Genomic DNA, 67,513 nt, shown 5'->3' with positions numbered 1-67,513 from the left:
TGAGGGACATCTCAGACTGAGTGCACAGCGTTCTTCCGTGGGATAGTGAGCATCCAGTGGCCATGGTCCACGTTGGTACCAGTGACATGGGTAGGAAAAACTGTCGACATTTCAGGCCAAGACGCTTCATCAGGACGGTTGAAGGGGTCTCACCATGAAATGTCGACTGTTTACTCTTTTCCATAGATGCTGCCGGGCCTGCTAAATTCCTCCAGCATTTTGTGCATGTTGCTTGGATTAGGACAAGTTGTTTTCTGACAAAGATATACTTAGTAAGTGGGAGGCCTTCAGAAGTGAATTCTTGAGATTACACAGTAAAAGGCAAGGATAACAGGTTTAAGGAACCTTGGCTTTTGAGAGATATTGAACCCCTGGTTAAGAAAAAGAGGAGGTGCACAGCAGATATAGGCAAGCAGGAACAAATGAGGTACTTGAGGAGTATAAAAAATGCAAGAGAACACTTAAGGAAATCAGAGGGCTAAAAGAAGACTGGAGGTTGTTCTAGCGGACAAGGTGAAGGAGAATCCAAAGATCTTCTACAAATATATTAAGAGCAAAAGGATTACAGGGGACAAATTTGGTCCTCTGCAAGATCAAAGTGGTAACCTATGCATGGAGCCGAACGAGATGTGGGCGATCTTAAATGGATTTTTAACATGTGTATATAATCAGTAGATGGACACAGAGTCTATAGTTGTGAGTCAAAGCAGCAGAAAGGCCATGGACCCTACACAGGTTACAGAGGAGGAGTTGTTTGCTCTTTTGAGGCAAATTACAGTGGATAAATTCCCAGGGCCTGACAGTGTGATCCCTCGGACCCTGTGGAAGGTTAGTGCAGAAATTGCAGTGGCCCTAGCAGAGATATTTAAAACATATTTAGCTACAGGTGAGATGCTGGAGGATTGGACGATAGCTAATGTTGTTCCAAACAAGAGAAAGTCTGCAGATACTGGAAATCCAAGAAACACACACAAAATGCAGGAGGAACTCAGCAGGCCAGGCAGCATCTGTGGAAAAGAGTAGTCAATGTTTCTGGCTGAAAACCCTCAGCAGGACTAGAGAAAAAAAATGAGGAGTTAGAGTTAAAAGGTGGAGGGAGGGGAGGGAAAAACACAAGGTGATAGGTGAAACCAAGTGGGGGGTAGGGATGGTAAAGAGTTGGGAAGTTGGTTGGTAAAAGAGATACAGAGCTGGAGAAGGGTGAATCTAATAGGAGAGGACACAAGGCCAAGGAAGAAAGAAAAGGGGGAGGAGCAACAGAGAGAGGCGATGGGCAGGCAAGGAGATAAAGTGAGAGAGGGAAAAGGGGATGGGGAATGGTGAGGGGGGGGGCCATTACTGAAGGTTCAAGAAATCAATGTTCATGCCATCAGGTTGGAGGCTATCCAGAAGGAATATAAGAAAAAAATGTTCTATTGTTTAAGAGAAAGCTCTAAGAATAAGCCAAGAAATTATAGGCCAGTGAGCCTTATATCAGTATTGGAAAGTTATTGGAAAGTGTTCTAAGGGGACCAGATATATAAGTATTTAGGTAGAGAAGGACTAATTAGCGATAGCAAACATGGCTTCGTGCATGGGACAGTTGGTTGTGACTAACCAATCTTACAGATTTTTCATGGAACTTATCAGGAAAGTTAATAAAGGCAAGACAGTGGATGTTGTCTACATGGACTTTAGCAAGGCCTTTGACATGAGATGTTGGTCAGGAGGTTCAGTTGCTTGGCATTCAAGATGAGGGATTAAATTAGATTTGACATTTGCTTCACAGAAGAAACCAGAGAGAGGTTGCAGGTGGTTGCTTCGTTGACTGGAGGTCTGTGACTAGCAGTGTGCCACAGGGATCGGTGCAGGGTCTGTTGTTGTTTGCCATCTATATCAATGATCTGGATGAGAATGTGGTAAACTCGATCAGCAAATTTGCGGATGACACCAAAACTGGGGGTGTATTGGACAGCAAGGAAGACTATCAAAGCTTGCAGTGGGATCTGGAGCAGCTGGAAAAATGGTCCTAAAAATGGTAGATGGAAATTTATTGCAGACAAGTTTGAGGTGTTGCAATTTGGAAGAGCCAACCAGAGTAGGTCTTACACAGTGAATAGTAGGGTGCTGAAGAGCGCGGTAGAACAGAGGAGTCTGGGAAAACAGATCCATAATTTCTTGAAAGTAGCATCTCAGGTAGGTAGGGTCACATGGGAAGCTTTTGGGACATTGACCTCCATAAATCAATATGTTGAGTACAGGTGTTGGAATGTTATGTTGAAGTTGTGTAAGACATTGGAGAGGCCTAATTTGGAGTATTATGTGCAGTTTTGGTCACCAACCTGCAGGAAAGAAAGAAATAAGATTAAAAGAGTGCAGAGAAAACTTTTAAGTATGTTGCTTGGACTTGAGGACTGAGTTATAACAAAAGATTGAATAGGTTAGGCCTTTATTCCCTAGAACATAAAAGACTGAGGGGAGATTTGATAGGGGTATACAAAAATATAAGGAGTATATAGGGCAAATGCAAGCAGTTGAGACTACAACTGGAGGTCATGGGTTAAGGGTGAAAGGTGAAACATTTAAGGGGACTATGAGGGAGAACTTCCTCACTCAGAGTGTGGAACAAGTTGTTGGCACAAGTGGTGGATGCAGGGTCGATTTCAATGTTTAAGAGAACCTTGGGTAGGTACATGGATGAGAAGGGTATGGAGGCCTGTGATCCGGGTACAAGTCAATGGGATTATGCAGATTAATGGTTTGGCACAGACTAAATGGGATGAAGGGCCATCCCATCTAGTCTGTGCTGTATGACTCTTTGTTGGACTGCACTGTATCTACTACTCCTTGTAGCTTTTTCTGTGCTGTGCATATCAGATGATGGTAACAGGAGAGACAAAAAACAGTACTGTATTACAGCAACACACACAAATGCTGGAGGAACTCAGCAGGCCAGGCAGTATCTATGGAAAAGAGTAAACAGTCAATGTTTGGGGCTGAGGCCTTTTATGTGAAGGATCTTGGCCCGAAATATCAACTGTTAACTCTTTTCCATAGACGCTGCCTGGCCTACTGAGTTCCTCCAGCATTTTGTGTGTGTTGCTTTGATTTCCAGCAACTGAAGATTTTCTCTTGTTTTTGAACTTAGTATTGCAGGTGGATGACCTATGAATGGAGAGAAGAAGTTACCTTAAATTGTTGGAATCTCTTGTGAATTTGGTAGACTGCAGAGAGTCCAGATGGGTCAGCCAAAGTCAAAGTAAATTTTTTATCAAAGTACAAATATGTCACCATATACTACTTTGAACTTTTGAGATTCATTTTCTTGCAGGCACTTACAGGAAAATAAATACAATAGAATTTGTGAAAAAATATAAATAACAAATTCTGACAAATAACCAATGTGCAAAAGAAGACAAATTGTACAAATATTAAAAAAACAGTAAATCAATAATACTGAGAACTTGAGTTGTAGAGTGCTTGAAGGTTGTGGAGTCAGTTCATAAGACCATAGACAAAGGAGCAGAAGTCGGCCCAGTGTTGATGCAAGTGAAGTTATCTACGTTGGTTCAGGAGCCTGATGATTATAGGGTAATAACTCAAAGTTCAAAGTTCAAAGAAATTTTATTATCAAAGTATATATATGTCATCAGATACAACCCTGAGATTCATTTTATTTTGCGAGCATACTCAATAAATCTAATAACCATAATATAATCAATGGAAAACTGCACCAACAGAGCAGACAACCAACTGTACAAGCACAAAAAGAAAGCAAATCTATAAATAGACAGACAAATAGATAGATAGATGAATTAGTAAATAAACAGATATGCAAATAACTTAATCCCGTTAGACACATTAAGTCAAATACAGCATGAAGTAACACAAGAGCTAGGAAGAAACCAACCTAAAGACCACAACAATACTATACAAGAAAATAATGAAGATACCACATCCCGAAGCTCTGATGAAAAAGCATTATTTCAACAACTGCACTGCAGCTTGATGGTAATAGCTATAACACAGATGTAGAGCCTCTGCAAAATGTTGATGATGAAGCTGAGCTTACAGACAAAATTATCCTAACATTTAACTTGACACTCACAGAATATGTGGGCACTGACCTAACAAAAAGACCCTACATACTAAAACAAAACACGTCATCAAAATTTGTAAAAGTTGTTAACACTCTCAACAATATTTACTTCCATAATATTTAGGAAAACTCAAAACATTTGAAGAACTACACATAATATCATACTGTGCAGCATTAACAGCAGCACAGTGCAATGGCTCCAGAATAGAGGTACTCATCAATAGAAATTCAAAACTGAGTAATGAAATGAGAATATCAAAATGGCGGAAGAGATTAAGAAACAAAATTGAAACCCTAAGAGCAGAATTACCACCTAATGGAAATAGATGGTCCACACAAGATACAATCAACCTAACAAGAGTTTTGCAGAATTTATAGACACACTAAAACAAAAGCTTTGGTTTGGTGGAAAGAGTGGAAGGAGAAATTACTGAGAGTGAGGACCAGTTTCGCCAGATGGAGGAGAGTGGTGGTTGAGTACAACAGGTTGACCCATTGTTCCTGCTTGTTCCTGTCTCACCAAACTTATATCAGCATACCTCAACTCTGTTTTATCCTCTCTTCCTATCTACATCCATGATACTTCACTAGATCTTTTCCATGACTTCAAGTTCCAGAGATGCCTGGTAAAAAGTGGTTTCACAAGCAAAGCTATCCCATCATTGAGCACGTTTACCTGGAGCACTGCCACAAAAAAGAAGCATCTATTATGAAGGTCTCCCAGCATCCAGGCCTTATTTTCTTCTCACTACTACTGGAGATACAGGAGCCTTAAGACCCTCATCACTAGGTTCAAGACCAGTTTCAATGTTCAATACCATCATCCCCTGAAAAAGTAATTAATAAGCTTTAAGACCTTGGCCTCAATATATCCTTGTGCAATTGGATCCTCAGTTTCCTCACTTGCAGATCCCAATCAGTTCAGATTGGCTTCAACATCTCCTCCACAATCTCCATCAGAACAGGTGCACCACAAGGTTATGTGCTTAGACTCCTGTTCCACTTACTTTACACTTATAACTGTGTAGCTAAGCACAGCTCCAATGCCATATTTAACTTTGTTAATGACAAGCCAATTCAAAAGGTGGTGACAAATCAGCATATGGAAGGGAGATTGAAGATCTGCCTGAGTGGTGCCACAACAACAACAACGTCTGGATGAATGTAACAATTATTTTGTGTCATTCTTCACTGTGGAAGACACTAGCATATGCCAGAAATTTGAGAGTGTCTGAAAGCAAAATTGAGTGCAGTTGCTATTGAAGGTCCTGAAAGGTCTGAAGGTAGATACACCTCTTGGACCAGATGCACTACACCCCAAGATTCTGAAAGTGGTAGCTGAAGAGATTGTGGAGGCACTATTAATGATCATTCAAGAATCATTAGATTCTGGAGTGGTTCTAGAGGAACCACTCTTTAAGAAGAGAGGGACGCAGAAAAAAGGAAATTATAGGCCACTTAGTGGTGTTCCACAGGGGTTAGTGTTGGGACCGCTTCTTTTCACATTATATGTCAATGATTTGGATGATGGAATTGATAACTTTGTGGCCAAGTTTGTGGACGATATGAAGATAAATGGAGGGGCAGGTAATGTTGAGGAAGCAGGGAATCTGCTGAAGGACTTAGACAGATTTGGCAAAGAAGTGGCAGATGGAATATAGTGTAGGGAAATGTATTGTCATGCACTTTGATGGAAGAAATAAAGACACAGACTATCTTCGAAATGGGAAGAAAATTCAAAAATCAGAGATGCATAGAGACTTGGGAGCCCTTATGTGGGATTCCCTTAAGGTTAACTTGCAGGTTGAGGTGGTGGTAAGGAAGGCAATTGCAATATGAGCATTCATTTTGAGAGAACTACAATATAAGGGGCAAAGATGTCGTACTGAGGCTTGATATGGCATTGGTCAGGTCACACGTGGAGTGTTGTGAGTAGTTCTGAGCTCCTTTTCTAAAAAAAGATGTGCTAGCATTGGAGGTTCACAAGAATGATTCTGGGAATGAGAGTGTTAACACATGAGGAGCATTTGATAACCTTGGGCTTGTACTCGCTTGAGCTTAGAAGAATGGAGGGGGATCTCATTGAAACCTATTGAAACACAAGAAAGTCTGCAGAGGCTGAAAATGCTGGAGGAACTCAGCAGGTCAGGCAGCATCTATAGAAATGAATAAATGGTTGATGTTTCAAGCCGAGACCCTTCTTCAGGATGGAGAAGGAAGGGGGAAGACACCAAAATAAAAAGGTGGGGGGGGTAGGGAAGGAGGGTAGCTGGAAGGTGATAGGTGAAGCCAGGTGAGTGGGAAAGGTCAAGGGTTGGAGAAGAAGGAATCTGATAGTAGTGGGGATTAGACCATAGGAGAAAGATAAGGATGAGGGGACCCAGGGGGAAGTAATAGGCTGGCAAGAAGAGGTAAAATGTTAGTGTGGGGAATAGAGGAAGGTGGGGGGGGGCGGAGTGAGTTTTTTTTACCACAAGGAGAAATCCATCAGGTTGGAGGCTACCTATCGAATATTGAAAGACATAGATAGAATGGATGTGGAGAGGATGTTTTGTAACAGACCAGAGGGCACCGCCTCAAAATAGAGAGATGTCCATTTAGAGCAGAAATGAGGAGGAATTTCTTTAGCCAGAGCGAATCAAAACTGTGGAATGCATTGCCAAAGATAACTGGATGCCATGTTATTGAGGATATTTAAAGTGGACGTTGATTGGTTACATGGAGCAAGCAGGAGAATGAGATTGAGAGGGATAATAAATCAGCCATGATGAAAAGGTAGAGCAGACTCATTGGGCTAAATGGCCTAATTCTGCTCCTTTGTTCTGTGGTCTTATAGCTCATGGACCTTTGGCTTCTTCCTTCCACAATTAATAATCAGCTCTTTGTGTTTCCTGACATTGAGTGTGAGGTTATTATTATGACACCATTCAATGAGATTTTCAATCTCCCTCCTACATACTGACTCGTCACCATCTTTGATCTGGCCAACAACAGTGATGTTGTTAGCATACTTGTATATGGCATTGGAACTGTACTTAGCCACATAATCATATGTATAAAGTGAATAGTGGAGGGGCTAAGCACACATTCTTGTGGTGCACCTTTGCTGATGGTGATTGTGGAGGAGATATTGTTGCCAATCAGTACTGGCTCGGGTCTGTAAGTGAGGAAATCAAAGATCTAGTTGCACAGGGAAGTATCAAGGCAAAGGTCTTGGAGTTTAGTGATTAGTCTTGAGGGGATGACAGTATTGAGTACTGGGCTATAGTCAATAAAGAGCATCCTGATGTATTCATTTTCATTGTCCAGATGTTCTGGAGATGAGTGAAGTGTCAATGAAATGGCACCTGCTGTTTATCCGTTGTGACGGTAGGCAAATTGGAGTGCATCCATGTCACTCCTCAGGCAGAAGTTGATATATTCATTGAAATTTATAGATCTATTTATTTTCGAGCAATGACTCCTTCCCCCTTAGCACTATATATTGATCTGTCATCTGTGCATACGTTGTTGTCTACTTGTGTGCATTGTTCTCTCTCTCTCTTGCTGCAATGTGAATACACCCAGGGCTGGACTTTAGGCAGGGCTAGGCTGGGCTACAGCCCAGGGGCCAGAGCTGCACAACGGCCCAAAATAGGTAGTTATCATCATGGCGGACAGAAAAAAAATACGAGAGTGGAGCACAGAAAAGAAAAAAGAGGACCGTGAGAGAGAAGCATTAAAAAAGACATTGAAATTGACAGAATTTTTTAAACCTGCTCTCGATGATGCAGCAGTACCATCGCTCTTGTCACAGTCTGAGACCGGTGGACAAATGGAGACTTGTTCAACAGCTAGCGCTAGCACCAGCATTAGCACAGGACCACTGTCCTTGCCACAGTCAGCAGCTAACGTTGAAAAGGCAGAGAGCATGACTTTGGGATTCCTGACCACAGAGGCCTCCAAACAACCAAGTCGGGCCACCATTAATGTTAACGTTACCGCTACTGAGGATCCTTACAGCACTGATCCTGCTCGCCGGGGAAAGGAAACGGTAGATGACTCAGTCCGAGCATACTGGGCTAAGAAAGGGCTGGAGTCCTGCCAGAATAAGGATGTGGATATCAAAGCTTTGGAACGAGTATACAAACAGCAGAGACGATTTTTCCTCCAAATTTCACTTCAAACGCAAGCTCGTAAATGGTGAGTACATATCAAGGCAATGGCTCTTATATTCCCCTTCCACCGGCTGTATGTTTTGTTTTGTGGAGGAGATTGTCCATTTCAGGGAATTTGTAAGTGGCGAAGATATTTCATCTGCAACAGAGCTTTTATGCTTCCTCAGAGAAAACAACTTGCAGGTCATCTTCCCAAATGTAAGCATTGCTTTGAGATTTTACCTGACTCTCCCCGTCAAAATGCAAATGGTGAGCGATCTTTCTCCGAGCTCAGGCTAGTGAAGAACAGGCTCAGATCCACAATGGGACAGGACAGGCTGAGTCAGCTTACTCTGATGTCACTTGAAAGTGATCTTGTTCTGAATCTGGATTTTAGTGATCTGATCAAGAACTTTGCTGCGATGAAATCCAGAAGAACTAGGCTTTAATTTTAAAAAACAAGCATCTGACTTTGTAAATATCTAGACTTGTGTGTCAGTGCTGTTCCTGTTTCTGTGGCAATAGGCTAATAATTGACTGTGTACAAACCTAGTAAGTAATAAGTGGTCTTTACTCTGCAAGCCACACAGCACAGCAATAGGTTAGTGTGTGCTAGATCTCAGTTTTCAAAGAGATAGTTGGAGTATTGTCAAGTTTCCTAGTTTGCCATAGTGCTATCTCTCTTGGCCTTTTTGTCTCTCATTTCCATTTTACTTTCTCAGAACACATGGTTGAGAAAAATACCGAGATAAAAATGTTTTGTCATTGTTTGAGAAATAAGCCCTATGGTATGTGCAGCAATAGCTAAATAAAGCTGTAAGATTGGGTACATCATACTTCGTCTCCCTCATAACTTTACTAAGCCAACTAAGCCTAGATCAATTTTTAAGTGCTTTAGATGCTGTCCTTCAAACTAAGAATCTGCATTATTTTCTGTCCTCCCTCTTAAGGCCTGTAAGTTTATAGCCTACATATTGTACTAAACCAATGTCTTGATCCACAGCTTTGATATTTAGACCAGTATGACCTTTGCTCTTGTTCTAGTTTTTTTGCTTGGTACAGCAGCATTTTACGGTGTCGGCAGGGGCCCATCAGGGCCTCCAGCCCAGGGGCCCTGGTCCCACTAAATCCGGCCCTGAATACACCAGTTAAAACCATCTCCCGCGTATGTGCTTTTATTTAATCGATATATAGTTGTGCACAGACACAATAAATTGGTGACAAGTACCAACCTGAACATCAGAGAATATCACCATCTGCACTGACAGTTATGGGATGAAACAACGAGAGTTAAACAGCACGAGAAAGCCATCACAGACGCTAACAGAGGAACGCATAAGTAACAGTGAAAGACACGCTGAATTTAAAGTAAAAATTACGTGGCGATGCCTTCAGTTGGGAAAATTGATAAATTCCTTAGCGCTAATGAAAGCTAGGAATTGTATATCAAGAGGGTTGAACTGTGTTGTAACGCGAACAAAGTGGAGGAGCAAAAGAAAGACCCTAGATTTCTGAGCTTAATGGGCCCAAGAACATACAGTCTCTTAGGCAACTTAATAACCCCTGCAAAGCCAGCAAAGCAAGATGTTCGACAAAATTGTTACAATTTTACAAAATCACTTGAGTCCTAAACTGCTGGAAATAGCTGAGAGATTTAAATTTTATACAAGGAACCAGTGAAAAGATGAAAGCCTTTCTGAATACGTTGCAGAACTGCACAAATTTTCCCAGTACTTTGACTTCAGAGATGTACTTTCTGGTGCATTAAGGGACAGGCTTGTATGTGGCATGCATAGTTGAAGCACTCAAATGAGGTTACTGGCAGAAAGAGAGCTAACCATAGAATGGGCATTGGCCATTGCAATATCATTAGACAGTGCAGCAAATGATCAGCAGAACAACAGAAAAGGAAGTTGGAATGTGAAATGCACAGAATGTCCCTGAATGGTGCAAAAAGCCACTGTTATCCATGTGGCAAGTCCACCCATGATGCCACTGACTGTTGATTCAAAGAAAAAATCTGCAGAAAGTGTCACAGCCAAGGTCACATAGAGAGAGTGTGTAAGGCAGACAGAGACAACAACCAAGTGAGAAGTCTCAAAAACAAAACGAAGCAAGTGCATAAAGTTACTGAACGTAAAACAAAATCCGACAACATAGAGTCTGACAAAGGTGAACCGTCGTGCCTGGAACTGCATAATATTACGGAAGCAAATCACTATGTACTGTAATATAGGTGTGTCTGGTGTAAAACTGACAGTGGAGCTGGATACAGTGTCAGCTTTGTCTGTAATTCCAGAGGCTGGCCACAACAGACTATTTTCTAAGATACCATTAGAGAAGACGTCAGTGATGCTAAAGACCTGCACAGGTGAAAAAGTGTCCTCCAAAGGCAAACTGAAAGTGAGGGTGATGTATGGAGGCCAAACAGAGCAGTGAGCTTTATGTATTGAAAAGTGGAGGAACAGCACTTTTCAGATGTGAATGGTTTTGAAAATTTCAACCAGACTGGCACTCAATCAAAGCTCTCAGTGTGACATCAATGGGCAATGGTAACCTAAATGATAGTGCCAACCAGAGACTGGCAGAGCTGCTTAATGCTAATGAGGAGGTATTTGAGAAAGGGATTGGTAAACTCAAAGGCCTGGAGGCCAGAATTGAACTCGATGAAGCAGCAGCTCCAAGAATCCATAAAGCGCGCCCAGTGCCTTATGCATTACGTCCCAAAGTGGATGCTGAACTTCAGAACTTAGAGGCATCTGGCACTGTCTCCAAGGTTGAGTGGAGTGATCGGGTCATGCCCATCGTCTGGGTGATCAAGAAAGGAAAGGCTGGAGCTGTTCGTATATGTGGGGATTTCAAAGTGAGCGTCAACCTGGTGCTGTGTACTGTGCAGCATCCCCTGTCACAAATAGAAGACTTTTTTGCATCTTTAGCAGATAGGGAGAGGATTTCAAAGATTGACTTGTCACAAGCCTATCAGCAAATGGAGATTGAGGAGTTAAGCAGGAAGTTCTTCATAATCAGCACTCACAAAGGACTGTCCTAGTATAATTGTCTTATCTTTGGCATCGCATCAGCTCCAGCATTTTGGCCAAGATATCCTAGGAACACAATGTTATCTTGATGACATCATTGTGACTGGTAAAAATGATGAAGAGCACCTTCAGAACCTTCACAAAGTGCTTACCAGGCTGAGTGAGTATGGTCTGCACGCAAAGAGAGAGAATGTGAGTTTTTCAAGAATGAAATCTCATATTGTAGACATGTCATTAACAAGTGCAAACATGAGGAAATCTGCAGATGCTGGAAATTCAAGCAACACACACAGCATCCATAAGAAAAAAACACAGTCGACATTTCGGGCCGAGACCCTTCATCAGGATTAACTGAAGTCTAGTGTGATATACTGCGTCCAGTGCTCCTGGTGCGGCCTTCTATATATTGGTGTCACCTGTGAGTCAGCTGGTGTGATATATTGCGTCCGGTCCTCCCGCTGCAGCCTCCTATTTATTGGTATCACCTGTGAGTCGGTTGGTGTGATATACTGCGTCCGGTGCTCCCTTCTATATATTGGTGAGACCCGACGCAGACTAGGAGACTGTTTTGCTGAACACCTACGCTCCTGTCTCCCAGAGAAAGCAGGATCTCCCAGTGGCCACACATTTTATTTCCACGTCCCATTCCCAATCTGATATGTCAATCCATGGCCTCCTCAACTGTCAAGATGAAGTCACACTCAGGTTGGAGGAACAACACCTTATATTCTGTCTGGGTAGCCTCCAACCTGATGGCATGAACATTGACCTCTCTAACTTCTGTTAACGCCCCTCCTCCCCTTCATACCCCATTTCTTATTTATTTATTTATCTATCTAGCTATCTATTAATTAATTAATTCCCCCTTTTTTTTCTCTGTCTGTCCCTCTCACAATAACTCCTTGCCTGCTGTCCATCTTCCTCTGGTGCTCCCCTCCACCCTTCTCTCTCCCTGGGCCTCCCATCCCATGATCCTCTCCCTTCTCCAGCCTTGCATCCCTTTTGCCAATCAACTTTCCAGCTCTTAGCTCCATCCCTCCTCCTCCTGTCTTCTCCTATCATTTCAGATCTCCTCCTCCCACTCCCACTTTCAAATCTCTAACTATCTCTTCTTTCAGTTAGTCCTGACAAAAGATCTCAGCCCGAAACGTCGACTGTGTTTTTTCCTATGGATGCTGTCTGGCCTGCTGCATTCCACTAGTACTTTGTGTGTGTTGATGTCATTAACAAGCATAGCTTATATAAGTCACAAGAGTAGACTGAAGCAGTGCTACAGGGACCCAAACTGGAAAATGTGTCACAACTCAGGTCATACGTGGGCCTTGTAAACTGCTATCACCGGTTTCTCCCAAACATTGCTACAGTGCTGCATCCATTAACGCACTGTTACAGACAGGAGCAAAATGAGAATGGTCAGAAAGATGTGAAAGAGCATTCAAGGAAACAAAAAGACTAATAACATGCAATAAGCTGCTCACCTATTATGAACCATCTCTGCCCATCAGACTGGCATGCAATGTATTCCGTTATGGCATTGGAGCCGTTTTGTTACAGATTATGAAAGATGGATCTGAATGCCCATTTGCATTTTCTTCAAGATCACTGAGGAGCGCAGAACACAACTGTGCACAGATCAACTGAGAGACCCTTAGTCCAGGCCCTTATGCTGTAGAAAAATGGCATCAGACATTTCAAGTCAGCTCCTCACCACCCATCAATGAACGGGCTGGCTGAAAGGTTTATCCAAACCTTCAAGCACAGGGTGGACAACTTCCTGTTTGTGTATCGGATTCGGAACTCTGTTCACGCAATGACAAATTCTGTTCATGAACAGGAACCTGAGATCTCACACAGACCTCCTGAAATCAGATCTATGGAGGGAAATACAGAATACAGAGGAAATCCTAGCACGTGATTACCGAGAAGACAAATGGACACCCAGTCGGATAGCTGCAAGAACTCTCACTGACAGCAAAGTGACACTGTAAACCAAGAACATGCCACTCCACAGCTCCAGAGGTGCGACAAGAACATTATTGTTTGACAGAACTCCCTCTCTCTCACACACACATCAGCAATGAGAATACACCAGTTAAAGCCATCTCTCGGGTGCGTGCTTCTATTTAATTAATACGTAGTTGTGTACAGACACAACATTCATGATCAACCTCTCAGAGCACTTCATTACAGTGGATGTAAATGCTACTTCATAAGACCATAAGATATAGGAGCAGAATTAGGCCATTTGGTCCATCGAGTCGGCTCCGCCATTTCATCATGCCCGATCCAACTTCCCTCTCTGTGCCTTCTCCCAGTGTCCTTTCATGCCCTGACCTATCAAGAATCTACCAGCCTCTGCCTTAAATATGCATAAAGACTTGAATGATAGTCTTTGAGGTCTCGTTTAAACAGTGCATGAAGCCTTGGACAGGTAGGTTGGAGGGATGGAAAATTAAAGTATCAGGTTGATGTAAACTCAGAGTATGGATGGAACTCAGGTGTTCCGAAAGAGTAGTCGTCCGTTGGAACTTCTGCCTCTCTGTTTCACTCCCCAGCTGATCGTTTCCAGCATTTTTTGTCTTTATTTCAGTTTTCCAGGATTATATTTTGTTTTTGATTTACAATTAACGCTCCCGGAGTATAAGATCCATAGAGCTGCTTAAAGCACAACTGCTGAAAAGCAATAGCTGCTGCCAGAGCGTTACCCTGCGTGCAGCAGGTGTGGAGAATGCAGCTGTTTTTTCCCTGCCCCCTATTGATTGGTCAGTGGGAGATTTAGCCGCGGTCTGATTGGCTACTGGGGAGGACAGAAGGGCGGGTGTTTCTGTGGCTCGATGAGCGCGCGTGCGCGCTGAATGACTTTAACTGCGTTTTTAAAATCGGACCGAGAGCAGGAATGGTCCGGTAGTTGTGGTTGGTGGTAGAGATCTTTAAGTTTAATGTCGTTCCCTTGCCGTGTCCGTCAGATAACTGGTTGAAGGTGAGAGGCTTGCAGGCGCGGTGGGGTGAGGGTGACTGGCGGTTCTGGATGGGCGAGGAGGGAGCGAATGGCCCGGACAGAGTGGCCGGTCACTCGGTCGTGAAGGTACTGTACTGCTTAACCAGGTGCGGAGATGTCGTCGGAATGCTGCGGGGACAGCACAGTCATACTTCAGATTAAATTTAAACTTTCATTTAAAAAAAGGCCCCGTGAAATGTTAAAATCAGAATTAGTTCATCAATATGATAGTAATTTCGGCATCAAGACAACGCCGTTAGTCTCGCAGTTGTTTTTAGCCCTTTTGATTTTAGATTTTCCTTTAAGTGTCACCCATCAAAAATCCTCATGAAAATGGTAACGCATCTACCCTTACAATCTATTCCCTCATCATCAGTCACTCCTTAAGCGAAGCTATCCAATGGGATGTAGCCTCTCAAGTTTGTGTCCATGTTATTTTTCACTTCCAACTTTAATCGGAGAGGGGAAAAAAAAGTTAGCCTTCATAGATGCTGTTTGCCTTGCCCAGTATTTCTAATATTTTCAAGAATGCCAGCCCCTATATAGAAAGACATTTATAGTTGTAGTTTTTTAACCCATTGACTTGCTTACAGTTCCTGACAGTGTTGTTGATGCTGCTATCATTTTAATGCAATTTCCTCCATCTGATGACTAGTGATCTAATTCTAGTCTTGTGATTACCCTTTAGTGTCTGTGAATCTGTCTGCAGACTTTCTCTCCCTGTACCTCTCCTTCCATCTTTAAGACACTCCTTAAAACGCTTCAGGTCATGTTCTTTTATCTTCGCTCCGACTCAGAACGTTTTGTTTGCTGATTACTGAATGGTCTTGTCACCAACTTCAAGACTTCAGTGTGTGATTATGTGCCTTTTGAGAATATACTGAGTTCTCTCAAACCAGAATTCCCAGATAAAGCAGTATGCTAAGGTCAGTGATCTTCAAGACTGGAATGCCAGAATCTTTTGAGAAATTTGGGTTTAACTTGGAGAAGGTCATCATGAGAACAAAGGTAATTTTGTATGAAGTTAGTGAAACAATTGGATGCACAACTGTGGCAGGATTTACGTGCTATTATTTCCTATAAATTGAAACTAACAGCATAAATGACAATGGTGCCTCACTGCCCAATAATTCAGTGGCTTTTATGCACACTTGAAAAGAAGGACACCATGACAACTGCAAATCCACAAGCACCCAGTGATCCTGTGTCTTAGAAATTAATGTCAGAACATCCTCTGTTACTAAACCTTTGCAAGGTGTCAGGCCCCAGATGTCTACTTTGCTGGACGTCTTCAACCTCTCTCTACTGTGGTCTGAATGCCTGCCCCTATATGGAAAGAATTAATAAAATCATTTGGGACACTTGTAATTATTATACTTCTTGGCTTGCTTATGGTTTCTAACACTGTTGTTGATGTTACTATCATTTTAATGCAATTTCCTTCATTTGATAACTACTTGTTATCTAATTGTGGTCTTGGATTGCCCTTCAGTGCCTGTGAATTTGTCCCTATCATACTGAGCAGCAATCATACTGGTACCCAAGAGGAGCAGAGTGAAATGCCTCAGTTGGCTATCTCTTAGTCACTCTCACCTCAACTGTCGTGAAGTACTTCAAGGCTGGGTATGTCCAGAATTAACTCCTGCCTGAGCAAGGATCTGCACCTTCTGCAGTTTGCCGATTGCTACAGCAGGTCTTCGAGGCCCTCTGTTGGTAAGGGTAAATCCTGGGTTTGGATCACAGCTGTCTACTTGATGCGCCAGCCAGGGCAGTACAATGTGGAGTGCAAGACCCTGCCTCCCCCCCCCCCCCCCGGCATGCAGCTGATGAATCCAAAGTAATGGCATTAAACCTGATTCTGACTCTAATCACATCCTTGTATAGAGGCTCTACTGCAAAGGATTGCAAATGGCTGCAGAAAGTTGTAGACTCCGAGAGCTCCATGGGCATGGCCCTCCTCATTATAAAGGACACTTTCAAGAAGGTGACATTCATCACTGGGACATGCCCTCCTCATATTACTATCATCAAGGAGAAGGTACAAGAGCCTGAAGACCCACACAACAATTTATGAACAGCTCTTTCCCCTCTGCCATGTGACTTCTTGGTGGTCCATAAACTCTAACTCATTATTCCTTTTGTTCTTGCACTTAAGTTACAAATTAAACTAGAGTAGTTCTTTTTCTTTGCACTCTGTCCTAAAGTGTTAGCTATTTCCAGCATGAAAATGAGTTGCTTCTACTCGTTCTCTGGATTCTGCGGTGATTCATAAGGCCTGTATGGGATCTGCAAATTTTGCTGCAGTTTGTAACTGATGGTATGTTTCTTGTGCCACTTTAACTAGTTTGTTGCATGCTTGTGAAAGGGAATCTTAAGATTCTCAATACCAGTTCAGATGCTTTTCTCCATTTTGGTTAGTTATGGGTCAGGGATACCTGAGACAGTCGGGATGTATTTTTCAAGGGGGCTTTGAACATCCTTGAAGCACAGGATTTTTTTGGATTCCTATTTGAAAGTATAACATAATGCTGAATATATTTACAACTGAATCAATGATTTTAAGTTTTGGCATTGGCTGGTTCTATCTTTAACTTTAACTTGCCGTCATTTTCTGATTCTCATTTCTTGTCTTAATGGCAGGAGTCCACTGCTGAGAGCTAGCTTATGCTCAATTTTGTCAATCCCCTTCTATTGCATGTTTCCTTGCAAGCTATTCTCTCTAATACATACACCCACTAACACTAAAGATGATTTCCAGTAAGCATATCTTGATCACGTTGGAGGAAACTGGGATGTACAATGGCTACCGGTACCATTACAGTGAGAACATGTAAACTCTATGCAGCAATGGAGGTTCAGATCAAAACCTGGTCACTGGAGCTCTGAGGCATTAGCACTACCTGCTGTACAGCTATGCTGTTGATATTCTTTTCGAACAATGCTATGATTAGATTATGAGGACACGCAGTCCTCTTTTATTAGAATATGAGGACATGCAGTCCTCTTTTATTGTCATTTAGTAATGCATGCATTAAAAAATGATACAATTTGTTCCTCCAGAATGATATCACAGAAACACAAGACAAACCAAGACTAAAAAAACTGACAAAACCCACATAATTATAACATATAGTTACAACAGTGCACGCAATACCATAATTTGATAAAAGAACAGACCATGGGCACATTAAAAAAAAAAATCTCAAAGTCTCTCGAAAGTCCCATCATCTCATGCAGACGGTTGAAGGAAGAAAACTCTTCCTGCCATGAGCTTCCAGCGCTGCAAACTTGCCGATGCAGCATCCTGGAAGCACCCGACCACAGTACGACTCCGTCCAAAAACTTTGCGCCTCCAACCAGCTCTCCGACACCGAGCACCATCTCTGCCGAGCGCTTCGACCCCGGCCCCAGCAACAGGCAATAGGCAAAGCCGAGGATTTGGGGCCTTCCCCTCTGGAGATTCTCGATCACACAGTAGCAGCGGCAGCGAAGCGGGCATTTCAGAAGTTTCTCCAGGTGTTCCTCCGTGCTTCTCACAGCTGTCTCCATCAAATCAGGATTGTGCACAGCATCCTACTTCACAAATATATCAATTCGGAGTGGCCGCGTGCGCCTTCTTCTCCTCCCCCTCCTTAGTTTTGTTTAAAATTACTCTCAAGTATTGCAATATGACAGTTGCTTTTTTCCCTTGGATAATGCACTGAGTTGCAAGTGCCTTGTGTTTCAGATGTAATGAATACAGCTGGTTTATGCAATAATTCAATAGGTTGACATGCTTGACATAGACAAAGCAACAAAATTATTTATTATTTTTGGAATTACTTTATCAAATGGTTTTTGATTAACCCTCAGATGTGGTTACTGTCTGTGTTGGTCATTAGCATTCATTGTTAAAGTTTCTGTGTATTTAAAAAAAAAACTCCCTTGTCGAAAAGTCTTGTAACTACTGGGTTACACCAAAAGTCCAAAAGTCTTGTGGTCTCCTGGTTCTAATTATTTTCCATTCAATGTGTATGTTCCAAGAGGACAATATTTTAGCCAATTGCATGTTTTAATTCTGTTCTCCAGCACTGACCATCACACTTAATGTGCCCTGCTTGTTGTAACACTCTCTCCTACTGTCTATGCCTTGTTAAGTCTAACCCCATCTACAGTTTAAAAACTCAGCTCTACTTGCAGTGTCATCTCTATTATTTTTGCTCTTGTTTGGTTTCCTTTTCTGCTCCTTATCCCATTTTATGATAATAAATTTTATTATTTTGCTGTATAAATACAAATTGTTGTTTTGAGCTATTATTTTAAGTTGAAGTGGTGGACAATTTACTTTCCTTGATAGTGTCACTGAATTAGACCATAGCTGGTACAATAGTTTGACCTGTTGCTAAAAGTTTTATTTTGTCTATTTGCAGGATGATCTCAACTTATAATTTTCCGTGGAAGGTGTGTAGAAAATTGAGTATTTGTTGTTCAGGAACCTTGGTGTGATTGAAGTGTAAAACACCTTGGTTGAAGAAAACGGGTAAATATTTAATCCTTTTCCCTTCTACAGGAAGTGGGATTAGTGGTTTATCTTATTGAATGGCAAGAGATTTGCTTAATTGAATTGCTTTGAAAATGGGCTTTTTGACCCAACGTCCTTGCTGACCAAAGTTTTCACCTACATTAGTATGATTTTTGTCTGCGCTTGGCCCATATCTCTCTAAACCATTCCTATCCATTCACCTATCCAAATGTTTTATTGTACCTGCCTCAGTGACTTTTTTTGGCATTTGTTCCATAACCACTCCGCCTTCTGAAGAAAGTTTTTAGTTTGCTTACCTTGGGAAGAGACTACATGCATCTGCCCTAACTGTGTTGCTCATGATTTTATATACTTCTGAGGTCATCCCCTATCTTCTACACTCAACTAAATAAAGTCTTAGTTTGTACAACCTGTTCTTATAACTCAAGCTGTTAAGACCTGGCAGTGTTTTCAAATCTTTGTGCCTTTTCCAGCTTAACAATGTTTTTCCTATGATGGGGTAACCAAAATTATACACAGTACTAGAAGTTCAGCCGTGCTAACACCTTGCACAATGGCAACATAATGTCCCAATTATTGTACGCTGTGCCCTGGCAGATGAAGACCCATGTGCCAAACGCATTCTTCTCCACTCTGCCTACCTGTGACTCGGTGAATATGTATTTGGATTTCTAAGTCCTTCTGTTCTATAACACTTCCCAGGGCTCTACCACTCACTGTACAAGTCGTATCTTGTTTTGACTTCTTGAGATGCAATACCTTTCTCTTATCTGCATTGAAAGCCATTCGTCAGTCTTTGGCTCTCTTGCCTTTCTGATTAAGATTCCACTAATTATTGCTAACATTTTGTTATCTACAAAGCCATTTATTTTAGCATTACCTACAAACTACAAAATTCTGTTTTGTTCATTTCCATCTAAATCATTATATAATTAATAAATAGCAGAAATCCTAACACTAATTCTGTTGCAGACACTGGTCACGGAGCTCCACTCTGTGAAACAGCTTTTCACCATCAGCCTCTGTTACCTCAAGCCAATTATGAATCCAGATAGGTCTGTCTCCCTGGATAGCATGTAATCTGATTTTCCAGACTAGTGTAGATCACCAATTTCATTATATTAACAATTGAACATCCCAGATTAATCCTTGTGGCTAATCTCCTTTAACAAAAAAAAAAGTTTGGAGTAATGTGATTTTTAAAATGACCACTTTTTGATAATACATCTTATATACAAAATTTAAAATCATCTTGGGGTTAACTTTTCATGTTCACAATACAGGAGGTTATTGTATTTGTGGCAGCCCTGGATAAGGAATACACATCCACTCCAGGATATTAATAAATACAGCATTGAATCTGATTGAATAAACACCATAACTATTCATCAACTTCGTGGCTTTCGATTTCAAAGCCATCAAATATGTGCTATGGCATGGTATGTTTGTATTACTGTTACCAATGTTAGCACACTGCACATCACAAAATCAGGATCTTGGCCGACTGTTGAAAGGACACTTTGAAATGAGTGGGTATCCTCAAAATTTTGTAATGAAGTGAAATTAGAATTAATATGGACTTTTTGTTTTAGGATTGAGAAGACATGGACAAGATTTTGGAAGCTCTGATGTTGTCCTGCCATCCGATGTCTGTAAAGTATATTCTTGTAAGACGTATTTTAGAAGCAGCAAAAGAACCTCTCAACAGTAAACAGTGCATAGCCATGTTTGAGTTGTCTACAAAGTTCATTCTGTTGAGTGATACACAATTCCAAAAGGATGTGGGTAAGGAGGTTCTAGAAGCTTTTGCCCTGAACCACTCTTCAGACTTTGAGAACTTTTTAACTGTGCAATTTATCTTAAAGCTTATGCAAGATGGTTATGGAACATTGAGCAAAGGAAGCATTGACATTTTGGAGTACATTCAGCTAGGATTAAAATATATTCAGGATAATCCATCTTCTGATGAAGTATTTCATGCCCTTCAGGTTGAGCTTCTCCGACTAGTGTGTGAGAAGCCTGGATCAAAGCTGTGTGCTTGCATTAGTAAAATTCTTATTCAATATCCTCGGTGCATTCCTAGTGGAAAGTTCCAAGTGGTGTTTTGCCAGCAACTTGTTAGAAGTATAGGGCAGTTCCAATGTAAATCACAAGAAGAAGATGAAATTGTGGAATTCCTGGATGAAGTAAACAAAGTAAGCGGGTTGTTGCAAAGAATCTGGCAGACACAAACTGCAGCTATGATTCCATCCTTGCAGGAGCTGTTCACTGTTATTTCATCAACTGGTAAGGAAAATGTATGTTAAACTTGAGGGAATGATTTTTTTGGGCTATTTTTCTTTCTCTCACCCCCATGTCTCGCGTGCTTCTTGCAAACCAAGCTAGTTGTCACAGTGACACAAAAAAAACCCTGCAGATGCTGAAATCTGGAGCAACAATCTGCCGGGGGAATTCAGTGGGTCGAACAGCAATTGTGGGAGGAAAGGAATTGTGGAAACCCTGTGTTAGGATTCTGACCTGAAATATCAACAGTTCCTTTCCTCCCACAGATACTTCTTGACCCTCAGAGTTCCCTTGAGCAGATTGTTTATTGCTACTTGTCATGGTGGCTAAAGCAGCTGCATACTATGCTTGGGGAGATCTAGAAGAAACTGAATATAACATGTCCTATATTCCTTCCTGTGGGAAACATTTATTTCCCCTCATCTCGGCATTACTCTACTAGGTTGGCAGGGGTTAGGTACTGTAAGTCCATGGTACTCACTGGTACAATATATTATCTTAGTAGTGAGATGTCCCCTTCCCCTATACCTTTTGCATTGAAGGTTTTCTGCTGAAAGGGAAAATGATAGTCATGACTTTTGTAACTTTATACACTTTTGTTATTATTTGCCATGGCAAGTAATGCTGCAAGGGAAATACCCATGGTATGGACAGTGGCCGTGCTGGAGCTCCAGTTCAGATTGAAAACAAATGAAATCAATTTCATTGTGGTTGAGTATGGAAATCAGAACTAGCAATAATGGTAATTGAATAATTTATTTTATTTTTTTGTCTTTGCAACCTTCTCCTGTTAAATGTGAGTACTATTACTTGGCTTCCAACAAAAACAGACACTGTTTTGCAATCGTTTATTTCCAATCAGCATAACCCAGTGTGACGGTGGTGCCTCATGGATGATGATCTATTTTCTGGAGCTGAGATTGCAAAAACATTTGGTTTGTGAAATTGTTTTTTAATGCATTTGGTTTTTGTTGGGTTTAATTAGCAGAAGAAATTTGCTTTGTGCTCACCCCATCTTCTTGACGTCGTAATAGTGATACCACCCCCGTCAGCCTCCGCCATCTCCAAAGGGCCCTACCACTAACTATATCTTTACCTACCGCCCCCCCCCCCCATAGGGATCACTCTCTCTGCAACTCCCTTTTCTATTTGTCCCTCCTGGCACTTGTCCCTGCAAGTGGCCTAAGTGCCACACTTCCCCATGCACCCCTTTCAGGTCTCCGAACAGTCCTTCCAGGAGAGGCAACACTTTACCTGCGAATCTGCTGGGGTTGTCTTTTCTGTCTGGTGGTCCTCGACATTGGTGAGACCCGTCGTTAATTGGGGGAACCACTCCATTGAGCACCTTTGCACCACAAGCGGGACTTCCCGGTGGCCAAATATTTTAATTACAGTTCCCATTCTCATGTGTTGATCCATGGCCGCCTCTTGTGCCAAGATGAGGCAACCTTCAGGGTGGAGGAGCAATACCTTGTATTCCATCTGGGTACCCTTCAACCTGATGGTATGAATATAGATTTCTTCTGGTGAACAAAATTTTTTTCACCCCCCCCATCCCCCTCCATTTCCTCTATTCCACACTCTGACCTTTCACTACTTCTAACCTGCCTATTACTTCTGTTGGGTCCCCTCCTCCTTCCTTTTCTCCTATGATCCATTCTCCTCTTCTATCAGATTCTTTCTTGTCCATCCCTTTACCTTTCCCACCCACCTGGTTTCACCTGTCACCTTCTAAAGAGCCTCCTTCCAATCCCCCCCACCACCCTTTTTATTCTGACATCTTCCCCCTTCCCTCAGCTTTGAAGAAGGCCCGAAACGTCGACTGTTTACTCTTTTCCATAGATGCTGTCTCACCTGAGTTCCTCAAGCATTTTGTGTGTGTTGCAGAAGAAATTTTTGCCAGGATAATGGTAATGTTACTTGTTTGTTCTGTCATTTTAAAAAAGATCTTTTACATAAACCATCAGAATAGGTATAATCTATTTTTCATTGACTTGTTTACTAGTCGTGATATGTATCTTGCAATTATGCATTACTAATTTCTCTCAAAATACAATTTGACTTGAAATAAACTTTGACCTTAAATATGATTTGGTCATTATTTTTGAGGTAGTTGGCTGCTCATATCTTACTGTCATATGTGATGTGATCTCTACATGTGGGATATTTTTGCCTACCTGGTGCTCTTCACAATGTTGGGAAATCCCATGTGTGTAAATGTTGTAAAATCTTACCATTTCGGCCCTGCACACTGGTTATGTTACACAAATCTTTAAATTTAATCTTAGTCTCTTGGCCTTGCCCAGCTGCAAGCAACCATAAGTTTTAGGTTTTCAAACTTGTGGCATCCTTTGAATGCATCATTTCTTGTAGGTCTACAGTAGCTTGGCTTGAAAAGCTACATGTCACACTTCAGTACCTTGGCAAGTTCCATATTCTTGCAGCTAAGAAAATGCACTCTTCCTTGAAACTCTACGTGTAGCTCGGCACTCTATCTGAATGTCTGAGTAAGAAGTACTGCCATACAATGCAGCTTGTTCAACTTCTAAAATGAGGAAAGCTAATAACATTTAAAAAATGTCTTCTGACATTTGTTATGAACAAAAGACCTGCTTTATTTACATTATTCAGAATGTGAGAAATAACCAATATCTTAGAAGCGTTTGGACTCATTGTGTTGCAAAAGGAAATCATTGCAATCCATTGACCAATTGGAAAGCCAAAGCTTTTTTGTAGAAAAATGTTAATTTTTACAATATAGTGTTGAGGTTTTTTTAATGCCACCTAGTGGCTCCTCTTTGCTAGCTGAATTGTTTGATTGGAACTATTTGGTGGTGGGGGGGGGCGGTGGAGGAGGAGGGGAGAGTGTTTTTTTTAAACTTGAAAGGCTTCAATTTGACTATGTCTCCCAAGCACATAAAAAGAGCAATATAAGCAAAATTTAATGAATCCATTCGCTATTCTTGGAGAAAATGGCCAAAAGTTTAGCTAGGGTGGGATTTAATATTCACATTAAGAGGGAAAAGAAAAGTATGGAACAAGAAGAATTGCATTATGGTTGCCCAAACTGATTGAATACAACCCTATTTTGATACTTGAAGTTTCATCTGGTCCTACAGACTGACTAACAGAACGGCAATGGAGCAACACAACTAGCACAGTAAGATTCCTCTAGTAGTAATATGATAAAAATCATAATTTTTACACTAGTAAATGAGTTAAATATTAGTGATGACAAATACAATTTTAAGAATTTAAGTTTGTTTTGGAGATAAACTGCCTAGAAATGAGGTATCTTAATTACGATCTTTTGCAGGATGTAACTTTATGACATAGTTGCAAGTACAAAGAAACTGGATAGTTTGCATTAATTGTTAAATTGAAGATCTGGTTAAACCTTCAGATGTATTTTCTAAAGGAAAAATTATGGGTCTTTTGCAGAAGTATTTGATGGTCCATCAAATGCATTGGCCACTGTGGTCCAGTATGTGCCATTGGAAATCATGGATGCAGTCATTCAAAACTTGACAAATGATGATTGCATCATGGATATAGAGATGATGACTGCTCTGACCAAGTAAGTTGTTTTGGGTAGTTACATGTTTTCTTAGTCTTTCAAATAGAACTGCAGCTGATCAGGTATCAGTTTGAACCTACAGTTATCATTACTGCTCTAAAACTTGTTGAATGTAATCTCTTACTAACTCTTCCTTCAGTTAGTCCTGACGAAGGGTCTCAGCCCAAAAGGTCGACTGTACCTCTTCCTAGAGATACTGCCTGGCCTGCTGTGTTCACCAGCAACTTTGTAAGTTGCTTGAATTTCCAGCATCTGCAGAATTCCTCGTCTGAGTGTAATATAGACCTGAATAAACATTTAAAAAAAATTATTACCCCTAGTCACATTACAGTTCTTGAGGAAAAATTAGAAAATGGGTGTTCCAATCTATTGTGTAACTTGTTTTGCAGTTGGATTTAAAGGTCTGAAAATTATTTTAATTTTTTATTTATAGATACAGTGCTGAACAGGTCTGCTGATCCAGTGCACTGCCCAGAAAACCACCCGATTTAACCCTAGCTTAATTGCAGGACAATTTGCTCTGACCAATTAACCTACTAAGTATCACAGTCACAAACCAGACTGGTTTGTAGAAAATTAGGACTCCTGATAACTTTAAATATTGTGGAACTAAGGAATCTTGGAATAAGGGGATAAGGAATATGGGTAACAAACAAACTAAACTACTTGGGGGCACACACAAAACTTTGGTGGAACTCAGCAAGTTGGGCAGCATCTGCGGGGAGGAACAAACAGTTAACGTTTCAGGCTGAGACCCTTCATCAGGTCCCGAATTTCTCCAGACCTTTGTTTGTTGCTCTGGATTTCCAGCAACTGCAGAATCTCTTGTGTTTATACTTGGGAACAAATTGTTGGTGATTCTTTGAGGTACTTGTACTTGGCAAAGATGATCTAAAATAAAAATGTAATTTATTGGACATGACGAATATCCAGCTGTATCTGTTTTATACCAGGGTGCTGTGAGTCTCAAGTTAACTAATTATAGCACTGGGTATAGGAAAAAAAAAACACTAAATTCTTGAAATTTGAATCTGCCTTTAAGAAATACTATTTATTTGTTATGCTGAATAAGTGTCACTTCTTGGGTTGGACCATCTATTCTCTGATTCTGAAATAAGCTTCCAACTGATGAATGTTTCTCTTCATTCTATCTCTTGCTCTTAGACGCAGGAAAAAATGTTAAACACAGGAACTATTCCATCTAAAGATATGTGAAATATTTTCCCTACTACAGTGAATTCTGGTTAATTGAGACACGTCAGGGCAAGTATATTTTGGCTGAACTGAGTGGCAGCCCCAATTAGGTGATTTCATGGAAATTGTTTTTAAAAGGTATTTTTTTTTAAAAAAAAGTAAAAACTACTGTTTAACTGAGTAACAAATTATATATTTAAATAAAGTACATAACAAATTGGAACACTGCCAATCCTCCTACAGTACCATGCACTGTGTTAGTTCCTGATAGTTATCAACGGAGGAATTCATTCAGTGTATGATGCTGTGTTCTTTTGACTGTAAATGAACAAAATCAGTGTAGATACCTAATGCAGATTGTTAAACTATCCATTAGCTGCTTAAAGCATTGAGGCTTAACTCTTTGCCCAATTACCAACAATTTTTTTTTATCAGTCTCTGACATATATGACCAACATGAGTTATGTGATCCATTGCTTTCTTTGAGCCTGATAGTGTTATGTGTTAGTAGCAGACAGAACATCTGGTGTGGCACTATGATATATATGTTGGAGCTATTTAGTTTGCTTTCAATACTTGGATTCTATTCATCGTTAGATTATTGCCACTTCCCGGCTTTGCTTGTTGGTGGTATTGCTGTCTATCAATACTATTACTTGTACAATAGTATTGGTCGAGAGAAATCTGAGATACAATTACAATGTCATCTCTTGTACTTCCTGTATTCCAAATAAACCCATCTTATGTGGTTTTCTTACTGTTAAAGTCTCAGGTTTTGCCATCTCCAGAACTTATTTGTATTTTGTTAAATACCGAGCCAGAAATCATTGCCTTTTAACTTTCCTTCTATCATGGCTTGAAAGTTAAAGCTTTCTGTCTCTAAGTTACACTTACCTCTTGAAACTTGTTTTCACCTGTTAATGATTTGTAACATTTTCTCAGTGATAAATTTTTGACATCCATTTTATTTTATATTTGTAAGTTAGTGTTTTAGATTTTTTGTCACTGTTTTTGTCTATGCTTGAATGGCTAAGGATGGAATCTGTCTGTCTGACGGTCTATCCCTCATCTAAAATTTGCTTTTTGATTTGCACTGTTCCTTTGAGTACAAATGGAAAGAGCATTAGGAATAAGATTTGAGCTTTTTTTATTAGACTACAAAGATGGATTTTTGGAGAGACTATCCTGTTTAGGGAACTGTCCTTATTAACAGAATAACAATTTCTAACTTTTGTCTTTTTTTAAATTGTAGTATGATTGATTGGCTTTCATGGCCATTAGCCAATAACATAGATAAGTGGATTATTGGCTTATTGAAAGGTTTGGCTGCTGTGAAAAAGTTCAGCATTTTGATTGAAGTCACGCTGTCAAAAATTGAACAGGTGAGTTTCATCTCACTGGTAATTTGGAAATTGAGGTCAACACCTGAAAGATTGATTTTTAAAATTGACAATATTTAGATGCAATGCTAATGGAAAGAGTGCAATTGAGTTGGTACTGCAAAATTTCTTTTAGCTTTTTGAATATTATGATTATGAAATTATAACTATTAAATGGATTGCAATTCAGCATATTCAGAGGGGTCTGGCAAAACTTACCAGACCTGTCAAAAATTTTGATAACTGGGTTGGATGGTGGCAGTCATTTCTTGAAATGTTGATGCTTGTTTTTATGTACACTACAGTATCTAAGTACATCTTTAGTAGTCAATTTCATCAATTCGGTTCTCTTGGTTGAAGAATAGTTTTTTTAATAATGTGACCTAGAACTTGCTGATAGCTATAAATACGATGGCTTAAGAACCAAGTCATAAACTGGATATTCTGCAGCAGGTGGCTTGCTTCCTGATATGTGGTTTGTAAAAGTGTGGCTGTTTACCTGTCTGGATGGCTGCTGTTCCAACAGCACTTGAAGTTCAACATTATCCAGATTAAAGTACCCTGAATGACACAGTGTTCTTGGAGTTCAAAATGACTCCCTCCACAAAAGCTGCATGAATTCTCTCTATCTTGTGTATTTACTACACTGAAAGAATACAGTTACATGATATCATAATTTCAGTTTCCCTCCTGGAGTTAATATCCTGATGTTGAAAATGTCTCCATTTGTTCAGGTGGTATCTATTAGCATTGCAAGGGTTTGAGAAAGTAACCCTTAAGGACATTTGGAGATGATAAAATGTCCTTGCCAGCGATGCTGGAGCCCAGTGTTGGTCAATGGAATTTTGATGTACAGCACTTTTGTCATACAAGTTGCCCAGTAATCTGATGCAGAATTCTCAAATGGAAAGCCAAGATAAAATTTCCAGTTGTATCTGTACATGCCTAGCTTTAATATAACACTAAGGTAAAGGTTGAAATATTTAAAAAATGTATTTACATGTTCAAATCCTATGAAATTTTCATTGCAGTAATTGGAGTAATTCATAAAGCAAAAAAAAATTGGGTCACATTTTTGAGGCTTTGTGGTGTGGTATTTTTATAGATAATCTTTGTACACATGATAACAAAGAATCAAGTAAAAATCAAAATTCAAGCCTTCTTATTTGGAGAATGCTACAAACATAGTCCATATAATTTGGTCAGTAGCAGCAACTTCAGGATTTCTGCATGAACTATATGTGCATGAAAATTTTGAATTGCCAGCCAGAGTTTGTGGTGTAATAGCAGTAAGTGCCATTGGATTGCTATTACTATTATCGCGAGATCCGTGTCTGTATGTTTTGGAATATTAGATCTGATGCTGGGTTGTTTGTCCACTGAAACCCAAGCTCCCTTTCCACTGAAGCTGTTTCTGGCTCAAGATTTCCAAGTCTGGATACAGGTCCTCTTCATTATAAATTTTGTATATCAACTGTACATTGACTTGGTCAGAGGGATGAGAAAAACATTGGTGCAATATTTTGTTAATTTGAGTTTTTGCTATTCTTCACTAAAAGTCTAATAATGAAGTAAAAGATCAGGTGACTTTTTGCTGCAATATTTATGATTGATCAAATGTATTTTAAAGTGCAAAGTGTCCTTGCTATATTACAATAGTGATTATATTTTAAATATTTTCTTGACAATTTTAGGCTAGTTTCAATTTTATTTGTACAAGTCTTCCCTCTTTACTGATGCACAAGCTTTGCTTTCTAGGTGTTCTCAAGGCTCTTTTTCCCAGTTGTAAGAGCAGGAGCACTTTCTGTGCTGAAATACATGCTTTTAAGTTTCCAGCATTCATCGGAAGCATTCCATGTGGTACGTGTTATGATCCTTGATCTGGGGGCTGTGTTGGAACTGTACATGGAATTTTTTTCCTATTATGTTCTAGGTTTTTGTTTTGATTTGGTATAATTTTTATTGAACTTTTGAGCATGTACAAATGTTAACAGGAGTACTTGGGTAACTGAATGTGGAAGCAAGATTGCATATCTTGCTTGGAAAATGTGTTTTGCTTACAAACTCAAACCTGCTTTTGTTCACTATTCGAAATTCAAATTTTAAATATTTGTGCTGGTTCATTAGGTACTCTACATCTATATTTGAGTAGATATCCTTTTTTTTTTCAATAGTAAAGGAGCAGGTTTGATTTTGAATATTTTGAATTTTCAGCCCTGAAACAGTATTTCTGAAGTTGGGACAAAACAAATGGAAACTAGATTCAGTCATTCTGCAAGAATTATTATGTAATGGGCCATCATAATAGCTTAGCTCTTCTGCCTGAAGAGATTTTGTCTCTTCTGACTGAAGAGATTGTTTTCACTGAATGGACTTTCCATTCAGTATGACAGTCTACTGTGTGAACAAAGGTGATTAAACTACTTTACATTGACTGGAAAAAAAAACCTCCTCAATTTGACAGTGATGAAAACAACTTTGCACTTAAACTAGAAATTCTACTTAATCAGCTATCTGAAGTGCTTAAATATTTTAGTTATTGTATTTTTGAATTATGGACTTGCTAATTCTAGGTTTAACCACTACTTGGATCTACTCTTAACCATTGCTTTGAGGGGCAATAGATCAGCTTTAAGGGGAGATTTAAAAACTGGTTGAATAGGTGCAACTGTATTTTAAACTGCTATATTTTTTAAGATTAAATTATATTTAAAACATGCAAGGAATTTTTTAATAAACGACTTTGTCCTTAGTTGTAGAGTTTGCTCTCTCATTTGTAAGATTCTTACAAACTTTCTTCTATTTGTGAAGACATTATATTGTTATTTAACTAGAACCATTTAAAAATGAAACTCATTGCAAGGTTTGGGTGAGATTATCCATTCTTCTGCAGATGTATGTTGCCCATATAATAGTTGTGTTACCAGTGTTGAGCTCAGTTTTCCTGCTTTAAGTAGAGAATGTGGTCCACAGGTGTCCCCTGCTTTTTGAACATTCGCTTTATGAAACCTCACTGTTACGAAAGACCTACGTACCCTGTTTTCGCTAACAGAAGGTGTTTTCACTGTTAGGAAAAAAGCAGCGTGTGAAAAATAAATCAGTGCATGATAAAAGGCAGCGCGTCCCGAACAGCCGCTCTCCCCGGATTCGGAACGGCATTCTCGCCGTTATTGCTTAAACACGTGTCTGTGAGCAGCCATTTGCGAGATGAGTTCTATGGTATTGGAAAAGCCTGAAAGAGCTCGTAAGGGTGTTACACTTAGTGTAAAGCTAGACATAATTAAGCATTTTGATCATGGTGAACGAAGTAAGAACTGAGTGAGTTTGGCTTGTGGAAGCTGACGAAGAAAATGTTGAAGAGGTTTTGGCATCCCATGACCAAGAACTGATAGATGAAGAGCTGATGCAATTGGAAGAGGAAAGGATAACAATTTAAACCGAATGAGTAATGATGAAGTACGACTTTAATTTTGAAAGGGTACGTCGGATTAGGGGATATTTGCGGGATGGTTTGAGTGCTTACAAAGAACTGTATGATCTAAAAATGCGCGAGGCTCAGCAGTCAAGCAAGCCTTCCACATCAGCCACAGCAGACGACGAACCTCGACCTTCGACATCGAGGTGGGCAGTCATAGGAGAGGATGAGCTGCCTGCCCTGATCGACGATGAGATGACGCCTCAGTGTCCCACCACCCCAACCCCCGGGCCGCGGACAGATACCGATTCGCGGAGAATGCAGCAGTAGTTGGGAGGCACCCAGCACATCTTTAAGAAAAAAGCCGAAATAAACAAGCTAATTAATTAGGTGCTGCCTGACACGTAACTGTCGGCCGAGATCAGAGGCGATGCTTTTTCTTAAAGATGTGCTGGATGCATCCCGGCTACCGCTGCACCACTGCATTCTTCGCGGCAATGTATCGCTCGGTGGCCTGGAGGGTGGGGGCCACTGCACCACCCTAACCTCCAACTCAGCCTAACACACCATCATCAGTGTGCACCACGCTTTCCCCATTCCGCTAAGTGATACTACACTGTACATACATTATTTCTACTTTATATCGGCTGTGTATTTTTACATGTTATTTGGTATGATTTGGCAGCTTCATAGCTTAAAGGTTACTGGAGAGCGCTTGCGCCGTGTTTTTGCCAACAGCGCTTGCATGAGATTTTCACTATGGAGAACAGTTCAGGCGATGACTGTGGAAAAGTATTTCTACTTTATATAGGCTGTGTATTTATCATATTATTCCTGCTTTTACTATATGTTACTGTTATTTTAGGTTTTATGTGTTATTTGGCATGATTTGGTAGGTTATTTTTGGGTCTGCGAACGCTCACAAAATTTTCCCATATAAATAAATGGTAATTGCTTCTTCGCTTTACGACATTCCGGCTTACGAACCGTTTCATAGGAATGCTGTACCTTCGGATGGTGGGGGAAACCCGTATATGGCCTTTTATTAGAGGAGTGTACCAATGAAAATGTTATTCCTGGTCAGAATGGGAGTGATTTGTAAAAATTTCATCTGTCACACCCTTTATTCATGTTTGGAGACTATGCAAAATAGTTGAGATTCATTTTTATTCACATAATTGACTTTCTTTGGGGATATTTGGCCCAAAGCTGTACCAATTCAAAATGGGAATGCTCTGTACAACATTAAGATCTTGCATGACTTAATGTGACTGTATCAGGCTGTCCATTGCACAGCTGACAAAAACTTTGACAGATTGAATCTCCTTAACATTCAGAAGCATTAAGAATACAAACCTTTTTAAAAATTAGAGCATTAAGTATTTTTAAAAATTCATATGCTTTTAAGCAAAATATTTTTAAACATTTAAATCACTTAAACAGAAAGTCAGTTGTAACATCCAAAACCTTGTATTTACTGTTTGCATCTTGAAACCTCTTTCCTCTTTTTAAGTCTACTTACATGCTGTTTACAATTTCAGCAGGCCCATTTTCCTTTAATAATTGTCCTTTTGGACTTTTGAGACAATTTGGGGACCTCCTAATGTTTACAAACTGGCATTTCTCACCAAGTTCATTTAATTTGCACTGGGGGCACTTTTCTGTACTCAGTACATTTTACCCATTGTTAAGTCTTGGAGTTTTTTTTCTGTGTGGATTTTATAGGCAAGGTAGTGTACTTCTAAAGAATGTTTTCTGTTTAAGTTCTTTGTGAATCCTGGTGTAAGACTAATCATTGGGTTACACATTGACTGACAGTATCAAACATTTGATGAATTCATGTTGGGTAATTTTGTAAATTTAAGCATGGAGCCTTGCTCATCAATTTACACATAAACAAATTAACAGGCTATCTGGAAATCTAATATGGGTATCATAACTTTTCAATCACTAACCTTTAGTAGGTGGAAAACTTTGGGAAGCAGGCTTGTTTGTTTAATTTTGGGAAGATGGGTTCAAACTTACGAAAAAATCATGTCATTTATTAATAATATATTAATTGACTAGAAATGCGTAAGCTTTAGTTGAGGCATAAGTGTATCATGGGTACCAGTATTCTGTATTTTTCACAAATTTACTAAAGTACATGTCATATGTATGACTATCCATATTGCAGTTGTACTTAAAAATGAAAGTTTTTAATATTGTAACTTGCATCTACTCCACAGCTTGTTCCTCACATTCCCAAATTAATGATGTCACTCTCTAAAGAAGAGTCCAACTCGGCTATAAGCTGTCGACAACAACTCTCTGAATTGGTACACTGCATGATCTTTCGATTTTCAGGCTTTCCTGACCTGTATGAACCTGTCATACAAGCACTAAAGGTAACAGATTCCAATAAATTAATCATTTTACTGTTTGCTAATGTTTGTCAATATTGTTGTTGCATTGAAAAACATGCACTTTATTATATAAAGTAAGTTCTGCGATCAGTGGTTGATTGTAGGGATAATATGATTGTTGTCAGTTGGGTGGAGGGCATGACTCAAGGGAGAGCTCGTAAGGGACCCTACCTAATGAAGATTCCCAGTATTTGATACATACTCTGGAATATGCTTGAACCAAACTGTTTCAGTACTAAAGCAAGCTTTAAGTGTTATAAAGGCCCATGTTTGTATGAGTGGTTTGTAGATGATTTGGGCCTTAAGCACATAAAATTCCTAGAAGCAATCGATTATTTATCATGAGCACTATTGTGTATGTCTGGAGTCATTCATACATAACTGACTAGATTATATGGAATACAAAAAAGAAAATCATAGACTTCAAAAAAAAAACAACAAGCATTTTTCCATAAATTATATAGTTGGCTTGCAAAAACATGGTATTGGGCAGTCAAATTTCAAAGTGGTAGTGATAATTATGGGTAAAAGCTATTCTACTATAGTCAATACCTGGCTAATTTGAACTTTACATCCACTGTGAATTTGTTTAATATTGTCACATGCTAGCGATTTTTACAATCTCCTGAAGGATCTGACAAGCTTGACTGTCGAGAATACAGGTATGGCCATCGCTGAGATTCTGTATTGAAGCCTGAGAGCAAAAAACAAACCTTTGCTCAGTTCCATTACTCTGTGCCAATTAAAGTGATGAACCAGAGGCCCAAGAATGGTGTTCAGTGACGTCTGCCTGTGTTTGATGTCTCCCTCTCTTCTTGCTACTACCGTTAGGTGCATGAGTCTTGGATCCTATGCCACCAGGTTCAGAAGCAGTTATTGCCTTGCAGTCATTGGCCTCCACCCCAACGCTGAACTGACTCATTGCTGTGCACTCACTTTCGTGGAATCTGTGGCACCTTTTCCATGTATTGTTTATTTTTATGTTTGCACGATTTGTTCTCTTTTGCACATTAGATGTTTGACAGCCTTTGTCTCATTTTTCATGTTTCTTTATTTGTTGGGTGCCAGCAAGAAGATGAATTTTAAGTGTGTGTATGGTATACTTTGATAATAAATTTGAACGTTAGTCCTGACGAAGAGTCTCGGCCTGAAACGTCGACTGTACCTCTTCCTAGAGATGCTGCCTGGCCTGCTGTGTTCACCAGCAACTTTGATGTGTGTTGCTTGAAATTCCAGCATCTGCAGATTTCCTCGTGTTTGAACTTTAATTAATTGAGTTGTGTGCTGAAGATATACCTAGATTCACAAGAGTCGTATTTAGGGCATGTCAGTAGTACATTTTTATTAAGGAGCATAATTTAAACTTTTAAAAATTGATTATCTCTACGCCATTTATGCAATTCGATGGCAATATAAATGATTTAATATTTTCTTTTGCAAGTCTTTCTGTTCTTTTTTCATCCTTTCTATTTTAAACTGTCTTCCTTGTTTGCTGTTGCTCAACTATTCTCATTGAGCTTCAGAGCTAATTACCTAATTTAATCTATATAATGATGTAACCCAGCTTCTGTCCAAAACTTTAAATGAATTATTGAGGGAGACTTTGCATTCATGGTTTTATTTCTCTGCCACTTCCTTGTGAAATAAGAATACCAGGAATAGAAGTGGGATTAGGTTTTTCATCCTTTATGTTTGCTTTTGTATCCAGTAAGATTAGCACTGAGATAAGGCATGGGTCATATTTTCCCCACACTAACTCAATTTTCCTTGATTTCTCCCCCTACCCCAAACAACTAAAAGCATTGAGTAGGGAATTCCAAAGATTTGCTTCTCTCCTGGGTGAAGAAATTTCTCTTCTGGCCTGATGATGGTGTAACATAGTGTGTAAAATGAAAAGAAATATATCTTCTTTGAATTTGTGCCTCTTGCTTTAGGATTTTCCAATTCCAAATGAGGAAAAAATAAAGCAGCTGCTCAATCAGAATGCCTGGATGTCTCAAAAAAGTGCATTGGAACCTTTGTACTCAAGACTTGCTGCAAAATCGGATACAGGAAAGACAGGACTGGCAAATCTTGGCAATACCTGCTACATGAACAGTGTCATTCAGGCCCTTTTCATGGCTTCTGAGTAAGTATCTGATGTACTTAGATATGCAATAAATAACAAGTAAATAATGCTTTTATTAACCATTAATTTTGTGATAGATATATTGGCTCATTAGGCTAGATCTGTTTTAAAAGTCCCATTCTCTAGACTCCAAAGAAGTCACTCTTCCTCCTTCTAATGCACTTCACTTGGGAGGTGAAATGATCTGGACCATGAGCTGTAGTTCAGTGCTGTTAATGGACACTTTCAATTCCTCAGTAGGATTTATTTTTCAGTGAGACAGATGCCTATTTTATCCAAGAAGTCAGTCAAATGATTCTTAAAGAACTGGAAGCATTCTCCAAGGCAGTGGAAATAAGTTTGAATAGCAGGCACCCATGAGTTCTCAAATTCTTAGTGTCCAAATTGGACAACAGCTGCTACTTTGTGGCCTTTGGTGCTTTGTAGCTATGAGGTTTTAATTGTAATATTTGAAAATTTACTTGGGTATTGGTGCCTCGTGTTTCAACAGCAATAGTAATGAATTTGTCAGAAGGATCTTTAATTTTCAAAATAAAGCTGAGTAAGAAAAGTAATGGTTATCAAGATTTTAAAGTGACATTGTTTTAAAGTTACAGGTATTGCATATGATGTGCACTCCTTGTCTGTAAAACTAGTTTTTAAACTTAGTCGTGTAGTTTAATATAATATACACAATGGAAGTAGATTATTTTAAAATTAGTTACATAAAGTCATTGAATTGGTTTTGTATAGAAATGGGAAGAACTCAGGTCTATTCAGAGAAGCTGCTGGTTGGTGGTGCAGCTGCTTCCCTTTATCAGTTGGAACACTTGAGTACAATAGTTGGGAAGTCCTTTTACAGCTTTATAAAACTTTGGTTTGACTAAAACCTTGGTTAGGGTTATAATATGTAGTTCTGAACTGCAAGTAATAGGGTAACATGGAAGTTTTGGAGAGGGTGCCGAAGAAATTTACCAGGATTTTACTAGCCTAGAGAGTATTAGCTAGGAGACTGGGGAAAAAAAAAACATGAATTGTTTTCTACGGAGCATTGGAGGCTGAGAGAAGACTGATAGAAGTGTTTATTAAAAAAAAAAAAAAAAAAATATATATATATATATATATATATAGCTGTTTGTAGGGTAAATGGTTAGAATATGTTCCCCAGGTAGAAATGTAAAACATGCATTTAAGGTGAGAGTTGGATTTAGTGGTAGGCACCTGGAATGTGCTGGTAATGGTAGAGGTTGAAATGGACACAACAGTAGTGATTAAGAGGCTTTTAAGGGATGTGATCATGTAGGGTATGGAGGGATTGTTGTCATGTATAAGTTGATGAGCTTAATTTACTTTGGCATGGTAGTGTTGAAGGGCTTGTTCCTGTGCTCTTCTGTGCAACATAAATTCAATGATTCCTGGAGAGTATGATGGCTAAAGAGCAATGGATTGGAATAGAGAAGGGGTGCAAAGATCTCTGTAAAGGATTGAAGAATGTTATAACTGTAAGGCAAGGGAAAGCCTTGTTCAAGAGGGCAAAATGGAAGAGAAGGGTCTAGAATGGGAGCCAAAATGGACATGTGATGATAAACTACTCTTGGGTTAAGTGGGAAAGCAGTGTTTATTGACATTGGAAATATTGAATTTTTAAACTGAAATGTCCTTTATATGCAACATTTAAGAAAAAAAACTTTAAAAAAAATCCATATTGGTTAACTTAACAGTTTCATATTATTGTTTCCTATTACCTTGACCAAATTTAATGTTATTTTTCTTCCTAGTTTGGGATCTAGTCTTTCAGTGGGCAAATAGGTTTGAAGCACTTTTGGAAAATTCCTTCCCTAAAATGTCCACCAAGCTTAAGCAACCTGCATTTCATCATTGAGTAGTGCTGTATGAAACTGCAGTACTGGGAAACACGTATAAAACTTTTTCTTGTCTAGAGTCTTTGCCATACTTGAGAAAAATACACAGATGCCACTAAGCGCTTGGCCCAAGAAGTGAAATCTTGCAGTTTTGCACAGCAGTGTCTGGTCAAAGTTCTTGAATTGTTAGTGACACCATTTATTCAGCAACTTGTGGAGTGAACTTGTGCCAGTGTCACAAGAAATGCAATGAAAAGAAATGAAATGAGAGAAAATGTTAAACATGACAATACTCTGTGTATTTGTGTATTCCATTTGCCAAATATCAGCACCTTATTCCAGGCTTGTTAAATTGGACACTTCATCTACAGATTTACTTGGTTCTGAAGTCTGCTTTACTTTTGCTGGAAAATGTGGATCTCTGTTAATTATGATTGGAATTGTGAGGATCTGGTTCATGAGCCATAATGTTGTGCCTGCTCTTGTGAATCTAACCAAAATATTTGTGCTCTCTTTCTAGCTTCAGGCATGCAGTTATGCTACTCAAAGAGAGTGATTCTCAGTCATTAATGATGAAACTTCAATGGTTATTTGCTTTCCTGGAACATAGCCAGGTATGGTATCCACTTTGCTTGGACACTTATCTTACTCGGGATCTTTATAGTTTGTATAGCTTGATTGAAAAGGTATTGAAAAGCATTTGATAAAGTGAAGCACAATAAGTTATTTGAAATATTACAGAAAACTAGATCTAGATTCGAAAGACCTCCGCCTAATCAGAAATCTGTACTGAGAACAAACTGCTGCTGTAAGAATAGATGGAGAAGTGAGTCAGTTTATGAAAATCAAGAGAGGCATTAGACAAGGGTGTGTTTTCTCCCCTGATTTATTTAATGTGTACAGTGAAACAATACTACAAAAAATAAGACATCTTGGGAATCAAAGTTGGCGGTGAAAGCATCAATAATTTCAGATATGCAGATGACACTGTGTTAATTGCAAGTACGGAGGAAGAACTACAAAACTTAATTGATATAATTGTTGAAGAAAGACCCATTTTTGCACTATCTATCAATTGCAAAAAGACAATGTATGGTGATATTCAAGAAGAAGAAGGAGAATCCTATCGGCTGAGAATAAATGGGGAGAACATAAAACAAGTAAAGAACTTTTGCTACTTAGGAAGCTGGGTAACATCGGATGGCAGGTGCGACATGGACATCAAAAGAAGAATAGGGATGGCAAAAGACACCTTTACGAGAATGAAGAATATACTGACCAATACTAAACTAGGCATGACAACCTGCCTCAGAGTACTGAAATGTTACGTTTATCCGGTTATGTTATATGGCTCAGAATGTTGGACAATATCTAGTAACGAGGAAACGAAAGCCACAGTTGAGGCAGCAGAAATGTGGTTTTTGAGGAGGATGCAAAGAATATCGTGGACGAAACAAATATCTAACAAGGATGTCATGAACAGAGCAAACATAAAGAGAAATAATGTCTGAGATCTTGAAAAGGCAACGTAACTTCATTGGACATGTGATTAGGAAAGAGGCGTTTAGAATGCACAGTAATTATGGGAAAGATTGAAGGGAAGAAAGCAAGAGGAAGACAAAGACAAATGATGATGGAGACAGCAGCCAGAGAATTGGAAATGAATACCAATGAATTGATCCACTTGACTGGAAACAGGAGTGTGTGGGCCATGGTAGTCAAAGCTCAAACTAGGATGGCACCTGGTGATAATGATTGTATGCTAGATACAATATTCAGAATGTTGTAAACGTGCATTGATATGTTCTGTAATTTAGACATCATAAGAATGGGGATGCAGAGAGGATTTATTTCAGGATGTAATGTACTTGAGCTCTTCACCCGGCAGTCTACCTTATTATGATCTTGGCATTATTGCTTACCTGCACTGCACTTTCTTCATAGCTGTTGAATTTTGTTCTGCATTCTGTTTTTGTTTTACTTTGTTCAGTCTCTGTACTGTAATGATTTGATCTGTATGTAAGACAAGATTTTCACTATCTCAGTACATGTAACAATAACAACTAATTCCACTTACTACTATATTACAACCGCAATCCGAGATTCTATCACTTCCAGTGTCCCGTGCATTCAACGTGTACTGTTGACTTCCCTAGTTCCATTGGCCACAAACTGCAACTTGCTCAGTGTGTAGGTGCCTTATTGGAGGGCAGTCAGACCAAGTTAGCATTTTATATAGTGCTTCATCATTGACAGATTTAAGTGTCTTGTTTCAGTCTTTTGTTCTTTGTCTTTCCTGGATTTGGCAGGCAACAAAGATATTACTTTCTTTTGCAGTGGTAACTTGGATTTGGAGGGCTTGGTTGAGAATTTTTTTCCTGATGTAGAGCACAAGTGAATGTTTGTTTCCTTTTTTTCCCCCTTTTTGAAATGGCAGTGATGTTACAATCTTTTAAGTATTTTGGAATCTGTTCATTTAACTAGACTTGAAGAATGCCAGATTAGATAGTTCTTTGTAAAGGCATGAAGATTTTTTTTAGTTGTTCAAATGAAGCCTTAACAAGGTTGTTTTTAGCCTTGCCCTCTTCCATCCTGACAAATACGCTTGACCTCATTAATGATGGTCTCCCTATTAGAGTTGACTTGCAATTGTAGAATAGCTTTTTAACCTCTACATGAATATGAGTATCTGTAGGAGTCTACCATTTCCCTTTATCTGCTAATGACTGTGCTATTCTTATGTAAACCAGGAAGATGCCATACTGTTCACTGCATCTTTTATTGAAATTTGGTGAAATCTGTAATTTTCACCTAACATTGAGTATAACAAAGTTCTGGATCCTAACAATTGCAGTGCACTTATGGATCTCCTTAGCTTTTGTTGAAATGATTTTCTTTCCTGGCTTGCATTTGTAGAGACCTGCCATCTCCCCCAGTAGCTTCTTGAAAGCTTCATCTCCTCCGTGGTTTAATCAAGGGGCGCAACAGGACTGTTCAGAGTATTTAAGATACCTATTGGACAGGTTAGTTGAAGGCTTGTAGATTATTATTAATCATGTTCCTTTCTTTGCCTGATGTGTATCTGATTTATACTATTAATTCATGATAACTACTTAGTTTTGATTTTTAAAAAAATGTCATTTAATGGTTGAGTAGTTAATCTCTTGAACAAATGCCCCATAAACAGAACTTGCAATCAAATAGCAGAAAGATGAAATTGCTAATTATCAATGAATATCTTAAACTCATTGTACTTTCTTGGTAATCATTGACCTTTAGTTTCCTTCTCCAGACCTCCAGTGGCAACCCAGTTGTGGCTAGACTTTCTTTTCTCATCTAAGATTTGAGTGTCTCCCACATTGCTAATATCTTGCAAGATCCAGAAAAAAGTGGTAAATCCTCTTTCTCCTAATTTGATCTATTTCTAAAGGCTGGGATGCCTTTTTTAAAGTCTAAATTTGTAAGCTTTTGGGAAAGCTAACATTTACAGATCTTTTTTTCCAATTTTGTTCACTTTAATCTTCTCTATTCTATTTAAGCAACACACCTTCCCCTCATTATAATGCCACTTTACCTGTCAATCCTCACTTCTATTTAGTGTACTGCCCTGCTGTTTTCAAAGTTCAAAGTAAATTTGTTATCAAAGTATGTACTTGTATGTTGCTGTATACTACCCTGAGATTCATTTTCGTGCAGGCATTTACAGGGGAAAATACAAAAGAATTTACAAAAACTAGCATTAACAAAGACTGACAAACAAATAATGTACAAAAGTAGGCCAACTGAGAACATGAATGGTAAAGAGTCCTTGAGTCTGTAGATTGGAGATTCATTTCAGAGTAGTGGTGATTGAAGTTATCCTCACTGGCTCCAGGAGCCTGATAGTTGTGGGGTAATAACTGTTCCCTAACCTGGTATATGGGACCAAAGGTTTCTGTACCTCTTTCCTGAAGGTAGTGGGAAGAGAGCGTGGCCTGGGTGGTGCGGTCTTTGGGTGCTGCTTTTTTGTGGTAGTACTCTGTTAGTATATTCAATGGTGGGGAGGGCTTTGCCTGTGATGGACTGAGCTTTTTCAAATCTGAAAGATGTAGCTGTATCAATGTGCTTGTCTGAAATTTGATATAATTGTATCTATAGTAAATGTTATCTGTTGTGTAACTTTTGAAATCTATTTTTTTTTAGAAAATAGAATAGTACACCATAGTATAGGCCCTTCAGCCCACACTGTTGTGCCAACTTTTAAAAATGAAGGGCTATGACTTTTTCTTTCATCCATGTGCCTACTTAAAGTCTCTAATGAAACTGCCTTTACCACCACTTTTGGCAGCAGGTTCCATGCGTGTGTATGTCATCTTGTATTAACCATTGCTGCTCTGGAAAAGAGGTGCTGGTTGTTTGCTCTTGTCAAGTCACCTCTTATCCTCCTTTGCTCCAAAAGGAAAAGCCATAGCTCACTTTTTCTCATAAGGCATGCTGTCTAATCCAGACTACATCCTGGCGAATCTCCTCTACTCTCTAAAGTTTCCACATCCTTCCTATAATGAGATGACCAAGTGTGATCTAACTAGAGTTTTATAGAGTTGCAACATTACCTTGTGGCTTCTGAACTCAATCCCCAAACTAATAAAGCCCAACATGTCAAGGCCTTCTTAACCCCAAGATCTCACTGTTCGTGTACTCTGCTGAGAATCCTGTTATTAACCCTGTATTTTGCGTTCAACTTTGACCTTCTAGAGTGAATCACTTCACAGTTCTCCAGGTTGAATTCTTAACTGCCACTTCACAGCCCAGCTCTGCATCCTGTCAATATCACTTTGTATTTTTCTGGATTGAGCTACATTTATCACTTCTCAGCCCTGCCCTACATTATGTCTATGTCTCTTTGTAACCTATTGACAACTTTCTGTACTATTCACAACAACACCAACCTTCACTGCCAACCTAGCCTTCCACTTTCTCATCCAAATCATTTACAAAAATCACAAAGAGCAGGGGTTCCAAGATAGATCCTTGTGGAACATCACTGGTCACTGTCCTCCAGGTAGAATACTCTCCATCTTCATTCTCTTGGCAAGTTTACTCCGAATCCATGCAGCCATGTTTCCCTGGATCTCATGCCTCCTGATTTCCTGAATGAGCCTACCATGAGGAACTTTGAATGCCTCCCTAAAATCCAAATACTCTATTTTATTATTGGTGTTGCAGAAGGTAGTACCGCTCTCTTGCGCTTGCTTTTCCTTCATTTTGCCCATTAAGATTAGTGTTGCCAAGGAAAAAACTATTTAAGATCCTTTGTGCATCTTAATCTTGCCTCTACCCCCTACCTGCTCCACTTTCTTCCATTGTATTCCTCCCCTTAATCCTCCTTGGTCAGATCACTTGGGAGATGAGGGTGAATTATATTCTTTGTGATGCTATGAGAAGTTGTTCCTTTAGTTCATATAGAATTTTACATTGAATATTGTGGCAAACCTAGTCTGATGTAGTTGGATTAAGATTGGTAAGGCCTTTACCACTGCATTTGCAAAGGCCTGTTGTAAACCACATGTTTGCAACAGAAGACCTACCTGATACTGATTTGAGTCATTGATGATTGGCATCCGTCTGTCTTGAAGGACAATGGGTGATGATGATCATCACGCCTGGGTAGAAGGTATGGAGATCCTGAGAGGCCCGGTTGTCAAGATTACCCTCTCGGCCTCACCAGTGTAGTCCAAAGAAAAGCTTATGAAGCAAAACGTATGGCACCAGCTTGGCTGCAGCGGCTGCTGCAAGGATGTTCAGTGATGTCCAGCCACCTTAGGGATTCCACTCCAGATCTGCTGATTGGGTTTACTCCTGTAGCCTTCATCTCCCCCGACACTACCCAAAAAGCAGTGGGGCTATTTACCCATAGCTAGGGATCTGGTTCACAAGCACTAGGACGCGTCCACACACCGGTGGGCCTGCGTGCTTCGTGTGCAGGGGCCAGACCTCCTCCCCATTCTCCGTAGTTCAACCTAGCAACTGACTTGAGTAGCATTGTAGCTAATGACAGTCATTGCCAGTTATCTGTTTGGATGGAGCAAAGAAATGGAAATACAGTGGATTACAAGTAATTGGGGCACATTGGCCCAATTAAGTGACTCTCCCAATTAGCCAAAGTTTTATGGAAATGGTTTAAAAGGTATGACTCAGACAAACTTCCATTGAACTGAGTAACAAATTGTGTATTTAAATGAAAGACAGAATGAATTAAAACACCATCAATACTACTACCTTACTTTAAAATTGTATTAGTTCCAAATGGTTATCAATGGAGGAACTCATCCAGTGTACACTGCCATGTTCTTTTGATTGACTATAAGTGAGCAAAATTAGTGCAGATACCTAGTGCAAATAATGGACTGCTTTCATACAATGCTATCATTGATTGCATCCTCCAAATCTTCCTTTTCGTTGTAACATTCATGATAATTGTTGAAACCTTCCAATTCTGCATAGTTTATAACTTGTAAGTGAAATTTTCACTCTTTGCCATTTCTGACATATCAAGCCTGAATGCTTTAAACCACAGTGAGCAAAACAGTTCTGAATTGTTATACTGCTTATTTCTCGCCCATCAGTGACAAAAATCACTGCTTTTTGAACACAAATGCATGTAACTAACACTATTTTAAAATCTATTTGTTCTAAGCCTGGTGTAGTGTCTAATGGCCACACAATTGACCCTAGTTAGAAACTCTTTGCAACCGTCTCCTGTCCCAAATAAATGAATGAAATGGCTGTTTTCTCAATTTGTTTTTGTTCTTTGAGTTATCCCAAATAAACGGCTGCACACAATTAACCAGAACCCACTGTTAGTAGGAAGGGTAGGCGAATAAAATAGTGGGGGTGGGGGGGGGGTTAAGTGAATTAAGTAAGTAATTTATGAAATGACATGAATAACTCCAGTTTGGATTAAATGTTTACTTTGGGGAGGGAGAGAGCACATCACATCTTGTACTTTTGTCATGGGCTTCTTAATTGATGATAGCAGGAGATGGGCAGTGAGTAATGTGGGAATTAGGAGAGAAGAAATGGTCAAGTCGAGGGCAGTATTGAGGGTTGGTTGATGGCAGAAAATGGAGCTCCTATTTTTAGACAAAATAGTTGAGAGTTGGTAGAAAGCATCAGAAGGATATTAACACAACCGTCTTGTGAATTCCAAGCAGATGTGGCTTTTTGTTATGGTGGGGGGGGGGGGAAGAAATCAGACGTGACTGTCACAGGCTTTAGTTGGAGTATTTTTCTGTGCTAGAAAAGGTTTTGGATTTTACACTCACGTCCAAAAAGTAATGTTGTGCTCACTGGGATATTTGCATCTTAAATGGAAGAAAATATACTAATTGGTTGCATCACTGTCTGATATGGAAGGGATACTGCACAGGATCATAAAAAATTTCAGCCAGCTCCCTCAGGTGCAGTAGCCTCTCGGCATTGGACATCTTCAAAAGGCAATGCTTCAAAAAGGCAGTATTCATCTTTGAAGACCCCCATCACTCAGGACATGCCCTCGTCTTATTGCATTGCTACCATCAAGGAGGAGGTGTCGTAGCTTGAAGATGTACTCTCAATGTTTTAGGAACAGCTTCTTTGCCTTCACCATTAAATTTCTGAATGGACAATGAACAAATACATGAACACTTTCTCACTTTATTTTGCTCTCAGTTTGCACTAAGTATTTAATTTTTTATATATACTTGTAATTTATATTAGGTGTTGCAATGTACTTCTATCGCAAAACAACAAAATTCATGATCTACTGTATGCCAGTGATAGTAAACCTGTTACTGATTCTGATTTATTGCAGATCATCTGGATAGTTTTGTTTCATTGGTTGGCAGACATCAGTCAATTTGAGTTGCAGTTGATCCAATTGGTGCAGGAGCTCCCAGTCGAGTGGTGTGATATCAGCTCACTGGTCTTTCAAAAGAAAAATATTCAGTTTTTCTGAGGCAGGAAGAAATTTCTGTCTGGGTCTAGGGTCTGCTTGTCTAAACATCAGGAAACGTTGGAAGCAGTTCAAGACTTAGCTGCCATGATTCATAATAAAAGGAAATTTATTTGCAGAATCTATTCTTGAAAGTAATTTCATTCCTAAACACAGATGATTTTGGAAACCAATCTGTGCAAACTAACCTAAGCAATTATTTTGAAAATGACATCGTGACAAAGGTGCAGGTTTTCAGAGAAGCCAGTAAAATATTCGCCAGTGCTGTGCCTTAATACAACTGGTTCTACATTTTGGAGTGTCATACTACGTGAAATCAGTCACCACAAGACTTGCAGATGAAGCGTACAGAATGATGAGTGTGATTTGCTTAAATGTTATACTCTTCATTTTTTGTTTTAAATTTAATTGCCCTGTAAGATGTAAAAGTCAAGTTAAAACTTTTATCAATTTAGCAGATAAGTCAATGAAAGAAACCATGTGGTTGTGATTGTAAATGAGTCACTGGAGACACTGAAGATGGATATAAAAAGGTGGTTATTCATTATGCAGACCTACTACTTTTTAAACACAGGCCTATACACTTTTAATTACACTTTCAGTGGCTGTTATTACCTACTGCATTTTGAATTTAGACCAATAACTATGCAGGATCACATTTACAATGGGAGCTTTTCAGCTGTCAGAACTTAGTATTCAAGTATCAGTGACTGATCTGAGTACAGCATCTGACACCAAAAACACCTCCTTTTTCACAGCGACGGATGACAATATGTACAAATGACTAGATTATTAATTGGAAAATGAGCATGCCCTAAACTGTGTGTCAGGGATTTGCCTTTAACATTGCTTTAATACAGGTGATAGCCACTTGATGCCTTCCCTGATTTCATCATGATGGCTCCCTCAAAGGTAAATTAACATGAACAATAACCTATTATCTTTTGCTGTGTAGTTGTAATCAATCCAATTGTCCCACCTCTAAAGTTCAAGTGGCCTTAAAGTATCAGTAGAATTTGAATTATGAACAGGTTATTTGTTTGAAGATGCTTCACATTATTCTGTTACTGTAGAACAATAATAATTTATTTGGACACAGGTTAAAGACTTAGCTTGTTATAGACTATGTAATATCCATGTGGGGGCATTATACTAAACTTGGATGGCTCATCCTTGCACTTAAGAGATCCATGAAACCCAACCATTTGCTGCCTTCATGGAAGGAGACCAAATATACATTTTCAAATTTGCTGATGACATGAAACTAAATGATAAATGTGTATAGTTTTGAGGATGAAAGGAGTCTTAGGGTGATAGATTTACTGATTACTAGCAATTGGGCAGGAGTACATTTTTAGGAAAAATACAAAATACATTTGGTGCAGGAAAATCTGCTGAATACTTTTTACAGAGAAATTGGAGAAAGGGATGTCCTTGTTCACAATGTACAATATTATTTTCGTTGGTGTCTTTACTATTACCATGGGTACTGTTTATATGCTCATCAGCATGTGATCAAAGGAATTTCATTGTGTTAAATTAATGAGTTTAATTTTGAAAATATAATCAATAATAGTTTCTAAATAGCATTGCTATTGGTCCTCAACATAAATACTGTATGAATGAAATTGTAAGCTTTGGTGCACATTCGTAAAAGATAAAGGAGGAAAATAAACACACTTTACACTCAGTGAAACTTTTGTTGCACCGGTGATGACAAATATTGTTCTGAGAGTTGTGCACATAGCACTAGTTTTATCAGTAACTCCACTCCTATAATAAGATTTGACCAAGTACAATCACTGAAAACAATGCCTTGCATAAATATGTCAATGTAAATGCTGTTCATATTGCCATTGCAAGATTTTTCAGACAGTTAGAAGTTTTAGGAATGGAATTCCAGTTTCAGAACCTTGTGTCTGGAGTTAAGTGCTTTGATCCAGTCACTGACTGATATTTCAATATTTTATAGTTCAGCAACAAATTTTGCCTCCAGATTGAGCTGATTTGCAAATCAATTAATGATGTTTCAAAATCCTTTAAAATCAATTCACTGCAACATTTCTAAATTCATGTTTTCTAATGTTACACTGTCATCATACTTTATGAATTTTGCAGTTTCTTTAAATGACATGAACTCAGTAAATCTTAAGGAAATTTGTTCCATAGTTGAACTAATGATGCTCAGAAATTGCACTGGAAGGCTCAATGTCCTCATCTGGAATTTGAATCTGTATCATTTTTTAGGTTTGGGAAATGCTTAAGTGCTATTTTTGGCATCTTGTTTAAATCATTCCTGCTTGATTTCAAAGGCTTTTGTATTACCACAATTAACAGCAAGTATTTTGCTAGACCCTTGTTCACGTGTTCAAGTTTAAATGTGAGGGGAAAGTTTAAAAAAAAATCAAATCTGTCATATAACTCTTGACAACAATTTTTTCTTTTGTTGAAAACAGATGAATTTTATCCACTCAACAAATTGGTTAAGGATGGAAGCACTACTAAGCTAACAAACATTGTTGTACATAAATAGACTGAGGTACACCAGAATTCACCTCGCTCAATAAATTCCGAAGATCTTTTTTTCTTCAAACAAATGAAATTAATTACCTTAGTTACAATTTTCATCACTACTTCAAGTTCCTTAAGGCCATTTTTTGCGCACAAAGCCTCTTCATGTACTGTACAATGAAAGTCTATCAGTGGATCTTGAACATATTGCTAAAATAATGACAAAACCTACCTCTTTACCAGTCGTGCTTGGTTCTCCATCAGTGTCATGGAAACTAATTTTGAAATGTTAACTTGTCACGTGTCCTTGCAACCCTTTAGCTGGTGCCAAGCCAGCATGAGACATTTCCTGGGAAAACCTCTCACTGCTCGGGTTGTAAAAATTCATTAGAGTAAAGATGATCATCATGTATCTTTTTATGGGTGTGATTTTAAAGAATTGAGTGACATTGCGTGCTGTGTGCTGACAAAGTTTTTGTGTGTTGCACACTGAATGATGCAGGTACTCCAGTATGCTTGACCTGTTGAGTTCCTCCAGCATCTTGTGTGTTTAAGATTTCCAGCATCTATAGAATCACTTGTTTAAAACTTTCTGCGTGTGCCGTAGGTTCACCACCCTGGTCTAGAAGTATATTCTCTAGTTTTGAAGAATAAAAAGTGAAGACGTTTCTGAATATTAAAGCAATAAAGTGATAGGGCAGGAAAATAGTGTGGTATAAATTAACCCACTCCTGTTCCCATATCTTGCTCTATTCAACCAATTAAGTTTCTGTCTATAATGTGGCAGACTATTTATCTGCCTACTTGCATTGGATGATTTTAGAAGAATAAGAAGACCATCATTATAGAAACATAGAAAACCTACAGCACAATACAGGCCCTTTGGCCCACAAAGTTGTGCCGAACATGTCCCTACCTTAGAAATTACTAGGCTTACCCATAGCCTTCTATTTTTCTATATACCTATCCAAAAGTCTCTTAAAAGACCCTATCGTATCCGCCTCCACCACCGTTGCTGGCAGCCCTGTGGAATTCTCTGCCCAGTGAAGCAGTGGAGGCCACCTCAGTAAATATATTTATTGTATGATTTTAAAAGTCACAGACTGTAGCTGCTGAAAGTCCGGAAACTCAAAGCATAATGCTAGAAATGCTCAGCAGGTCAGCAGCACATCTCGGTCGAAATGCCCTTCATCAGTCCTGAAACATTAACTGCATTTCACCTGTAGATGTGTTTTGCCTTTGAGTGACTACAGCACATTTTGTCTCATGCTTGTGCTTGCAAGTTCAAATATTTCCACTTGAAAATGTATGGGATTGTCAAACTTTAACATTTAAACTGCCTGCTAAATATAAAAAGTATTCCTCAAAATTAAAAGTATGAATTTCCTTAAAATCTCATGTTATTTTGCCAGAGATAAACTTTATTTAAATTTACTTTTGACCTTGTGTGCTTGGTTGGAAATGTTTTTTTAAAATTTTGTCTGCCTGCTATTTTCTCATCAGAAAAGCTAAGTAATCATGTGCAATGTTATGGTTATAATTCATTTATATATGCTGCTCCAACTTTGTAATGTCTAGAACTGAGTTTAGGTTCTTAACTGGAAAGCTAATTGATATCATGGAAATGACAGCCCTGTATCTTTTTGTGGCTAAACATTTAATTTTATTTTCAAGGCTACATGAAGAAGAGAAGGCTAGTAAAGGAATTTCTCATGGACAGAGACATTCAGGCAGTGAACCTCGTATAGAAGGTCGAGATCCAGAGAAAACATTAATAGAAAGAATGTTTGGTGGAAAGATGGTGACTAGGATCCTTTGTCATTGTTGTTGTAATGTTTCCTTCCGAGAGGAAGTTTTTACAGATTTATCCCTAGCATTTCCACCACCAAACAATTTTCTACGAAGGTGTGATCATTCAAGTGACCCTAATATCTCAATGAAGATTTCTAGTGCAGATAATTTGGTATCACAAGCTGAGCAACAACAGTCTCCAAATAAACAGACACAAACAAAATATAAGGAGCATTCTGTGCGAGTGGTACCAGTTGATGTAATCGGTACCCATGGAAAAGCAAAGGAGGAGACTACAGCATCTAGAATTGGTTCCCTGCCACAGAATGATTTTGCAGTGGCCTCCGGGGAGAAAATGTGTGACTCAGCAAATTGTAGATCAGTGTCTGACCTCATTAACTACTTTCTTTCACCAGAAATGCTGTCGGGTGATAACAGATATTATTGCAATAAATGTACCTCATTACAAGAAGCAGAAAAAGTGGTAGAATTAACTGGAAATCCACATTATCTTATCTTGACTTTATTACGATTCTCCTTTGATCTTGCAACAATGAAGCGCAGAAAGATACTGGATAATGTATCAGTCCCTTTAGTCCTTAAACTACCCATTAGGATAAATTCAAAGGATGAACACAAAATTTGGGGCAAAAATCAACAATGCAAACTAGGGAACTGGAGCCCTTTTGTGGAGGATACTATGTATATGTCAATTGTATATGACCTCTGCTCTGTAGTGGTGCACTCTGGGATATCTTCTGAAAGTGGACATTACTATTGCTATGCAAGAGAATGTGTGGATGCTAACTCTGTAATTGGCCCAAGTGAAATTTTGGGTGCTGAGGGTAGAACTGACGGAAAATGGTATTTGTATAATGACACCAGAGTTTCATTTTCATCATTTGATTCCATCAGCAATGTTACCAGTTACTTTCCCAAAGACACTGCCTATGTGTTATTCTACAGACAGCGATTAACAAGACAGTCTTGCTCTGATGGTGAACCTATTACAGCTAATGTGGGACTGTATGGCGAAGTAAGATTAAACAAAGAGTTGATGGAAGCCATTTCCAGGGACAACATTCAGTACCTACAGGTAAGTAATTTAGACTGATACTAATTTCAAAAGTAGTTCATTTACCAAACTTTGATTTTTAAGAACACTGTGACTTACCATTTTGCATTAATTTGTTTTTGTAAGGCTTCATAACAATTGATGATAAGTCTACTAGATTTTAAATGGAACTATTTTGGATTAAAAATTCAGGATTCTGAACTTTCTCAACCCTTTCTACTGCTTTCAATGACCGGTGCTCCTAAAACAACAGAATGATATAGAGCATGTCTGTGCTGACCATGAAACCAGACTAACTAATCCCATTTGCTTGCATGTTGCCTCTATTCCTCTGTTCCCTAATTGTTCATGAATTTTTTAAAATGCCTCCGTAAATGTTGCAGTCATATCTTCTACTACCTGCCTTGGAGGCTGCAAGTTCAAGGTGTCTGCCACTCTTTTCATTAAAAAAAAATCCGTTCTCTCAGCATCTAAACCCTTTTTTTTTGACATTTCCACCTTGGGAGAAAGATGTGGACTGCCTACCTTATCTATACCACTTGAAATTTTATATACTATAATATTGTCTTTTAGATTATGACACTCCAGAGAGGACAATCCAGTGTTTGTCCAACTTCTGTTGTAGCTAATGCACTCCAATCTAGGCAACATCTGGTGAAGCTTTTACACCCTCTCCAAAGGTTCCTATAGCATGGTAGCTAAAACTGAATATAATACTTTAAATGTGGTATAATCTGTTGTTTTTAATATATATATGTGTGTGTGTATATGTATATATATATATATATATATATATATATATATATATATATATACACATGCACAACTGCAGTGTGACTGTCAAACTTTTGTACTCTTATGTTCTGACCAATAAAGGCATGCAAACCACCCTAACCACTTCTGTTGCCGTTTTCAGAAGGTAATGGATCTGCAGCAGCTCAGGATTCCTTAATACATTAATGCTCTTAAGGGTGCTACTATTTCCTGTGCATGTTCCTCATGTTTGACCTCAAAACGCATGACCTCAAAACTCCAAAAATGCATTACCCCAAACTTGTTCAGATTAAACTCAATCTCTTAATTCTCTGTCCACGTTTCCAGCTGATTCCTTCAACTTTCCTTACTAACCACAACCCTACCTACATCTTCATCCAAATCACTTGTCTGTGAGGTGTGTTGCAGACAAGAGGACTTGGCACTAATCCTTTCTGATCACCATTGGTTACAGACCTCCAGACAAGAAAGCACTCCTCTACTACTACACTTCCTGCTATGACCTAGTGAATTTTGTATCCAGTTTACCAATTTGCTGGAAATCCCACATAACTTGGTCTGCTGAGCTACCTACTATGAGGGACCTTGTCAAATGCTTTATGAAAGTTTATGTAGATAACATTCACTACCCCACCCTCAACAGTCATCTTTGTCACCTTAGAAACCTTTTGAGCAAATATGTGACTCGGGATCTTCCCCATAGAAGTCCATGCTGACTGTTCAAGGAGTCCATGACTTATAGCTATAGGTCTCTGTTTTCGTGTTCCTTGTAAAATTTTGCCCTTGATTTAAATTGTCTTGCCTCCTTCCTACCAACATGTACAACTTCATTATTATTTAAATTTAATTTGCTGCTCATCTGAGCATTTTGTTGATTTGTGCTTTAACGTCCTTGGTTGCATATACTTTCAAATCTTGTATAATCAACAAATCATTGTTATAAATAAATAAGGCTAGTGATCCTAGTAATGAGTGCTGGAAAATTTCACTGTATGCTTTCCTTCTGTATGGAAAATAATCTTGTCACTGCTTGTGATTCCTGTTACTTATCCATTTTTCTGCTTGGGCTTCTACAGCTCAGTATCTATTCCATGCCCTTCAGACTTTGTACCATATCAAATGTCTGAGAATCCATAAAGACTGGACTGTCACAACTCCTTCTATGTAGGTGACTGGTAGGATCTGGGAGCAGTTCATGAGAACATGGAAAGAATTTTCAAAAAAATGGAAATTAGTGTAAATGGGTTGATCACTGTGTATAGTATGAAACAAGCCTCTCAGTGCAGTATGATAACTATCTCCTTTAACATTTATTCATCAAAAAAGCAAAAAGGGTCGATAAACTTAATCTTTAACAAATCCAAGTGGCTTTTGCCTAACCAATCCCCACTTGTCCAAATGGCTGCTGAATGTACTTAACAGTTTATTATTTCACATGCTCAAAGATTGCAAAAGGCTAGAGAAAGATTAAGGGGATATTATTTCTAAACGTGCTTTTACAGATCAGAGGTATTTAATTGCAATACAAAAACCAATGTCATCAGAAGATGAACCCCCTCCCCCCATGCCTTTCAATTAGACTAAACTCTTTGATAAGGTATGGAAATGTGGCAGCAAATGTGCACACAGAAAGGTTGTGTAAACAGTAATGATATTTATGATTTAATTACATTAGTGGGGATCTCTAATTTTAATTGTGTGTATTAACTGTGAGTAATAACCCTAAAAAGAAGTTGTTGAAGCTTAATGACTTCCACATGCCAGAGGTGCACCTGGCTGGACAGGGCGAATCCCATATTTTGGCTTTGTCTTGGTGTTTAATGTAACTTGAGCATTATCATTACTACTTAATGGTCATTAACAAATTTTAAATAATAGTGACTGTGACATGCAAAGAAATCACAACTATTACACTTGTTTCTGGAGATGTTTTCAATTAGATCTTCATTGGAGATGTTTTCAATTAGATCTTCATTCTGCAATTTTCCTTTTTCTGTAGACTGATTAGATATTCCATGGACCAACAAGCACCAGTTCTTTAGAAATGAGTGAAATTTCGTGTGAATAATAACATTTTATAATAAGCATGTAATAACTGGAAATTTCAAATCGGGGTTAAATGTCTGTTGAGATTCAGAAAATTAATAATGTGCAGATGTATAATGCAAAGGATCATGGTCAAATTGCTTTTCTTTTTGTATAATTTTTCATTTGTAATTCAGTTAAGTTTTATCTGTGCTACTTTTTCATAGTAGTTGGCTGTTGGAGGTTTGTGTGGAGTCAACATTTCTGAAGATTTATCCTGGGCCCAGCATATTGATGCAATTACAAGGAAGGCAGGACAGCAGTCTATTTCTTTAGGAGTTTGAGGAGACTTGGTATCTCACTAAAGATGCTTGCAAATTTCTACAGTTGTACTGTGGAGAGTATTCTAACTAGATGCATCATCATCTGGCATGGAGAGGCCATTGCACAGTATCACAAAAAGCTGCAGAAAATTGTGAACTCAGCCAGCTCCATCATGTGTACTAGCCTCCCCAGCAGTGAGGACACTTTCAAAAGGCGCTGCCTCAAAAAGCAGCATCCATCATTAAGGATTCCCGTTACTCAGGGCTTGCCCTCTACTCACTACCACCGTTAAGGAAGAGGTCCAGAAGCCTGAAGACATGCACTCAACATTTCTTCCTCTCCACAGAGATTTCTGAATGGACAATGAATCCATGAACACTACCTCACTACTTTTTTTTTCTCTTTTTGCTCTACTTAATTTAATTTTTATATATACTTTATAGTTTTTATTTTTTATATATTGCAGTGTACTTGTTCTGCTAAACAAATTTCTTGACATATGCTAGTGATATTAAATCTGATTCTGACCACAAGGCAAGACTGCTTCAGAAAGTGAATCAATGCAGACAAGTTGGCCAACGAAGGTCAAAACATTGTACCATAGTTAAATGCTTAGATGATGTATCTTAAAAGGCGCAAGACATTTAAAGATATACAGTATTAATTGAAAGCATATTAAAACTGTTTCTAGGAAGAGGAAAAAGAAGCAAGGAAAAGAGCTGACCGTATAACATCTGTTAATACACCATCATGGTGGAGACGTTTCGATGATGATGAAAATGGCGGATCTTCCGGAAGTTGTGGACCATCTGCTGGAGGAGGAAATGATTTGGGCTCATTTGGACGTTTGATTTTCTAAGTTTAAATAAGGTCTCCTTCATCCTCTACCTCAGTTGCATTATTTTGTGATAGCTGCAGAACATAGTCTTTTGAGGGAATCATTGAGGATTTGTCTTTTTAGTTGCTCAAAAATATTTGCCTGCTGCTTTATAAATTTTTGGATTTTGGGATTATTGGAAAGCAGCAATTGACAGTTTGCCCAAATGCTATAAAATGCTTTTTTGCATGGAATGTAATAAAATTCAACATGTTTGGCAAATGATGGCTTCACTTCCAATATAATGTATTTCTTTGGGAAATATTACATATATACTATGGGAATTTAGGAGTTATTCATAGTTTACTCAATTAATAAATATCAATGAAGGTAGTTATAGATTTTATTTCGTTTTATTATTGTACAAAGCTTTATTTGATTTTTTTTTTCCTCCTTGAATCAGTTGCTTTAAAGATATGCCAACCATTATTTGAATGCTTGGGGATTCTCAGGGTGAGTGGTAGTTTGCTAATCTGTATTCAGATACTTGTAAAGAAGTATGCATTCTAATGTCGTGCTCCGCAGCCCAACTGGCATCAGGCAACTATCTGCCCACAACACCCATTCATGCCTCTCACAATATCACTAACTTGGTACAAGTACTTGGAATTTCCAGTTCCTATAAACAGCTGTCTACTCATTAGGGGTGGAGGTGGAAGAAGACTATAGTAATACTCAATATTGTCATATTTGACTCTTGTATCATGAGAAGTAGTAGCCTTTGCATGACAAATTATTTGCCTAGAATAATTAATTTTTTGCACTTTGGATTGGTTAGCTTTTGTGTGATTATTTTTAAATTTTAATTTTCAGGAGATTTTCCTGATTAAATAAAGTTTCATATGCTGCTGTTCTTTTCAATATCCTTAAGTTGTATCTATAGGACTTTTCATAATGATGTCTAAATACTAATATCCATGTTGAATTTTGCACTGCAATATTTCTTGAACTTAGTAAATATTAGTAATAAGATCAGATTTTTGCTGGCAGAAATGGAGAACTTATTGACTTATGTCCTTTGCATACAAAATGGAATTTTGTTATTTGATTCCTACCTGTCGTACTTTACATCAGTCGCAATAGAGATTATTGAAAGCAAGGAAACACTTTCCATATTCTTGGCTGAAATGAAAATGGGCTGACTGATGAAAGGTCGGCAAGAAATTTTTCTATACGAAAGAACAAACTTGTATGATGTTATGTATAGGGACAGGCAAAGATATAAGTTTCTTCTTGGTCAGAGAAAGTGTGCACCTTTATCTGAATCCTGCATGACTGAGTATTTTTTTCTAAAATGTGTAGGTGGGGGCTTGGTGTAGAGGAAGAGTTACAGGTGGGAATGTTCTTGATTAAGTTCATATTTTTTGTTTTCAAATCTTTGAATTTTACCTCAAACTAACATGGTAAACACTATTATCAGCTCATTACAATGTGCCTAAATAGAGCAACATGGGCATGCTTTATTCACTTTCTTCGCAATACAAATAGCTCAAATCAGGAGATCCAGTCAGAGTGGCTATAAGCTTGTCCCATGGGGGTGGGGGGGGGGAAAGACATTTAGTGCTGTTCAACTGTAGTTAGGGAGGTATAGCCAATGGAATCTCTGTTTATATAGTCATGTCGATTAGAATGGCTTGAGTCTATAAACTCCTAATTTGATGTGTTCATCTAAATGTGTCATTCTTTAATTTAGATGTGAGCTGAAATACTTATTTGATTAGTATATGGAATGAAAATGTAGTTGCACATCTTGATTGCAATACAAAGAGCAGCAAGTTGAGCATACTTTTGGCAATTTTGAACCTCTAAGTTTCATTTAAGCTTTCCAAAAAATTAACCAGTTCCACTTTGATAGTATCTAATGATGTTCAAATGTAAACTTGTCTTCTCTAGAACCCTTCTATCACTTAATTACAACATCTTGTGGTTTGCAAAGCTTTTTGCTCTGATTTTCAAAACTAGCTGGTCTCAATGCACTTTTTAAAAAATATAGTGATCAGACCTGATCATTACAAGTCTATTGGATTTATCTTTTTGAATAGCTTCACATGGTCTACCTTAGGAGTTAAATCTTTAAGTGGTAATAAAAGCACCATGTTTCAACTTTATCCTAATTCTAGTTACAGATTTGGTTGTCTTCACCCATCAGAGTTTTTAAGTCTGTAATTCTTTTTGTATTTTGTAGCTGGGGCAGGAAACAGCGGTGTAATTTTGAGCTTTTTCTTTTAAATAGAACAACTGAAATTGGTAATTTTGTCTTTGTAGTAGATTATGGGTTGGAATATAGAAAATGTTAACATGAACAATTAACTTGCACTTATTCTGTTTCTTAAAACAATCAGGTTTGAAATATAAGTTTTATCCTGTGTTTACATAGGACTCTGCACTCTGCCACTTTTTTGTATTGCATTTTAAAATGTAACCAACATTTGCAAAGCAATCATTTGAGTTAACCAAGAGAGTGGGCACAGGCAATCTCAAGAGTTACGGCTGTTTGAGTAATACACAAATCACTATCAAAATGTTTAAGATGAAATGAAACTCAATCTTACAGAATTTTGCAAGTGGGGGAAAGAGTACAGTTTTCAGTAAAACTTTTCCCACCCCTCATTTCTTGATGCAGCCACAGATGATACTATATTATGATACTGTAAACTGTAATGAGAAGTGCTTTGTGGGAGTGCAACCTTACCGCCCTGCACTACTCCCAACTCATTCAGTAACATAATGTGTCGGTCACCAGTAAGAAGACTAAAGGAGGCTTTTTGCTAATTAGTAATTTCAATAATAGCATCAGTGTATAAGGTGAGCACATTTTTATTGCAACAAAAGTGCAAATGAAGTTGTCCATTGTGAATGCTCCCATTTATTTTAAGAATTTTTAGAATAATAATTCAAACTAAAATTGTGTATTTATTCAACATTGCAAATTATCATTAAGTAGCAAATATCTATAAAAGGAATGACAATAAATACTATTATAATATTTCCACTGTTTCTAATTTCTATCAATTAAGAAATCAATTTTTTTCTGTGTGTGGGGGAGGTGGGAAAGAAGAGGGGGTGGGGAAGAAGGGGTAGTGAAATGGACATGGTAGTAAGTTGTGCATAATCTTGATAAGTAATTGCATTTTTCAACTTTTTGAAGTTGCACCAATTAATTTTCAATATTGTTTTACTGAAATTGAATGGAGTTTATTTAAAAGGATTCTTTGTTCTCTCTTCATCACCCCCCCCCCACACCTCATACAAATGAAAATATGACATCTCTCCTTCCCAGCTCTGACAGTTTTTGACATGAAGCATTCTCATGTGTGGGAAGAGAAACTGTTGCTTCCAGGATTTTCTGATCTTATTTTAACCTAAGCTAGTGATTTTTGGTGGGGAAAACCACCACTTTTTCTTTGCTAGCAATTCCAGTTGGATCCCTGGTGCCCTTTTGAGATGTACACTGAAGTTCAGGGTATACTGACTGATTTGGAAGGCCAAATCTTCCATTCACTCTTTCATTAGACTCTATGGATTCCATACTTGGAGATTACCGAGCATTATGATAGAGCTATTACCTCTTGAATCTTGTCCTCCTCACCCCACATCCCAGATAACACAGGTGTTGCCTATACTGTATACAGTAGCTTCTGAAAATGTGATAAATTAATAGTACTTTAAAATACCTCTTCAGTAGGATCCTTCTACTTGTACTATGTGTACGAAAGTAAAAAAAATGCTAATATTGCTATGCTTTGGTTGAATATGCACGTTGCTTGTTTGATATTGCAAGCACATATCAATACTGATTGAGGATCCTCTACCTTAGCTCATATGCAGCAACTCAAAGACAAATACCATCAAATAAATTATGAGAGGTTTGGTGCTTTTCTGTCCGACGGTCTGTAAAGACGACTAGTAGTGTTTGAAATGTGGTGATAATGTGAGAACCCAATAGGAAGGACAGTTCTGGAGAAAGTTATTTGCAGAGTCTCTGCCACAGCTGAAGAATACTGCATATGCTTGTTTTTAATGAGGGTGGGATTGGTGTAATTAAGATGAGCATCTTTTTAACCTGACCTTGCAGTTGATGGTACAGGTTGGAGGATCCAACAGGTCACAGGCAGGGGAGATGGAATCTTAATGACAGTGTATTTGTTGCAAATAGTCAATAAAGTTTAAGAAATATATATCGAAATTAACGAAAATCCTCAGATTTTATGGTTGAAACCCAGGGTAAATGTGCAGAACTCCAACAACAACTAGAAGTACCCGACAAGAACAACTGTGAGTTGGAAAAGAGATTGGAAAATGGAGGAAATTATTACAAGTATACAAAAGGAAAAGGAATTTGTTGCAAAGTGAATTATCTACATTCAGATTATAAAATGAAAACATGGAAGCAAATGAAGAAGAACTCTGATATCTCAGTAAACAACTGCAGGCTACGATCCAAGAAAGGGAAAACCTGAAAAAGCAGATAGACTTGGAAAAACAACAATTTTAAAAGTATAATGTGATAATTACTATTCTTTAACAAGAAGATTTTAGTCTTACATTGATTTCATTTACATCACTTGTAATTGAGGTAATGCAACTACATGAAAACGTGACAAAATTAGGGAAGAATAGCAGTTTGCGGCATTATCTAATAAGCGTATTAAGTATTCACGAGGAATTGCTGCGGCAGAGTGATGCTAATAGAGAACTGCAGGCTGAACTAGATTGTCTAAAGTGGAGAACTCCAGGACATATTTGGTTGGAACACCACAAGTCTAGCAGGTGGCGTTAATGCACTGAAAAACTGGTTGCCAACCGCCATAAAACAAAAAAAATGGTACAGATGGCCCAAGGCAACGTCTATGGAGCTGACTATATTGTTCAGGTGCGTGGGAAAGCTAAAGGCTTTAGAAGAAAGAATTTGGTAGGAGAGAAGAGTGCATCATAGGATAAAGAGAAGGAGGAGGGGACCCAGGGTGAAGTGATAAGCACGTGAGAAGAGATAAAAGGCCGAAGTGGGGAATTTGGCCGGGGGGGGGCATTTTTTTTACCGGAAGAAGTTGATAGTTATGCCATCAGGTTGGAGGGAAGGCTACCCAGACGGAATATAAGGTGTTGCTCCAATCACAAACTGGTAATCAAATTTCGGACCGAAATGTCGACTGTACTTTTTTCCCATAGCCTGACCTGCTGAGTTCTTCCAGCATTTTGTGTGTACAAGGTGTTGTAGCTCCAGCCCGAGGGTGCACTCATCTTGGCACAAGAGAGGCACTGATGTACCGGAATGGGAATTGGAATTGAAATACTTGGACACCGGGAAGTTCCGCTCTAGGCGGTTGGAGCGCGGCTGCTCGACAAAACGGTCCCTCTATTTACGACAGGTCTTACCAATGTAGAGGCTGTACTGGGTTATAGATACAATAGACGACCACAGCAGATTTGCAGGTGAAATGTTGCTGTACCGGGAAGGATGGTTAAGGATCCTGAATGGAGGTGTATGGGCAGCTGTAGCACTTTATAGGTGCAATCCACTTCAGGGGTGCATAAAAACCTTTAAATCGGGCCAGCTATCGAAATTTTAAAGGCGGAGTTTTGCCGCAGTTTCTCTGAGTTGAGGAGCGACCAACCACCAAGAGGGATTTATTAGGAAGGGCCAATAAGAATACTTCAAGTGCAAGCGGACTAGCCATTCAGTTGGAGTGTGTCAGTATTTAGAATGGCTTTGGCTCATCAGGCTTGGGTGAGGTACATTGTCTTGTAAGTTACTCTCTGTGTGTCCTTACTTTTTCATTCCTCAGCTGTTAGGGCAGAGTAGATTGGGGAGAATGGCTCCAGCGGCAGTGTTTTGTACTTCGTTTGGGATGCTGCACCAAGTTGCAGCTCCTGACGGAATGTATTAAGGAACTGGACCTGCTGCTCGATGACCTTCGGCTCATTTGGGAGAATGAAGAGGTGACAGACGGGGAGCGACAGGGAGGTAGTCACCCCTAGGTTGCAGGAAACGGGTAATTGGGTGACTGTAAGGAGGAGGGGAAATACACAGCCACTGCAGAGTACCCCTGTGGCTATTCCCCTCAATAATAACTTCAGATACCATTGAGGGGAATGACCTACGGGGGGGGGGGGGATGGGTGGGAATGCCACAGGGGTCTCTGGCGCTGAGTCTCGCTCTGTGGCTTAGAACAGCAGAGGTCGGAGGTAAACGGGATTGCAGTGCTGATAGGAGATTCTTTAGTCAGAGGAACAGAGGCGAGTTTCTGTGGGCATGATAGAGACCTCCAGGTGGTATGTTGCCTCCCTGGTGCCAGGATCAGGGATGTCTCGGATCACGTCCATGGCATTTTCAAGGGCGAGGATAAGCAGCCAGAAGTCTTGGTGCATATTGGAACCAATGACTTAGGTAGACAAGGAGAGTAAGTCCTGAAGAGAGATTTTAGGGAGCTAGGTAGAAAGCTGAGAAACAGGATCTCCAGGGTAGTCGTGTCTGAATTGCTGCCTGTGCCTTGGGCCAGTGAAGATAAGAATAGGGTGGTTTGGCAGGTGACTGTGTGGCCAAGGAACTGTTGCGGGGGGAGGGGTTCAGATTTATGGATCATTGGGATCTCTTCTGGGGATGGTATGACCTGTACAAAAGGGATGGGTTACACCTGAACCTGTGGAAGTCCAATACCCTTGCTGGCAGGTTGGTTAGAGCTGTTTGCGTTGGTTTAGACTAATTTGACAGGAGGGTGGGAACTGGAGTGATAGTCCTGAAAATGAGGTAGCCGGTTTGCAAACAGAGTTGATGTGTGGTGGGGCTCCTAGCAAGGAGAGGCTGATAATTGTGCAAAATTGCAATCAATGGGATGAATTGCAACATAAAAGATAACAAAATCGAGAAGGTTTGAATACAGGACTGAAGATGTTATATTTGAATACGCACGGTATAGGCAATAAGGTAGATGAACTTGTAGTATAATTACAGATTGGAATGTATAATGTTGTAGGCATCACTGAATCATGGCTGAAAGAAGATTATAGCTGGGAGCTTAATGTCCAAGGATACACATTGTATTGAAAGGACAGGCTAAGAAGGAAGGGTGGGTGGCATTGCTCTGTTGGTAAAGAATGAAATGAAATTAAATCATTAGAAATAGGTGGCATAGGGTTGGAAGGTGTTGAATCATTGTGGATAGAGTTAAGGGACTGCAAGGTAAAGAAACCCTGACGGAAGTTATATACAGATCCCCAAACAGTAGTAGGGATGTGACCTACAAATTACAATGGGAGATAGAAAATACATTACAAAAGGGCAATGTTACAGTAGTCATGGGGGACTTCAACATGTAGGTAAATGGGGGGAAAATTAGGTTGATGCTGGATCCCGAGAGGGGGAATTTCTAAAATGCTTATGCGATGGCTTTTTAAAGTATCTCATGGTTGAGCCCACTAGGGGATTAGCCATTCTGGATTGGGTGTTGTTTAATGAGCTGGAACTGATTAGAGATCTTAAGGTTAAAAAAAAACCCTTGGGGGGAAAGTGAGCATAATATGATCAACTTCACCCTGAATATTGAGAAGGAGAAGCTAAAGTCAGATGTATCAGTATTACACTGGAGTAAAGGGAATTATAGAGCCCATGAAAGATGAGTTGGCCAGAATTGATTGGAAAAGAACACTGGCAGGGATGATGGCAGAGCAGCAATGGCTGGAATTTCTGGAAGCAATTCGGAAGGCACAGGATTTGTACATCCCAAAGAGGAAAGTATTCTGAAAGCAAGAGGACACAACCATGGCTAACAAGGGAAGTCAAAGCCAACATGAAAGCCAAAAGAGGGCATATAATAGAGCAAAAATTAGTGGGAAGTTAGAGGATTGGGAAACTTTTAAATACCAACAGAAGGCAACTAAAAAAAAAAAGTCATTAGAATGAATAGTCATGTCCTGAGAATAGATAGAGCAGATGCAAAGCAACTGAGAAAAGGGAATGGTGTTTTTACAGATAGGGTGCGATGAGAAGAGGTAGAATCAAATTAACCATGGGAATCTTGCCCTTAAACTTACTCGGTCCATCTCTGACACCTCCCTCTCCTTTCTCGCTCTCAAACTGTAAACTGACATCTTTTATAAATCTATTGATTCCCATGCTATAGAAACCAAAATTCTGTTTTGTTACTACTAAACCGCAGGAGAGAACAAGATAAATATTTATAAACTAACAATAATTTTGTACTTGCTATGTGAAAGGTCAAATGTTTACATGCATACTTTCAATTTCCAAAGAACTTGAAAGCATGCAGGTTAAAAAATTGATCCACTTTACTGATATTATGTACATGGACTGGGGAAACACAGGCTTTTCCATCTAGAGTAGTTTTGCATATATTTAAACTCAACACTCCTTCCACTCTAATCTCTTTGCACCCTTTCCCTATTTCCCTTTGCAATGTTCCTATCCTCTAAAATAGATCAATGCCAACTAATTTTAGCACTTCCCCTATTGGTAGGTGGTGATGGCATAAATCCTTTTATTATATAACTTTACATGTGCCCACTGGCTTACTGCACCGTCTAATTACGAAAACTTCTGTTTACCAAATGCAAAATCAGGTGTATTAGCCTGTGGCAAAGCATTGACAGGCTTCCTATAAGCAAGACAACCAGAACTGCACACAACTCTGTGGTCTAACCAGAGTTTTATAAAGCTGCAACAATATCTCACTACACTAACTCAGTCCTTCAGCTAATAAAGAACCGATGAAGGGTCTTGGCCTGAAACATCAACTGTTTGTGTATGTGTGTTCGTGTTCATTTCAGAATCTGTTCATGGAGGTATGCATTGAAGGTCAGAGGGGTTAGATTCAAAGGGAATATGAGGGGTAAGATGTTTTTACACAGAGTGGTGGATGGCTGGACAATGCTGCCTGGTAGGGTGGTAGAGGCAAATATGTCAGAGGCTTTTAAGAGACATTTGGATAGGCACATGGATATTAGGAAGATGGACATAGTGTAGGTAGGAGGGATTAGTGTTTGAGTGTTTTTGATTTGCTTTTTAGCTGGATCAGCACATCATTGTGGGTCAAACTATCTGTTCCTGTGCTGTACTCTTGGATGTTCGATGTTCCAAAATTACTTCAGGAAAGAATCTATTGAAAGAAAATTTCAAATACTAATGCTGCAAACAAAGTATTTACTTAGGTGTGCTGAAGTGCAGTCTTTATATTACAGTACAGCAATTTAAAACAGCCAGCTTCATTGTAAATCCAGGTTTGTAATTCAACTAAATATGTACATTTTCCACAAATTGCTTTATTACTATATTTGTATCACAGACATTGACATATTCATTAAATTAAAAAATGTATTCTATAATTAATAAATCTCTAAATATGCAGAGCATTAATTAGGATTCCATAATGTCAATATTAAGTGGATTAAGTGCCTTCAGTGTTCAATTGATTTGAACACAATTACCTGAGGCATAAGTTATAATTGGCAGAAGAAAGCTGAATGGAGCAATTGGAGCTGAAACAATCATTGTGAATCACAGTAGAGATCAATGGCCAATGTATCACTATTAAATTTCCAATTTCAGTTCTCCAATGCAGAAAGTTAGGTCATGTTTTGCAACATTTATTCCATGTGAAGGGGATTGCTTCCAGAATCAGAACAGCGTCCAAAACTTAAAGAAGCTAATTGTCATCTACAACCATCATCTATTTAGTCCTTCATCTTTGACCAATTCAGATTTATTTCATGTTGAACATACTTATGAAAAGTATACACGTATTCCTGTGTTAAAGGGGAAAACAAAACTAAAAGCCAAAGTACAATCATAATTTGAATTGTACTTCTGAGGTTATGTATATATTTTTTATAGTTTAACCATAATTGGCTGTATTATTAGTTGCATTTGATTTGTAAATCATTTTGATATCAATCTTTTTGTTCTATTAAAAAAAACATTAGATCTTTTTCCTAATATGGCATTGTTTGGTCAAGTTACACATCTTCCAAATTATTCTGAATCAGGGTCAGCTATCTGCCAGGATGAAGAAATGTCAGAGCTTTTTGTTAAAGAGATGCTTCTGCTGCAGTTATGTAAAAATCAGAAAGGCAAGGATTTTGCTTCCTGTGTAATGGTTTGAGAGTAAATGCAACACAGTCCAAATCAAAATAGTAAACAAAAAAAATCTGTTTACAGTTAGACAACAGGGGTCACAGATGTAAGGTAGTTGTTAAAAGAAGTAGAGAAATTGAGCTTTGTAATTTGGAATGTGGTGACTAATACTAAGTATAAACATAAGCAGATCTCTTTATGCCTTGTCTGTGAAACTGAGAACCTCATAAGAGGTGTAAAATTGACTTGTATTCTTTTGAATAAGGCAGAATGATGGGTAATCTAATCAATGTAGTGAAATATTAAGACTTGACATTGTAGATAAACTTGCCTAGGGATTGGATTGTATGCATTTTCCTTACAACAGAGGCAAAATAATGGTGAAATTGTCCAAGAAATGTTCTAAGCCAAAATTCCTGATAGGACTGAACTCAATTTAGTGCAACCCCAACACAACTGCATTGGTTTTTAAAGTACAGACCCAGGGGAAACAAATAGCAGTAACACTGGTTACTACAGAAGGCAAAACTCCCAGATTTATGCAATATGATACAGGAGAGCATATGCTGGAGGCAGAGAAAAGTCTTATGGAGAGGGGGATAGAGTAGGATCCTCACTATGACTGTCATTTCAGAGTCTGGCAGGATCTGTCTAGGACAGAATCCCCTTACTGTGACATACCAGAAGAAAATCATTTTGTTAATAGAAAAGCCCAATGTCAATACTTTCATGTTGGCCTCCTTTAAAGCAAATTGCTCCTCCATCTACACCTCAGCCCATTATTGATAATAGTACAGTTGTGCATCAGTAAATGGGCTGATTACCAGTTGCTTTCATGATAAGGTGATGCACATGCATAATAGGAGGATAAGTAAGCCTGTCTGACTGAATACATGCAACAATATCAATGACCAGATTTTCGCAAGCTTCTGTAGAGAGACCAGATACTGGACCTCCTTGCTGAAGGCTCTGCACTTCTTTGCGAGAGCTCAACAATCATTGTTGCATAGTGCCTACTGGTGCGCAAAGCTGCATCACTTCTTTCTGAGCTGATCTGTTATTTCCTGATCTCGCCAGAGCTGGCAGCCAATTCAAGTACACCGATATTCTATGGCATGCAATTTGATGTCCTTATTAGGCAGTAAAATGGCCATTTGTGAGCCAATTACCCATGTGTTTGGACAATTCTATTAGCCCAATTTTATTCAACAGCGAAATGACACTGCATGGTAGTGGTTGTTTGAACAGAGATGTGCTGAACGTCAGCAGCCGGTTTCTGCAGGGAAGCCTTGTGAACAGCTCACTCTATGGCATGCAGTAAATCATGTTTAATGCAAGGACAGTGATATGCTTCTGCCACCCCATTTCATTATGAAATTGTGCAGACATTGATTCCAAAGTGTGAAGATAGTAAGGAATAAATGTGTGATTGGGGATCCTTTAACAGATCATCCCTTTAGTCTAGAAACTGATGCAATGGAAGTGCAGTTTGAGTGCCAACAAACAACTGCATCATTGTCTTAAAAGGCTACATAGTGTGCAGGTTCAGGGCAATCTCTCCCATCTGTTCATCACTCTCAACAGTCTTTTAAGGCAGCATGCTCAACTGTAACCTACAATTAGCAATAGCAGACGACTCCCTCCATTAGTCTGGGCAGCAGTCCAATTTTTTTGAGGGTTAATTTTTCAGATTAATTTTTGAGGAATACCTTGATATAAGTTATTGAAACCCCCATATAAAAGAGAAGCATAAAGGTTTGTTTCACTGCATGAATATTATAGCTTTTCCTTTAATGTGTAGAAGTACATCTTGTGCAACAGTTTGAGTAAGGTTCCATTTTATGGACTTTTTCCAATTCAGATAGATATGCAAGGGAATTACTTGTTCCTTGCACTTTGCCAGCTGTCTACTTGTGTATTGCATTGATGGTAAGGTATATGCTTTGAAAAGGTTAGCTTGGTCCCATTAGAGATTTTTCAGGATACTTGCGAAAAGTCTCTCCATTATAGGAATCCCATATATTACAGTGCGGCCAGTGCCTGCCTTCTCCATTTGGTTAGGAGAAGAGGGTGCGGACACATCAGAAAACATCCCCCCCCCCCCATCCCCTGCAGGTGCTGCTCAACCTACTGTTAGCCTCCTTTTCCTTTTGTTCTTCCGTCTCTCACTGCTTTCAAGATTCGACTTTAGACTCCGGATCTCCTCGATGTTCTTCTAACAGTGGCTGTTGTGTTATGACTGGTATGATTGTGCAGCCTACAGCAGTCTCCAAATCTGCTTGGTATATACTGCAGAGCATCACCTCAGACAAGCAAGAGAAAATCTGCAGATGCTGACAATCCAAAGCAACACACACAAAATGCTGGAGGAACTCAGCAGGCCAGGCAGCATCTATGGAAAAGAGTACAGTCGATATTTTGGGCAGGACCCTTCCATAGATGCTGCCTGGCCTGCTGAGTTCCTCCAGCATTTTATGTGTGTTACCTCACCAACTGATGCAGGCAGCAAAATTTTATCTTCATGCAAACAATGATATTTTCCATTATGATCCTAGCAAACATATAGTTCTTGCCTTCTGCTGTTGTGGTCCAGGAATGCACTGATAGTGATTAGCCAGAGAAGTTCAGAGTGCCCCTTAAATCTGACAATTCATCCTGTGCATGAAGAAAGTGCATTTCCCAAAACAATGGTGGAAATCTTTTCATGATCCACAAGCACCTTAATTTTGAGGAGGTGGAAAACTTCCGTTGCTGAAAATGTCATCTTTTTTCTCTCAGACAGTCTCTTAGATTCAAGGAGGTCTAATTTCTGAGGATTCTGAGATGGCTGATGAGACCAGTTGCTGTCAACACCGCAAATGAAGTGTGGTGTCCTTGACTAGGCAGGCAGGAAGACAGCCTGAGAGATGCTAGACCCCTTCGCCATTTCTGGTGGGTGTGGAGTGATGACCAAGTGATCTGATGCTCACGTTCATGTTGAATGATATCAAGGGATCCCATGTTACATTGTTTTAAAGGAGTCTTGGAGAATGTAATTGAAGCATTATTCTGTCCACTTGGTGTGAGAAAGCTGTGAAGGAGCT

General features: G+C 39.0%; 1 protein-coding gene across 2 annotated transcripts; it reads left to right on the top strand.

Annotated features, from left to right (window-relative positions):
• Positions 1-14,101: 14,101 nt before the first annotated feature.
• LOC134349515 (ubiquitin carboxyl-terminal hydrolase 35-like) lies at positions 14,102-57,305 on the top strand. 2 transcript variants are annotated; one of them, XM_063053969.1, is made up of 12 exons: positions 14,102-14,232; positions 18,660-18,769; positions 20,365-20,557; positions 24,497-24,632; positions 27,079-27,208; positions 28,964-29,065; positions 32,849-33,007; positions 34,960-35,153; positions 37,515-37,608; positions 39,911-40,017; positions 49,152-50,364; positions 54,158-57,305. In XM_063053969.1, exons 3-12 carry the CDS (start codon positions 20,377-20,379, stop codon positions 54,323-54,325), a joined length of 2,484 nt encoding a protein of 827 aa, XP_062910039.1. In that variant the 5' UTR covers positions 14,102-14,232; positions 18,660-18,769; positions 20,365-20,376; the 3' UTR covers positions 54,326-57,305. The 2 variants fall into 2 exon arrangements, with proteins under 2 accessions (XP_062910039.1, XP_062910038.1); XM_063053968.1 differs by having other exon boundaries at positions 20,365-21,058.
• The last annotated feature ends 10,208 nt before the right edge of the window (positions 57,306-67,513 follow it).

The sequence above is a fragment of the Mobula hypostoma genome, chromosome 7 (assembly GCF_963921235.1).
Source record: "Mobula hypostoma chromosome 7, sMobHyp1.1, whole genome shotgun sequence".
Lineage (NCBI taxonomy): Eukaryota > Metazoa > Chordata > Chondrichthyes > Myliobatiformes > Myliobatidae > Mobula > Mobula hypostoma.
The sequence above is the reverse complement of the archived record's forward strand: the minus strand, read 5'-3'. Positions and strand labels throughout refer to the sequence as shown.

Bases quoted from the DNA above. Each gene is read 5' to 3' on its own strand.
- LOC134349515 (XM_063053968.1), top strand. From the start codon at position 20,377: ATGGACAAGATTTTGGAAGCTCTGATGTTGTCCTGCCATCCGATGTCT. The intron at 24,633-27,078 runs GTAAGTTGTTTT...TTTAAATTGTAG, and splicing joins ATGATGACTGCTCTGACCAA to TATGATTGATTGGCTTTCAT. The intron at 50,365-54,157 runs GTAAGTAATTTA...AACTGTTTCTAG, and splicing joins ACAACATTCAGTACCTACAG to GAAGAGGAAAAAGAAGCAAG.